General features: G+C 44.1%; 1 protein-coding gene across 1 annotated transcript; it reads right to left on the bottom strand.

The window, feature by feature from the left end:
• Positions 1-24519: 24519 nt before the first annotated feature.
• On the bottom strand, positions 24520-69373 carry PLPP2 (phospholipid phosphatase 2). The gene is made up of 6 exons (XM_083364644.1): positions 69190-69373; positions 41506-41657; positions 31295-31572; positions 28759-28816; positions 26949-27125; positions 24520-25867 (listed from the first exon to the last, which is right to left on the bottom strand). Exons 1-6 carry the CDS (start codon positions 69239-69241, stop codon positions 25730-25732), a joined length of 855 nt encoding a protein of 284 aa, XP_083220770.1. The 5' UTR covers positions 69242-69373; the 3' UTR covers positions 24520-25729.
• Positions 69374-72089: the final 2716 nt, after the last annotated feature.

Genomic DNA, 72089 nt, shown 5'->3' with positions numbered 1-72089 from the left:
AGGAGAAAGGGGGGAGCAGGGGAAGGGGGCAGGGTGGAAGGGGGACAGAGGAGAAAGGGGGGAGCAGGGGAAGGGGGCAGGGTGGAAGGGGGACAGAGGAGAAAGGGGGGAGCAGGGGAAGGGGGCAGGGTGGAAGGGGGACAGAGGAGAAAGGGGGGAGCAGAGGAAGGGGGCAGGGTGGAAGGGGGACAGAGGAGAAAGGGGGGAGCAGAGGAAGGGGGCAGGGTGGAAGGGGGACAGAGGAGAAAGGGGGGAGCAGGGGAAGGGGGCAGGGTGGAAGGGGGACAGAGGAGAAAGGGGGGAGCAGAGGAAGGGGGCAGGGTGGAAGGGGGACAGAGGAGAAAGGGGGGAGCAGGGGAAGGGGGCAGGGTGGAAGGGGGACAGAGGAGAAAGGGGGGAGCAGGGGAAGGGGGCAGGGTGGAAGGGGGACAGAGGAGAAAGGGGGGAGCAGGGGAAGGGGGCAGGGTGGAAGGGGGACAGAGGAGAAAGGGGGGAGCAGGGGAAGGGGGCAGGGTGGAAGGGGGACAGAGGAGAAAGGGGGGAGCAGGGGAAGGGGGCAGGGTGGAAGGGGGACAGAGGGGGAAAGGGGGGAGCAGGGGAAGGGGGCAGGGTGGAAGGGGGACAGAGGAGAAAGGGGAGATAGAGGAGAAAGGGGTTACAGGGGTAAAGGGGGGGAAAGAGGAGCAGGGGAAGGGCGACAGAGGAGAAAGGGGGGACAGAGGGGAAAAGGGGAGCAGGGGAAGGGGGACAGAGGGTGGAAGGGGGACAGAGGAGAAAGGGGGACGGAAAAAGGGGGACAGGGTGAAAGAGGGGAGCAGGGGGAGACAGAGGAGAAAGGGGGAACAGAGGGGGAAAGAGGGGAGCAGGGGAAGGGGGACAGGGTGGAAGGGGGACAGAGGAGAAGGGGATCAGAGGAGAAAGGGGGGACGGAGGGGAAGGGGGGACAGAGGGGGGGAAAGAGGGGAGCAGGGGAAGGGGCCAGAGGGAAAAAGGGAGGAGAGGGGGGAAGAGAGATTTTTCTCAAAAGGAGGGGAAAAGACCCCTTGGCTTAACTTGACACAGGTCAAGCCTAAGAGGAACTAGTTAACCCTTAAAGATCCAGGAAGATTCGAGAGGAAAGGGTTGAACTCCGCAAAGGCTGGAAGATGATTTTTAACCCTTAAAAAAGAAAGGAAAGAAGAAGGATAAGAGTGAAAAGCAGGAGGCTGTGGGGCGTGGGGGATGGCGAGAATGAGGCTCTCAAACGGCTGGGCTAGGTGGATTTACTCTGATCAAGAACTGGGGTGGAAAAACAAGGAAAAACTGGGTCAAGGGGCCAGAGGAAAATTCGGCGCTTTTTGAAGAAAAAAAAGAAAAAAGATGGTCTGTGTGTGTGTGTGTGTGTGTGTGTGTAGATGAATCCTTCAAGGCCAGGGGAGTGAGGAAGAGATCAACCAGGTTAGCCCTTCCAAGATCTCCCAGAGGCAGAATTAACTCTTCCCTGTCCAGAGGGTGAGAAGGAATTCTGGATGAAAAGGGGGAGGGGAGATTAAATTGATTGCACGCGGGCTAGGGAATTCTGGGAGCTGAAGTCCACAAGGCTTAAAGTGGTCCCGAATGAGAAACAGTGCAATAGAGGCTGATGGATGAGTGAGAAACCAGAACCTTCTATATTTTACTATATTTTTCTATGGTTCCTTTCCCCCCCTCCACTTGTTTCTAAACGGTTCTCTTGGCTTGGAAGCTATTGGAAGGACGCATAAATGAAGTGAAAAGATCCGCGGAGGAAAATGCCTGGCTTTCCTTGCCAAGAAAATCCCCTGGGGATATATAAAGACACCCTGCCCGCCCCCCCCCCTGGATTTGAGTCCAAAAGATGCTCCCCTTGAATAATTTGGGAGCATTCAGTGAGTGAACTGGCCTAAACCTGGTCCCCTCCACCTGTACCCCATATATCTGGGAATTTGCCTCTTGGGAACCCTCAAAATTCTCAATTCTGTAGCTGCATCTGGAGCTCTCCATTTTACAGAGTGGGGTATTTAATCCTGGAATTGCGGTTTGTTCATCTCCCAATAGCAGAAAAAGCAAGCTCTGTTGGTCTGTTCATGTGAAATAGTAAGGTAAAGGTGAAGGTTCCCCCGCACATGCGTGCTAGTCGTTTTTAACTCTAGGGGCCAGTGCTCATCTCCGTTTCAAAGCCAAAGAGCCAGCACTTGTCCGAGGATGTCTCCGTGGTCATGTGGCCGGCATGACTAGACGCCAAAGGCGCACGGAACGCTGTTACCTTCCCACCGGAGTGGTCCCTATTTTTCTACTTGCGTTTTTTACGTGCTTTCGAACTGCTAGGTGGGCAGAAGGTGAAATAGTAGTATCACTTTATAACACCTTAGTAAGACCACACCTGGAGTACTGCAACCAGTTTTGGTCACCACGCTACAGAAAAGCTGCCGAGACTTTGAAAAGAGTTCAAAGAAGAGCAACTAAGATGATCCAAGGCCTGGAGACTAAAACATATGAAGAACGGCTGCAGGACTTGGGTTTGGCCAGTCTAAAGAAAAGAAGAAATAGGGGAGACATGATAACAACATTCCAGTATTTGAGGGGCTGCCCCAAATAAGAGGGGGTCAAGTTATTCTCCAAAGCACCAGAGAGAAGGACAAGAAGCAATGGATGGAAACTAATCAAGGAGAGAAGCAACCTGGAATTAAGGTTGCTTAACAGCAAGAATAATTAACCAGCGGAACAGCTTGCCTCCAGAAGCTGTGGGTGCTCCATCACTGGAGGTTTTTAAGAAGAGACTGGACAACCATTTGTCTGAAATGGTATAGGGTTTCCTGCTTGAGTATGGGGCTGGACTAGAAGACCTCTAAGGTCCCTTTCAGCTCTATTCTCTTTATTGAACTTGCACAGCTGCAGCTAAGCATGGTTCACTCCAATGATCTACAGGTAGTTCTCAACCTACAGCAGTTCGTTTAGTGACCATTCAAAGTTACAACATCACCGAGAAAAGTACCTTGTGATCATTTTTTGATACTTACAACCATTGCAGCAACCGCACGATCACGTGATCAACATTCAGACACTTGGCAACTGGCGTGTATTTTATGACGGTTGCAGCGTCCTGGGCTCATGTGATCTACCGACAAGCAAGGTCCATGAAGAAGCCAGATTCACTTAACAACTGTATTACTAACTTAACAGCTGCAGTGATTCACTTAACAGCTGAGGCAAGAAAGGCTGTAAAATGGGGCCAAACTCACTTAACAGCTGTCTCGCTTAGCAACAGAAAATTTAGGCTCCATTGTGGCTGTAAGTTGAGGACTGCTTGTATAATTGCTCCTGGCAACCCCAAGGTGTTATCTTCTTGCAGGAAGTAAAAGAGACATCTAGATACAGGTAGTCCTTGACTTATGACCACAATCAAGAATAGAATAGAATTAGAATAGAAAATAGAATAGAATAGAAAGTAGAATAGAATAAGAATAGAATAGAATAAGAATAGAACAGAATTAGAATAGAACAGAATAGAACAGAAAGAATAGAATAGAGAATAGAGAATAGAATAGAATTAGAATAGAAAGAATAGAATAGAATTAGAATAGAAAGAATAGAATAGAAAATAGAATAGAATTAGAATAGAATAGAATAGAACAGAATAGAATAGAATAGAAAATAGAATAGAATTAGGATTAGAATAGAATAGAATAGAATAGAATAGAATAGAATAGAATAGAATAGAATAGAATAAAATTAGAATAGAATGGAATGGAATAGAATAGAATAGAATAGAATAGAATAGAATAGAATAGAAAATAGAATAGAAAATAGAATAGAATTAGAATAGAATAGAATAGAACAGAATAGAATAGAATAGAAAATAGAATAGAATTAGGATTAGAATAGAAAGAATAGAATAGAATAGAATAGAATAGAATAGAATAGAATAGAAAATAGAATAGAATAGAATAAAATTAGAATGGAATGGAATAGAATAGAATAGAATAGAATAGAATAGAATAGAATAGAATAGAATAGAATAGAATAGAATAGCTGTCTCACTTAGCAACAGAAATTTGGGGCTCAGTTGTGGTCGTAAGTCGAGAACTGCCTATACTTTGCTTGGTTCCTATAATCTCACTGAATCAAATTGGCAGATTTCTCTCAGTTTACAAACCAGGCTGGGCTAAATTGGATTGTAATCCCTAGGTGAATTCGGAAAAGCACGGCTGGTGCAGTTATGCGTGGGTTGTTTTGCAAACCCGCCTGGTGTGTTCAGATGGCAGCTGGCTGTGATGAGCTGAATCCAGGAAATTGAGGTGGGTGGGAGAAGCCCACGGCAGACTCAAGTCCTGGCAAGCTTCGGTGTATCTGCTTATCAGTCTATGTTATCTCCTTGCACAGTTAGTCCTGGGCTTAAAGACCACAAAATTTCTGTTGCTAAGCATTCCGTGAATTTTGCCCCCCCCCCGTTCTTAAGTGAATCGCTGCAGCTGTGAAGCTGGTGGTGTGAATCTGGTTTCCCCGTTGACTTGGCTTGTCAGAAGCTCGCAAAAGGGGATCACGTGACACCCACCCACCCACCCACCCACAACTGCAACCATCATGAACACGAGTCTGTTGCCAAGCCTCTGAATTTTGATCACCCAGCCGTGGGGGATGCTGCAACGGTCGTTAAGTGTGAAAACCGGTGGTGGGACTGTTTTCAGGGCCCTTGTAACTTTGAAGACTAAACGGAGGGCTGTAAGTCGAGGACTACATGCACCCTGCCCCCCCCGCAACAGAGGAGACCCGGGTGAATTGGTTGGACCCTTCCATTTTTAAGCCGCCAAATATCTGCCCGGGGTGTGGGGGTGGGGTGAGAGGATTGGCGGCCTCAAAAGGACTAGTGCGTTTGTTCGGGTGCATTGATTTAATAGGACTGGGGAAGAAAATTGGATTAAGGTCTGGAGGGCTGAAGCTGGGAAGGGAAAGAAATGGCAGGGGGGAAGAATTGATTTAACCCCCAGGAAAAAGGGTGTGTGTGTGGGGGGGAGGAGGATCTGGAGCCTGGTGTGGAGTTTTTTTTTTTTAAAAAAAAGGGGGGGGGAGGAAGCATTGCTCTTTCCCAAGGCAGAGGGCGGGGAGGGGGATTTAAAGCTTAAAAGGGCTGGAGGAGAAGGGAATTAATTCTGCAAGTGGGTGGGGAGGAACAGCTTAACTGCTAAAGGATTGGAGAGGATAATTAGCTAACCCTGGAACTATTAGAGGTCTGGGATTTGAGTAACCCTTTAAAAGTGGGGGGGGAAATCTGGGGAAGGGCAAGGACAATCCTCTCCTAGGGCCTCTTTTACTCCCAGCCTTACCTTATAAAGTATTTAAGGAGGAGAGAAAAAAAACCCCTGGATGCAGTCAGAAACATTTACCAGGTGGTTTTCCGCTCCTTGGCGCTTCTTTTTTGGCTGCCATCCAGCAGAGCAATTATACTATGTTCTCAAATGTGGGCAGAACCTCCATATGCAAGGGTACTCTACTTCTGAATGAAGGAGTTTGGATTAGGGGTTATAAGGCGCCAGGCTAGAAAACCGGGGTCTGGAAGTTCTAGTCCCTCCTTAGGCATGAAAGCCGGCTGGGTGACTTTAATCCAATCACCAGGAGACTGGGAGTTCTAGTCCCTCCTTAGGCATGAAAGCTGGCTGGCTGACTTTGGGCCAATCACCAGGAGACTGGGAGTTCTAGTCCCTCCTTAGATATGAAAGCCGGCTGGCTGCTGACCTTGGGCCAATCACCAGGAGACTGGGAGTTCTAGTCCCTCCTTAGATATGAAAGCCGCCTGGCTGACTTTGGGCCAATCACCAGGAGACTGGGAGTTCTAGTCCCACCTTAGGCATGAAAGCCGACTGGGTGACTTTGGGCCAATCACCAGTAGACTGGGAGTTCTAGTCCCTCCTTAGGCATGAAAGCTGGCTGGCTGACTTTGGGCCAATCACCAGGAGACTGGGAGTTCTAGTCCCTCCTTAGATATGAAAGCCAGCTGGCTGCTGACCTTCGGCCAATCACCAGGAGACTGGGAGTTCTAGTCCCTCCTTAGATATGAAAGCCGGCTGGCTGCTGACCTTGGGCCAATCACCAGGAGACTGGGAGTTCTAGTCCCCCCTTAGATATGAAAGCCGCCTGGCTGACTTTGGGCCAATCACCAGGAGACTGGGAGTTCTAGTCCCTCCTTAGATATGAAAGCCGGCTGGCTGACTTTGGGCCAATCACCAGGACACTGTGAGTTCTAGTTCCACCTTAGGCATGAATGCCGGCTAGGTGACTTTGGGCCAATCACCAGGAGACGGTGAGTTCTAGTCCTGCCTTAGGGACAAAAGCCAGCTGGGTGACCTGGTGCCAGTTACCAGGAGGTAGTGAGTTCTAGTTTTGCCTTAACAATTGCTCTGCTTAGCAATGGTCTGAAGTACAGTCGTAAGTGAAGGACCAGCTGCATGTATGCTGCTTTGAGCTCCTGAACAAAAGTCAGGACATTGTATAAATGCAATAAATATCATTCAATGGCTGAGCGAAAGGCCAGTCCCTTGCTTTCACAGATTAAGCTGGGTGACATTTTGGCGAAAGGCTCCGTTTAAATCTGCTGTGGATTTTTGCTCCTCTCTTTGTTTCTGCGTTTGTCAACCTTGATGAAGCTAAAAAACGGCAGTGCAGAGAAGATCCAGATTCCTGTGTTTTGTGCAAAAGGAAAATTTTGATGGAAAAATTAACTCCCTTTTTTGCCCTCCGGGTATGTGGATTGGACGCTGATTCTCCCTCTGGGCGGGAATGGAAAACTCGGTGGAAAAAAACACTGGAATGCAATGGAATATCTTGCAAGAGGGGAATATTCCGTGAAATTTTTTTTAGTGCAAATTCCCTGGAAATGCCAACTTGAAACACAGGTGGTCCTCCACTTACGACCAGAATCGAGCCTAAAATTTCTGTTGCTAAGAGAGAGATTTGTTAAGTTCGTTTTGCCCCATTCGGCCACTTTGCTTGCCACAGTTGTTAAATGAATCGCGGCAGATGTTAAGTTAGTAGCTCGGTTGTTAATTGAATCTGGCTTTCCCATTGACTTTGCTTGGCAGAATGGTGAAAAAAGCAAGGTTCTACATTTAGGCAGGAAAAATCAAATGCACAGGTATAGTATATTTATATTTATTAAATTTTTATACCGCCCTTCTCCCGAAGGACTCAGGGCGGTGTACAGGGCAATAAATATTAAAATACGAAATACAAAAGTTAAAAACATTAAATAATTATGCCCGATATAATACATTAGTTAAAATCCATGTTAAAACCCCAAACCCATCAGACCAGGCCGGCTTGTTCAAATAAATAAGTTTTTAGATCAGGTCAGAAGGAGCAAAGGTCGGGGGCCATCCAGAGCTCAACCGGTAAGCAGTTCCACAGGTCTGGCGCGCCCACAGAGAAGGCCCTCCCCCTGGGGGTCACCAGTCGACATTCTCTGACCGGTGGCACCCTGAGGAGGCCCTCTCTGTGGGAGCGCACTGGACGGAGGGAGGTTGACGCCAGCAGCAGGTGTTGCCATAGGTAATCCGGACCCATGCCATGTAGGGCTTTATAGGTCATCACTAGCACCTTGAATCTCACCCGGAGGGCAACTGGATAGGTGGTATAGGTGGTAGCTTGCTCAATAGTAGTAACAGTGAGAGAGATCTCGGAGTCCTAGTAGACAATCACTTCAATAGGAGCCAGCCGTGTGCTGCAGCTGCCAAAAAACCAACACAGTGCTAGGCTGCATTAACAGAGGGATAGAATCAAGATCAAGTGAAGTACTAATACCACTTTACAATGCCTTGGTAAGGCCACACCTGGAATAATGCATCCAGTTTTGGTCACCACGATGTAAAAAAGATGTCGAGACTCTAGAAAGGGTACAGAGAAGAGCAACAAAGAAGATTGGGGGACTGGAGGCTAAAACATATAGGGAACGGTTGCTGGAATTGGGTATGTCTAGTTTAACGAAGAGAAGGGTGAGGGGTGACATGATAGCCGTCTTCCAGTGTCTCAGGGGCTGCCCCAAAGAAGAGGGAGTCAAGCTATTCTCCAAAGCGCCCGAAGGCAGGACAAGAAGCAACGGATGGAAACTAGTCAAGGAGAGAAGCAACCTGGAACTAAGGAGAAACTTCCTGACAGTTAGAACAACTAACCAGTGGAACAACCTGCCTCCAGAAGTGGTGAATGCTCCAACACTGGAAGTTTTTAAGAAGAGACCGGACAGTCATTTGTCTGAAATGGTATAGGGTTTCCTGCCTGAGCAGGGGGTTGGACTAGATGACCTCCAAGGTCCCTTCCAACTTTTATTATTATTATAATGTCGCAAAATGGAATCACGTGACTCCTGGACGCCGCAAAATGAATATGAATCAGTTACCAAGTGTCTGGATTTTGATCACATGACCATGGGGATGCTGCAACGGTCATAAGTGTGAAAAATGGTCGTAAGTCACTTTTTCCAGTGTCGTAACTTTGAACGGTCACTAAATGAACTGTTGTAAGTTGAGATTTATTACCAGTAAATCTCAATCTATCTGCTGGGGAATTCGGCTTGCTTCTTCTGGAGAAGGATTCAACACATATTCCGGGGTTTTTTTTAAATTTCTGAAATGTCCCTGCACCAACACAAAAATTTGCAGAAATCTTAAGGGTGCCCTATAAATCAATAAAATGAAACCCAATAAAACAAAGCATCCAGTCTGAAAGGGCTCAGAGCAAGGAGAAACAGACATCCCCCCCCTTTAAATTAGTTGCTGCAGCTTGAGGACTAGAAACTTGGAAATGATGCTGAAGAAAGGTAGATAAGAAAGCTCGGGCAAGACTCTTTGCTCTCTGAGGTTAACAGTCGGGTTGTGCTACACTGTTGAAAAGAAACTATTCAGGAGGTTGAATTTCTCTCTAGATGAAAGGTTTTCCCTGTGGCAAGGGCACAAACCTGGTTAGAGAGAGAGAAGCAGGCCAAATAAATGAATAACCCTGATTTCCCTTTCATGAGCAGGAGGTTAAAGTCAGGGGTACCTAGGCAGACCATCACTAGGTGGCAAAGTCTGTAGAACAGGGTTTTGTCACCCTCAGTTATTTTAAGACGAATGGACTTCAACTCCCAGAATTCCCTAGCCAGAACGGCTGGCTAGGGAATTCTGGGAGTTGAAGTCCATACGTCTTAAAGTCACTGAGGTTGACAAACACTGCTGAGGAGGGAATTGCCTGAGCAGAGAATGATTGAGAGAAATGATAATTTGGGTTGGGAGGAGACTTGAAACAATGCGTTTCTCTGTGCAACAGCCAAACAACAGCCTTGACTTTTCCATTGCAGAAAACTTTGGGCATTTGGCCTTTCTTCCAAAGGAAACTCAAACCCCAAAGGGGATCCAATAATTAGAATTAGAATAAGAAGTTGGAAGGGACCTTGGAGGTCATCTAGTCCAACCCCCTGTTCAGGCAGGAAACCCTATACCATTTCAGGCAAATGGCTGTCCAGTCTCTTCTTAAAAACTTCCAGTGTTGGAGCATTCACCACTTCTGGAGGCAGGTTGGTCCACTGGTTAATTGTTCTAACTGTCAGGAAGTTTCTCCTTAGTTCTGAGTTGCTTCTCTCCTTGACTAGTTTCCATCCCTTGCTCCTTGTCCTGCTTTCAGGTGCTTTGGAGAATAGCTTGACTGCCTCTTCTTTGGGGCAGCCCCTGAGATATTGGAATGCTGCTATCATGACACCCCCTCACCCTTCTCTTTGTTAAACTACACATACCCAATTCCAGCAACCGTTCCCTATATCTTTTAGCCTCCAGGCCCCCAATCATCTTTGTTGCTCTTCTCTGTACTCTTTCTAGAGTCCCGACATCTTTTTTACATCGTGGTGACCAAAACTGGATGCAGTATTCCAGGCGTGGCCTTACCAAAGCATTGTAAAGCGTTATTAGTACTTCACTTGATCTTGATTCTAATCTTCTGGATGGGGCCCGAAAAGACTTTTTCCCTTCCTGGCCCATTGATTGGTCAGAAGCTATGGGACATCACAGCAGCACCAGACTTGAGGCAGGCTTCAAGGTCTGAGGTTTCCCAACCTTTTGGGCACCGGGGGCCAGTTCTGTGGTGAAAAGCTTTTCTGCAGACCGGAGAGTGCGTGGTTTTGTGTGCTGCCTGCATCCCGCAGATGGGGTCTTTGCTTGTTTGTGCGCACGGGTTGCTGGCATGCTGCGGCCCGGTACTGGTCCACAGACCTGGGGTTGGGGATCCCTAGTCTAGATAGAATGGTAAGAGGATGAGGGCCAGATTTGCAGGGACCAGTGTTACTGTGCTGCCCCCTGGTGGTCAGACTGCATTGATACACAGAGGTGCAGGTGGCCTTTGACTTACAACAGGGGTGGCATGTATCTATGACGGTTGCAATGTCCTGGGGTTATATGGTCACCATTTGTGACCTTCTCCGCTGGCTTCTGATGGGCCAAACCAATGAGGGAAGCCAGATAAACTAAAGAACCACACGGTTCACTTCACGACTGAAACGATTGGCTTAGCCGTGGCAAAAGAGGTCATCAATCAGGTGCAGCTCACTTAACGACTGCCCTGTTTAGCAACAGAAATTGGGGTCCCGATTGGGGCCGTAAGTCAAAGACTACCTGCCGTTCAGGTACTCCTCGACGTACGACCACAATGGAGCCCCAGGCTTTTGTCGCTCAGTGAGACATCGGTCAAGTGAATTTTGACCCGTTTTACGACCTTCCTGGCCAGAGTTATTTCGCGAATCGCTGCAGCTGTTAAGTTAAGTAAATGAATTATTGTTCAGTGAATCTGTCTTCCCCATTGACTTTGCTGGTCAAAAGGTCACAAAAGGGGAATCACGTGACCCCAGGACACTGCAACCGTCATAAATACGAGTCAGCTGTCAAGCGTCTGAATTTTGATCACGTGACTAGGGTGTGTGTGTGTGTGTTGCAGCGGTCGTAAGTGAAAAATGGTCCTAAGTCACTTTTTTCCCAGTGCCGTTGTAACTTTCAACGGCCGCTAAATGAATTGTTGTAAGTCGAGGACCCACTTGTATGTTACAGGAACACGGTGATGGTGTTTTGTCAACTTAGATTTGGAGAAAGGTCTGAATCCAAGCCTCGTTTTAATGTAAGATTTGATGTCTTGGGCAAAGCTAAGAAATAATAATTCAGTAACCGCGGTTAAGCATGCTTTGGGAATAGAGCCAGGAGCTGCTTCTTCTCTGTATTGTCAAGCAAAGCAACTGGATTTCCGGTTCAAAGAACTCTGGAGAAAAGTCTCCCTTTGAACACACCCTGACACACACACACCAGACAGACCCACACAGAGATGGAAAGTGTGAAGCGTTTTTCCAGTTGTTTTTTTTTTAAATGTCTGTGGCTTTGCCAATGCAATTTAAACCTGTATGGACATACTGCCCCCTAGTGTCCATAATCGTTTCATGTCAAGTTTATTGTCAAATATGGAACGGATTTAACAGAACACATAGCAGAGTAACAGAGTTGGAAGGGATCTTGGAGGTCATCTAGTCTAACTGGGCCAAAAATTTCCACTGCTAAGCAAATCCAAGTGAGCTTTGCCCCATTTTACCACCTTTCTTGCCATAATTGTTAAGTGGATCATTTGGTCATTAAGTGAATCTGGCTTCCCCCATTGACTTTGCTTGTCGGAAGCTGGCTGGGAAGGTCAGAAATGGAAATCACATGACCATCATAAATAAATAAAAGTTGCCAGGCACCCAAATTTGAATCACATGATCCTGGGGAATAATAATAAAGTTGGAAGGGACCTTGGAGGTCATCTAGTCCAACCCCCTGCTAAGGCAGGAAACCCTATACCATTTCAGACAAATGGCTGTCCAGTCTCTTCTTAAAAACCTCCAGAGATGGAGCACCCACAGCTTCTGGAGGCAGGTTGTTCCACTGGTTAATTGTCCTAACTGTCAAGAAGTTTCTCCTTAGTTCTAGGTTGCTTCTCTCCTTGACTAGTTTCCATCCGTTGCTTCTTGTCCTGCCTTCAAGTGCTTTGGAGAATAGGTTGACCAGGTCTTCTTTAGGACAGTTCGTCAAATATTGGAAGACTGCTATTATGTCACCCCTACTCCTTCTTTTCACTAGACTAGACAAACACAATTCCTGCAACTCTTCATACGTTTTAGCCTCCAGGCCCCTAATCATCTTTGTTGCTCTTCTCTGCACTCTTTCCAGAGTCCCAATATCTTTTTTTTATATTGTGGTGAGCAAAACTGGATGCAATATTTCAAGTGTGGTCTTAGCAGGGCATTATAAAGTGGCACAAACACTGATCAAGATTACGTGAAGGGTTAATGCCACTTTCTAATGCCTTGGTAAGGCCACACTTGGAATATTGCATCCAGTTTTGGTCACCACGATTTTAATAAAAGAATCTGAGATTCTGGAAAGAGTGAAAAGTAACAGAGGTGATTAGGGGGCTGGAGGCTAAAATATAGAATGAATGAATGAATGAATGAATGAATGAATGAATGAATGAATGAATGAATGAATGAATGCAGGAATTGGGTATGTCTGGTTTAATGAAAAGAAGGAAAAGGGGTGACATGATAGCAGTGCCCCAATATTTGAGGGGCTGCCACAAAGAAGAAGTGGGACAACCTATTCTCCAAAGCAGGAGAAGAAGCAACGGATGGAAACTAATCAAGGACAAAAGAAACCTGGAATTAAGGAGAAACTTCCTGACAGTGAGAACAACTAACCAGTGGAACTACCTGCCTCCAGAAGTTGTGAATGCTCTAATACTGGAAGTTGTTAATTAGAGATTGGACAACCATTTGTTTGAAATAGTATAGGGTCCCCTGCTTGAGCAGGGGGTTGGACTAGAAGACCTCCAGGCTCCCTTCCAACTTTGTTATTGTTATTCAGATTTACCTGCTTGCCTGTGAGATATGTGTAATAAAGTGGTTTCAGCTGCACAATTGCCTTTGTTTTAAAACAAACCCCACAACGATTGCTGTGCCACCATCAGAGCGGGCAGCGTTGTTTTCCTTCCAGCTTTTTTTTTAAGAAAAAGAAATGTAATAAAGTAAAACTAAGCCTGCATTTTTCCTTCTCTCTCCTGTCGCCCTTTTCTTTCCTGTTATGTCTTTTAGAGTGCAAGCAGGAAAACAGACCGTCCTTTGTGGATCATGTCCATAAATTCTGAACCTCCCTCTCTCTCTCTCTCTCTCTCTCTCTCTCTCTCTCTCTCTCTCTCTCTCTCTCTCTCTCTCTCTCTCTCTCTCTCCCTCTCTCTCTCTCTCTCTCTCCCTCTCTCTCTCTCTCTCTCTCTTTTGCTGCAGGGTATGAGGAAAACAAGGGACGCGGTGGCTCAGTGGGTTAGGGTGCTGAGCTTGTCGATCAGAAGTTCGGCAGTTTGGCGGGTTGAATCCCGAGTGCCGCATAGCAGAGTGAGCGCCTGTTACTCGTCCCAGCTTCTGCCAACCTAGCAGTTCGAAAGCACGTAAAAAGGCAAGTAGAAAAATAGGGACCGCTCCGGTGGGAAGGTAACAGCGTTCCGTGCGCCTTTGGCGTCTAGTCATGCCGGCCACATGACCACGGAGACGTCCTCGGACAAGCGCTGGCTCTTCGGCTTTGAAACGGAGATGAGCCCCTAGCACGCATGTGCAGGGGAACCTTTACCTTTACCTAATACCAAATACAAAAATGCAAAAGAAAATAGAAAAATAAGGGAGGGAAAAGTGTAGGAAAAGGGTGGGGGGGAGTGGAAGAAAGAAAAGGCGTTGACTTCCAACTCCCTTTGGTGCAGTAGAATAAGATAATAACACCAAACCTCAACGTTTTACTTTTACATAACAGTGCAAACTAGCCATTTCTATAACAACAAACTTATCTAATTATCTAATTATCTTGCTGCCGTCACCATATATACCAGGGGTCTTCAAACTTTGGCCTTTTATGACTTGTGGACTTCAACTCCCAGAATTCCTCAGCCAGCAAACATGCCTGCCTGAGGATTTCTGGGAGTTGAAGTCCACAAGTCATAAAAGGGCCCTGGTCATTGAAGACCCCTGGTGTTAAATAGTGGGCTCTTGGGTGCAGGAATGACGACACGAGGCTGAGTACAGGATAACTCATACTTTATTTCTTGCTCGAACTGTACTGAAGCATGGGCTGCAACCAGCCGCAATATATAGTCTAGCCCCTAGGTGGCAGCCAATAGGTTTGAACCAACACTTGCCGCCTGGGGCTAGCCAATTGCAGGACAGGAGACAGTTAGTCTGGGTTGCTGGAGAGCCATTAGCTGCTCCAGCAACCTATGTGGTGTATCACCAAAACCCAGCACATAACACCTGGTATAGGTTCTCCTGCTTGAGCAGGGGGCTGGACTAGAAGACCTCCAAGGTCCCTTCCAGCTCTATTCTATTCTAAGTCCAGGAAAGGAAAAAGACAAAAAGACAAAATGTACAATTAATCAGATTGTTGAGCCACAGGGAGTGTTTTCCTTATTCTCGGGACTAGGAGAAATTCGTAAAAGTTGAGCACCCCTGGTTTAGACCAGCGTTTCCCAACCTTAGGAACTTGAAGATGCGTGGACTTCAACTCCCAGAATTCCCCAGCTGGCTGGGGAATTCTGGGAGTTGAAGTCCACGCATCTTCAAGTTCCTAAGGTTGGGAAACGCTGCTTTAGACCAACCCCACTTTGTTCTATCCAGTCCATGAATGGAAAAAGTGGAAGAGTCCCAAACATCGTTTTTTCTGCTACAAGAGTCAAACAAGTCTGTATTTGTTACACAAAATAGCTGCCCCCAAAGATGGATAAATCTCCTTCAAATCTCCACAGATATTATTGTAGGCTGGGTTGGGTTTTATTTATTCTTGTTTCATCTGGTGCGCCCCGCCCAGAGTTGCAAAGGCAAGATGGGAGGCTAGATAAATCAATTTAATCGGCATAAAAACAGCTGCTCAGTGACCTTGAGGCAAAGAAGGGCCGTTCCAGAACCAACATTGACCTTGAAGGCGATTTGGGATGTGGGGCGCCCGAGGAACACAATTTTTGGGGTGCTCCTTGGTTGCCATAGCTCTCTGGAGAAGTCCAAACTGCGGATAAGGGTGGAAGGAAGGAGAAGAGGACAACCATCAGTGGGTGGATGGACTTCAGTGCTGTGTTAACTTCAGACAGTCACTAAACAAATGGTTATAAGTTGAGGACTATCTGTTTAAGGATACAGGCAGTCTTCAACTTATGAGCCTAATTAAGCCCAACATTACTGTGGCTACACAACATAGTTATTCAGCGAGTTTTGCCCCATTTTGTGAACCTATTTTGCCACGGTTGTTAAGTGAATCGTAATGATGAAGTTTGTAACACGGTTGTTAAGTGAATCTGGCTTCCCCATTGACTTTGCTTGTCTGAAGGTCGCAAAAGGGGATCACCTGACCCTCGGGATAACGCAACTGCCACAAATACAGTTGCCACTTGCCAAGTCTCCGAATTTTGATCAGCCAACCACGGCGATGCCACCATGATCGTAAGGGTGAAAAACGGCAATAAGTCACTTTTTTTCGGTGCTGTTGTAACTTTGAACGCGAACTCTTGGCAGCCGGGTTTGTAATCCATTCGGTCATCTTTCTCCGAGGTCTGCCGAGAAACTAAAGTAAACTTCGGCTGCTTGTTCTGAGAGCCAGGGAGAGGAAAGGTCAGAATTACAGTGTTATTCCAAGTTTTCCTCTGGATTCCTTCAAAGGATCCTGCAGAGAGGAGGCCAAGCGGAGTGTGTGATGCTCTTTTGCAACAACACCACTTGGGTTGATCTCGTTGGTACCCGCTGGGCCTTTTCAAACATCCACCCCGCACTCCCGTCTACTTGGGCTATGTGTGTCTGGAATCCAAGTCTTCCTTCCAGGAACTTTCTCTCTCTCTGTTTGTGTGTGTGTGTGTGTGTGTGTATGTGTGTGTTTTGCACAGCCTGTACGTGTCTGTCTGTACACGTTCGTTCCTTGGCCTGCGTTTGTGCCAAGAATTTGGAATGTTAAGACAGGGAGCGCCAACCAGCTCCCTCTGCCAGTCGCACACTTTCCTCTCTCTGCTGTGCTCTCCGCTTTTGTGTTTCCGGATTCGCCCAGCTCGCCAACAGGTTGCCAACAGTAAAAACGATGTGGTGGAGACCCTCAAGGAGGCACGTTGATCCTAACACATGGCTTATTAGCTTTGCGGCCTTTGGAATAGTAATCTCTTCCGCCACTGTCTGTCTCCCGCGGAAGGCTTCCCTTTGCCAAAACAAACCCCACCTCCCTCTCTTGGATTTGCACAATTTTGGGTGTGCGTTAAAAGGCAAGCCACAGCATTGTTGTTCTGTTCCAGGACGGGGTCCAAGAATCCGATGTGGATACAGTGCTGATAGGTCAAGTGAATAATAACAGAGTTGGAAGGGACCTTAGAGGTCTTCTAGTCCAACCCCCTGCTCAAGCAGGGGACCCTATTCCATTCCAGACAAATTGGACTAGAAGACCTTCAAGGTCCCTTTCTATTCTATTCTATTCTATTCTATTCTATTCTATTCTATTCTATTCTATTCTATTCTATTCTATTCTATTCTATTCTATTCTATTCTATTCTAATTCTATTCTATTCTATTCTGACCTTCGCTCCTTCCGACGCGATCTGAAGACCTATTTATTTGAAGAAGCCGGCCTGGCCTGATGGGGGATGTGTTGGGGTTTTTATTGCGGTTTGTTACACTATTATTTATTGTTTTAGCTCGGGCTTATATTTAATTCTCTTTTAACTTTTGTACTTTGTATTTTATATGTGCCCTGTTCACCGCCCTGAGTCCTTCGGGAGAAGGGCGGTATACAAATATAATAAACTTAAACTTAAACTTAAACTTAAACTTAAACTTAATTCTATTCTATTCTATTCCATTCCATTCCATTCCATTCCATTCCATTCCATTCCATTCTATTCTATTCTATTCTATTCTATTCTATTCTATTCTATTCTATTCTATTCTATTCTATTCTATTCTATTCTATTCTATTCTATTCTATTCTATTCTATTCTATTCTATTCTATTCTATATTCTACTCTATTCTAATTCTATTCTATTTCTATTCTATTCTATTCTATTCTATTTATTCTATTCTAATTCTATTCTATTCTATTCTATTTATTCTATTCTAATTCTATTCTATTCTATTCTATTCTATATTCTACTCTATTCTATTTCTATTTCTATTTCTATTCTATTCTATTCTATTCTATTCTATTCTATTCTATTCTATTCTATTCTATTCTATTCTATTCTATTAATTCTATTCTATTCTATATTCTACTCTATTCTAATTCTATTTATTCTATTCTATTCTAGTCTATTCTAGTCTATATTTTCTTATTCCTATTCTATTCTATTCTATTCTATTCTATTCTATTCTATTCTATTCTATTCTATTCTATTCTATTCTATTCTATTCTATTCTATTCTATTCTATTCTATTCTATTCTATTCTATTCTCTTAATAACTGCAGTGATTCGTTTAGCAGCCGTGGCAAAAAAAAGGTGGCAAAATCAGGCACGGCTCCTTTAACAGCTACTACCTTGCTCAGCAACAGAAATTTGGGTCCTCATTGTGGTCGTAAATCAAGGACTTCCTTGTTTGTTTATTCATTCATTTAGGTCAGGGGTCTTCAAACTTGGCCCTTTTATGACTTGTGGACCAACTCGCTGGCTGAGGAATTCTGGGAGGTGAAGTCCACAAGTCATAAAAGGGTCACGTTTGAAGACCCCTGATTTAGGTATTTATTTATTTTTCACACTTCTTAACTGCCAATCTCCCTCAGAGAAAGGCTCTGAACGGTGTACAGTTCAATCAATAAAATTAAGTACCTAAGATTATTATTATTATGTTTTTTAAAAAATATAAAACGACATCATAAATTTTCCAAAAATGCAGCGATCCAAGATGGGGAGGTTAGCAGTTATTCCTCGACTTAAGACCATAATTGGGACTGCTAAATGATATGGTCGTTAAACGAGTCATTGTGTGACCGGACCTGATTTTAAGACCAGCTCAGAGTTTAATTTAATTTAATTTAATTTATTAATATTTCTATACCGCCCTTCTCCCGAAGGACTCAGGGCGGTGTACAGGGCAAGAATAAAACACAAAGTTACAAAAATTAAAAAGTAATTAAATACATGCCCATAAAAACAATAAATACATTAATAAAACCCCAATAAAATGATAATAAAAAACCCCAGGCCAGGCCGGCTTGTTCGAACAGGTATGTTTTCAGATTGCGGCGAAAGGAGCGAAGATCGGGCGCCGTCAGGAGCTCAACCGGTAACTGGTTCCATAACTCCGGGGCGCCCACAGAGAAAGATCTCCCCCTGAATTTGTTGCCTGAAGTTGCCTGAATTGCGAGCCTGTTGGCAACTAAATTTGATAATAGTAATAATAAGCACCACTTGGACACCATTGGCGTTGACAAATTCACCCTCAGTCAATTGCAAAAGGCAGAACAGCTTCCATCCTGCGACGATTTCTCTAACACAATCAAACATCCACATCTGCCTATCCCTTGGAAAAGACTCAAGATAGATGGGCAAAAATGCCAAGTCCAGTCTGAACATTTGGCTGACAAACCACAATTGGACGTCCAGTTTTACTGCAATTTTTGAGCAAATCTAGCTTCTTCAATTGACTTTGCTTGTCGGAAGCTGCAAAGGTTGCAAATTACAAGGCTGCAAGCATCATAAATGTGAGCCGGTTGCCAAGCACCTGAATTGTGTCACCTTGAGGGTGGGGCGATGGTTGTAATTCCAAGATCAGGTTGGAATTACACCTTTTCCCAAGGCTGTTACTACTTCGAATGGATTTGTGAACTTCAACTCCCAGAATTCCCCCACGTCGGCATCTGTGGACTTCAACTCCCAGAATTCCCCAACCTGCATGGCTGCCTGGAGAATTCTGGCAATTGAAGTCCACCCATCAGAAAGTAGCTGAGGTTGAGATACACTAAGTTAAATCGCTGCCCATCTTATAGACTGGAATCCTAGTTGCTCAGAAAGCCACCATAAAAACATCAGAACGACACACACAGAGCCACAACCAAACCCACTGCATTCTGAATGCAAATACCTAGCTAAGACATCTTAATTCAAAAATGTGCTATCAATAATGTCCAAAAGCTGATTTAGTCGTATCTGTATTTCTAGTCCCCAGTGTGGCACCATAGAGTGCCAATATGCTCACAATCATCTCTTTGGCATTTGTGCCACCCTCTTTATTTTCCACTCCGTTGAAAGCTTTTTTTTTTTGGCTTTTCTTAAAGTGAAAACTGGCCCGGTGCAAAACTCCATTTTCCAGCCTACGTTTTCATTTTCCAAGAATATGAGAGGAACAGCTTGCTTAGGAAACAAAGAAGATTGTTGGCTAAAACACAGGAAGCCGTAGAAATGGGCTTTCTTCTGTATCCTGGCACAACACCATAGTTATGTTGGGTCAGGTGGTTCTGATCAGCCCAGCCCACCTCACAGGGTTATTGTTGTGGGGAAAATATAGGTAGCCCTTGACTTACGACTGGTCGTTTAGTGACCATTTGATGCTAGGATTGCCCCCCAAAAGGGTGACGCACAGTTGAAATTCTGATGGCTGAGTCTCTTTGCGACACAAACTGCATTTACGGCGATTGGCAGCTTCCCACTGTCACACGACTGCACAGGTAGTCCTCGACTTACAACAGTTCGTTCAAAGTTACAACGGCACTGAAAAAAGAGACTTATGACTGCTTTTCAGTTATGACCTTGTAGCATCCCCATGGTCAGGCGATCAAAATTCCGATGCTTGACAACTGACTCATATTTATGACAGTCGTAGTGTCCCGGGGTCATGTGATTCCCTTTTGCGACCTTCTGACAAGCAAAGTCAATGGGGACCCCAGATTCACTTAACAACCAGGCTACTGCAGCGATTCACTTAACAACTGAGTCAAGAAAGGTTGTAAAATGGGGCAAAATTAACAAATGTCTCACTTAACAATGGAAATTTTGGGCTCCGTTGTGGTCGCAAGTCGAGGACTCCCTGTATTTTACGGATGGTTTTTGCTGTAAACAGACACATCTGTGTTTGGCAAAATGACACCCATAGGAACCCATTGGTTTGCTTAAGGACTGTGGTATTTGCTTTACGACCACCGCAAAAAAAAGGTTATAAAATGTTCAGATGACAAACCCATTTTACAACCATTATGACATACAATAGTAATGGGCAAACTCCATTATGGCTGTATGTTGACGGCTTACCTGTAACTGGACGGGACCTTATGTTTACTGCCTGGAGTTTGTACAAAATAAAGGGGTATGTAAATCAGTAAAAATCTCCCTGCACTTTAAAAAAAGATATGTTGCTCCTTTGCTGAATTTTCAGGGAATAAGAGAAAATATTTGAGTCTGCTGTTCCTCTTTTCCCAGCACTGTGCTTTTTAATAGTTTGTTTTTGCTTATATATCCCCCTTTTGTGCATTATTTTTCTTGCTTAGAACAGTATTTGCTCACTTCCGTGCACGGTGGACTTCAATTCCCAGAATTCCCAACAATGCCGTGCTGGCTGTGGAATTCTGGGATCTGAAGTCCACACATCTGTGAGGGCTTGAAGCGTTTTGAGGGTCTGTAAATTTATTTATTTATTTATTTATTTATTTATTTATTTATTTATTTATTTATTTATTTATTTGATTGATTGATTGATTGATTGATTGAATTTTTATACCGCCCTTCTCCCGAAGGACTCAGGGCGGTGAACAGGGCATATAAATAGAAATACAAAAGTTAAAAAGAGATTAAATAATTGCCCAATAAAACAGTCAAAATATAAAACCCATTAAAACCCTAAGGTTCCCCCATCAGGAATGAAAGAGAAGCGATGGGAGAAACCTTTACGCAGTTGCTACCTCTGAAATACCCTGCCTGAGGAAACCAAGGCATTTAACTAGGCCTCAATTTATGAGGGCAGGTTCCATTACGGTCGTAAGTCATCAAGGGAGCCACCCACGCAACCGACTCGAGTTTATGGCCATTTTTGTGGCAGTTGTTAAGGGGATACTGCAGTCGTTAAGTGAAACAATGGTTTGGTATGGGCTGGTTTTGGTGAAGACTGGAAGTAAATGCCAGGTTTTGGCAAAAATGTTATAAAATGTGGTCCCATGAGTATATGATGCTGCAAGTGGCTGTAACTGCACTCCAGTTGCTGAAATACGGTCATATGAATGGTGGGGGGAGGCTGATCTTGGAAATTTGAAGCTGGGTCATAAGTAATCCTAGAGAGGTCCTGGAGGTGTTGAGACTCTAGAAAGAGTGCAGAGAAGAGCAACAAAGATGATCAGGGGACTGGGGGTTAAAACATATTTTATTTATTTTTTATTTTAATTCCATTTATATCCCGCCCTTCTCCGAAGACTCAGGGCGGCTTACAAGCTTAGCAGTAGCCTTCATTCTATGTATATGCCTGCTTATTAGGGCTTTCACACACACCCCCAAGCGGCATTTTTACAAAGTCAGCTTAATTGCCCCCAACAATCTGGGTCCTCATTTTACCTACCTCGGAAGGATGGAAGGCTGAGTCAACCTTGAGCCTGAAGAATGAATGAAGAATGGTATAGGGTTTCCTGCCTGAGCAGGGAGTTGGACTAGATGACCTCCAAGGTCCCTTCCAACTTTATATTATTATTATTATTATTATTATTATTATTATTATTATTATTATTATTATTATTATTATTATTGCAGGAATTATGTATGTCTGATCCAGGGGTCTTCAAACTTGGCCCTTTTATGACTTGTGGACTTCAACTCCCAGAATTCCTGCCTGGCTGAGGAATTCTGGGAGTTGAAGTCCACAAGTCATAAAAGGGCCAAGTTTGAAGACCCCTGGTCTAATCTAATGAAAAGAAGGACTAGGGGTGACATGACAGCAGTCTTCCAATATCTGAGGGGCTGCCACAAAAAACAAGGGGTCAATCTGTTCTCCAAAGCACCTGAAGGCAGGAGAAGCAGCAACGGATGGAAACTAATCAAGGAGAGAAGCAACCTGGAATTAAGGAGAAATTTACTGTCAGTGGGAACAATTTATCAGTGTCCCAAAGATGTTTTTTTTTCAGGAGGCAACTGGACTTTCTTTGTTTTTCTTTGAAGACGTTTCGCTTCTCATCCAGGAAGCTTCTTCAACCATACTGAATGGAGAGGAATGGAAGGATTTATATTCCTTGCAGTCAGCTGGTCATTTGCATTCTTTTAGAGAGTCATTGAGGCCACTTGGAGGTTTACCGGTCTACCATAGAGAGCGGTCTACCATAGAGAGTGGTCTACCATAGAGAGCGGTCTACCATAGAGAGCGCTTTTACCGGTCTACCATAGAGAGCGTCCTCTTGTATGGTATTGTGGTTTGGTATGCTGGTCTGACAGCCGCGGAAAGTATTAGAGGGTAGTGAGCACAGCACAAGACATTGTGGGCTGTTCCCTGACACCACTGGATGACATCGGCAGGTCCCGTTGCCTTGGAAGAGTGAGGAAGATTCTCAGGGATGACTCACACCCTGGACGGTATCTCTTTACTCTCCAACCATCGGGTAGGAGATATAGGAATATAGCCAGCCGTACCAACAGGCTGAAAAACAGCTTTTATCCGTGGGCTGTTAGGCTTTTGAATGGGACATAATCTTATGCAGAATTGACTTGGGAGGCCGGTGTGTGGTGTAGTTGGTGCACATAGTGTTGTGGGATGGAGGGTTTGTTGTCACTGTGTGTTGGGGGGAGAAAGCACAGGGGGAGGCTCAGCTAATCTCAATGTACACATGTTGTACTTTGACAATAAAGGTTTATTATTACCTGCAGCCTCAATGACGCTCTAAAAGAATGCAAATGACCCGCAAGCAATATAAATCCTTCCACTCCCCACTATCCAGACAGAGTTGAAGAAGCTTCTTGGATGACAAGAAAGTCCAGTTGCCTCCTGGAAAAAAAAAGCACCTTTGGGATAACTATGACCTGGATGACGGAGAATTTCCACAGCCATTTAGCAAATCTATCAGTGGAACTCCTTGCCTCCAGAGGTTGTGGGTGCTCCATCATTGGAGGTTTTCCAGAAGAGATTGGACAGCCATTTGTCTGAAATGGTGTAGGGTCTCCTGCTTGAGCAATGGGGTTGGATTAGATGACCTCCCAGGTCCTTTCCAAGTCTGTTATTCTGTCTGTTGTCAGCTCAAAACACCTGCTAAGTGACAAGTCGTAAGTCAAGGACAACCTGTATTGTCTCTCTGGATTTTAAAGGCCTTTGTCTCTGGACTTGTCAACTGGAAAGCTGGCAGCCCAGGTTCAAGACCCAAGCGCCACAGGATGGGGTGAGCTCCCATCCTCACCTCAGCTCCTGCCAACCTAGCGATTCGAAAGCATGCAAATGGATAAATAGGTACCCCTTCGTTGGGAAGGCAACAAGGCTCCGTGACATCAGGCTGACCGCATGACGGCGCAAATGGCTTTGGACAGCGCTGGCTTTCAAACAGAGATGAACATGGAATTGGGTATGTGTAGTTTAATGAAGAGAAGGGTGAGGGGTGACATGATAGCAGTGTTCCAGTATCTCAGGGGCCGCCCCAAAGAAGAGGGAGCCAAGCTATTCTCCAAAGCACCTGAAAGCAGGACAAGAAGCAACGGATGGAAACTAGTCAAGGAGAGAAGCAACCTAGAACTAAGGAGAAATTTCCTGATAGTGAGAACAATTAACCAGTGGAACAACCTGCCACTAGAAGTGGTGAATCCTCCAACACTGGAAGTTTTTAAGAAGAGACTGGACAGCCATTTGTCTGAAATGGTATAGGGTTTCCTGCCTTAGCAGGGGGTTGGACTAGATGACCTCCAAGGTCCCTTCCAACTTATTATTATTATTATTATTATTATTATTATTATTATTATTATTATTATTATTATTATTATTATTATTTTATGCCCCCCCCCATAGTTGGCAACGACAAGTGGAGTCAAATCTGCAGAGACTCCTTGACCTCTTTTACCTGTTTCATAAGATTTCCTTTCTTTAGATGAGGGTAATTCCCCTTGAATTGCTATTGGCTTGATCTGATTTTTTTCCCCCTGCCTGTTTTTTATTAGATTTTTCTTCTTCTTCTTCACAGTCAAGTGTGTGCAGCAAATGGTTTGAAATTTGTACCGCTCTTCCTGAATTCGTAACGACCCATCGAAAGAGAGTTGCTTCAGTGAAACCCGGAAAGGATCAAACCTTTATTTCTTTTGCCCACGTTCCTCACCCTCTGCAGGCCACACACGCATTCAAGCCCCAAATTTCCCATCAGAAATGGCTGCTTTTCAAATCGCTTAAGCGATTCTTCTCCTCTCTGGCGGCACCACGAAAAGCTGGTGATCCGCAGCTTTTCCCACCCCACCCCCCTGCCGAAATTTCGGACTTCAAAGCTTTAGGGGAAAATCTGATCGTCAGCAGCGAGAACAATAAAAAGATGTTGGCAGTGACTTAAAAAGTCAGTTTCAATTTTATTCAATCTTGCTCGATTTTATTCACTGGACAACAAAAGTTTGACCGGTACAAAAAGTTGGTATCGGAGATATGGGACGCCCCTCCCCCCCAATTTAGCAGTTTAATAAAAACATCACTGATGCCCAATATTCGTCCCTCCTTTCAACCTTGACGAAATTGTAAGATATTATCCAGGTGACAATTTTCTTTTTATGGAGCAAATCTGGAATATCCATGCTTGACAACTTTAAGACCTGTGGACTTCAACTCCCAGAATTCCCCAGCGGGCATGGGGAGTTGAAATCCGCAAGTCTTAAAAGTTGCCAAAAGTGGAAAGCCTTGCTCTAACCTTTCACAGCTACAGTCCATTTTTGCTGCTATACCCCAGAGCAAATATTTCACACACCATGTCCTTTGAGAGGATTTGTCTGCATTCAAACACAAAATTCCCTTCAGACCCCCCCATCAGGCACCTAAAAAGAAGACCCAAATACACAGAAAATGGAGGGGGAAACCCCCCCCAAAGGCGTTAAAAAACATCCTAGCAAATTTTGGGGGTCTTGACTTGACAGTGCTCAGGAATCCTTCCACCGTTTTGGGAAGAGACTATCAGATACCTACTAACTTTTGCAAAGCAAGCTGTGGCACCCTTTTGCAAAGCCAGGCACAGAGAGCGAAGTCCAGATAAAAAGCTGGGCCATCAAGCTGAAAATATATATATATATATATATATATATATATATATATATATATATATATATATATATATATATATGTATATGTATATGTATATGTATATGTATATGTATATGTATATGTATATGTATATACATAAACCTGTGTCTTATTTTACCCCACATGGAAAAAGGGTTTGTCTGGAAGTCTTTTAACAAGAGACAAAAGTTTGAAAATTTTCCAATTTCTGGCCTGGTCTTTGAGCTTAGGTGGCGGTGCGGCAGGCATTTCCAAGTGTCAAATGTGCTGTGTGGTGTGGTGCAGTAGCATTGGGCATAATAATAATAATAATAGTAAAAAAAGGGTTTTTTTAAAAAAAATGAACAAAAAAGAAGAATGAAAGGGGAAAAAAATGTCCCAGTTTTTCCTCTTCATTGGACGAGTCCAAGGGGAAAGTAGAAACGCATCAGAGTGAGAGAGACATCGGATAATAGGCGGATAGGTGCGTTCACTGCTGAAATCAAACCATTTGGAAATCACCCCATTCACACAGGAACCCGATAGTTGCAGTGATTACACTCCGACTCGCTCAGAGGCAGGGGGATGCTGGGTTTACGTGCAAGATCCTTTTCGGCACACGGTGCCTGGGGCCTCTCCTTGAAGAAGTCGGAGATGTAGCGGACCTGTAAAAAAAGGAAGCTCAAATGAGAAGATGCCAGAGACGGCCAGTTTGATTTAGTGGTGAAGGCACCAGGCTAGAAACTGGGAGAATGTGAGTTCCAGTCCTGCCACAGGCATAAAAAGCTGTTTATTTCATTTATTTATTTATTTAATTAAATTTATATACCGCCCTTTCCCGAAGGACTCAGGGCGGTTTACAGGGCATTTAAAACAACCAATACAAAAGTTAAAAACAAATTAAAAAAGATTAAATCATCCCTAGAATTAAAAACCCCAGTTAAAAATTCTCAGCCTGGGCCGGAGAGCTCGAAGAGCCAAGTTTTCAGGTCCCGGCGAAATGTGCGGAGGTCGGGGGCAGTCCTAAGCTCCACGGGCAGCTGGTTCCAGAGGGCAGGCGCACCCACAGAGAAGGCCCTTCCCCTGGGTGTTATCCGCCAACAATCTTTTATCGGCGGCACCCTGAGAAGACCCTCCCTGTGGGAGCGCACTGGACGAAGGGAGCTTGAAGCCTTGGCTACTTGACTTTGAGCCAATCACCAGGAAACAGTGAGTTCTAGTTCTGCTTAGCTATGAAAGCCAGCTGGGTGACTTTTGGGTCAAACACCAGGAGACAGTGAGTTCTAGTTGTTATTAACTATGAAAGCAGGCTGGGTGATTTTGGGCCAATCACCAGGAACATCGAGTTCTAGTTCCGCTGTAGCCTTAAAAGCCAGCTGGGTGACTTTTGAGTCAAACGTCAGGAGACAGTGAGTTCTAGTTCTGCCTTAGGCTTGAATGCCAGCTGAGTGACTTTGGGCCAACCACCAAGAGGTTGGGAGTTCTAGTCATGCCTTAGGCATGAAAGCCAGTTGCGTGACTTTGGACCAATCACCAGGAGATGGGAGTTCTAGTCCAGACTTAGGTATGAAAGCTGCCTTGGGTGACTTTGAACCAATCACCAGACACGGCGAGTTCTAGTCTTGGCTTAAGCATGAAAGCCGGCTGGGTGACTTCGGGCCAATCAGCAGGAGATGGCGAGTTCTAGTCCCGCCTTAGGCATGAAAGCTGGCTGGGTGACTTTGGGTCAATCGGTCCATCACTTACCGTAAGGATAGCAATGAGCGCCCCCTGCAGGAGGCCGACCACCACGTCGCTCCAATGGTGCTTGTAGTCTGACACTCGGCTGTAGCCCACGTAGATGGCGAAGCAGAGGAGAAAGAACTGGATAGTAGGGCGCAGCAGCCGAGCCCATCGGCCAACCAGGCGGGCCTGGACGTAAAGCTAGACTCCAAGAGAAAGGAGGGGGCTTTAGAGATGGCTGACAGAGGACAATGTCTTTGGAAGAGACGGTCTTCCTCTGTGCCCCACGGCTGAACCTGATGCTCACATTGAATTCCACCCACGCTTCGAATCCTAAATGAGCCCCACGGCTGGGTTTGCCCAACGAGGTCAAGGGGAGTAAGGGGGCATAGAAGGGAAGGGAAGGGAAGGGGAAAGAGAAGGAAGGAAATGAGAAGGAGGAAGGAAATGGGAGGGAGAGAGGGAGGAACAGAGGGAGGAAGGAAGGAAGGAAATGGGAGGGAGAGAGGGAGGAACGGAGGAAGGAAGGAAAAAAAGAAAGAAATGGGAGGGGGGAGGGAGGGAGGAAGGAAGGAAGAAAAGAAAAAATGAAGGAGGGAGGAAGAGACCGAGAGAGGGAGAAAGGAAGGAGGGACAGAAGAAAGAAGGAGAGAGGGACAGAGAGAGGGAGGAAGGAAGGAAGGAAGGAAGCAAATTAAGTACACAAACGGTAAAGGAAGTATGCAAATAAATAAAGAGAGCAAATAAATAAATAAAGAGTGAAGCTAAATACAGGGAGCCTCCAAAAAATAAAAAAGAAGGAAAAATACACTACAAAGATTAGTAAATAAAGGAAGCGTGCAAACAAACAAACAAAAAAAAAAACCCACACACAAAGGGAACAAATAAAGTTAGCAAAGTAATGCCAGCGTGCAAATAAAGCGATCAGTAAAACACGCGAATGTATAAAAGGCAGCACGTCACTAAAGGCAGCAGACGTATAAATAAAAGGAGCAGATAAATCAAGTGAGCAAAATAAAAGAAAGCGTGGGAATAAACGCAAAATAAATAAATAAATGACGCAAATCAATAAAAGGAAGCGTGGAAAGGAACGCACAATAAATAAATAAAACGAATAAAGCTAGCAAATCAATAAAGGATGCAAATCAGTGAAGGAAGCATGGAAATAAATAAATAAGACAAATAAAGCTTGCAAATAAATAAAGTATGCAAATAAACAAAGGAAGGGAGGGCACAAATAAATAACCACGCAACGTTTCTGCTCCCACCTCCCCCAATTTGGAAGCTCATCAAACTATAGCCCCCCGTCCTCCGCCAGTCACCGAGGCAGCCGCTGAGGGGTCCCGATTTAACTATCCTGGTTCAGTGTGTTGTGGGAACGCAGCCACGATTGGCACTCCTCTCAGTACCTTTTTAACTGACTACAAAAGCCGATCAGATGTCCTGAGCGGGACTGGCAATTCAGAATTTTTTATTTATTTATTTATTTAAAAATTATTTTTTAAAAAACAATATTTATTTTTTTAAAAAACAAACAAACCGGGAGCTTTAGAACTCAATCTGGATGGCTTTCCTGATTCGTGGGAATGTTGGCTGCACCCTGCAAAAGCTCTCAAATCTGATGTTTCTCAAGCTTGGCTGCTTGAAGAGGGCTGGACTTCAACTCCCATGCTGGCTGGGGAATCCTGGGAGTTGAAGTCCACCCGTCTTCAAGTGGCTAAAGTCGAGAAACATTGATCACAATCACTTTCTCCCTGGTCCTTTGAAATGCAAACGAACCTGCGTCTTCGGGTCCCTGCTTTGACCCCGCCCCGCTTCCAGAGAATTCACTCACCGCTAAAAACATCATGCAGTACATCCCAAAGGAAGAGTGTCCAGAATAGAATGACAATCTAGAAAGAGAAGAAAAAAAGATATATATATATACATACATACATATATATTTATTCGGGTTTTTCCCCGCATAGAACTAAAGTTCTTTAGTTCTACGCGGGAAAAAACCCGAATAACCAAAGATCCACATACAGACACCCGCGAAAACCTCAGAAAACACACACACACACACACACACACACATATATATATATATATACACACATACATACATACATATATATCTTTGGTCATTCGGGTTTTTCCCCACATAGAATTGGAGGTATCAGGGCAACGTTTCGATGAAATCTCAGAAGAACGAAGCTGAAGCCACCAGCCTGAGGATGACGGATGAGATTTCGTTGAAACGTTGCCCTGATACCTCCAATTCTACGTGGGAAAAAACCCGAATGACCAAAGATCTACATACAAACACCCGCAAAAACCTCAGAAAACATATATAAAATTTTGCCCCATTTTATTTTATTTATTTATTTATTTATTTTAATCCCATTTATATCCCGCCCTTCCTTGCTGCCGTTGTTAAGTGATTCGCTGCAATTGTTAGGCTGCTAACACGGTCGTTAAGGGGAATCTGGCTCCTCCATCAACTTTGCTTGTCGGAAGATCATGGCAAAAAAGGGATGGCATGATTCCCCGAGACATTGCAACTGTCGTAGGTACATGCCAGTTGCCAAGCCTCCAAATTCTGATCACCTGACCCTGGGGAGGCTGCAACGGTCGTTAAGTGTGAAAAACGGTCTTAAATCAATTTTTCTCAGTGCCGTTGTAACTTGAACGGTCAGTAAATGAACTGTTGTAAGTTGAAGACTTACCTGTATAGAATGGATGGTTGGCTAATGCTTTCTCCCTTCCAAAATTCTGAAACAGGAGAACTCATTGTGGAAAAGGTGTTCCTCTTTCAGATCCGACACGGCTTCGCCTTTTGTTTTTTTTTTAAGAAAAGTTCTAAACTACTGGACAACTATGTTATAAAGGAGTCCTTGACTTACGACCATTTATTGAAGAACTTTGAAATTATGATCTGGGTTCCTGCCTCTCCTCCCGCCTCTTGGAGTGGGGAACACAATCTTCCGTACAAAACAGGCAGCACCAACAACTTTACACGTAGTCCTTGATTTACGACCATTTGAAAAAAGTGATTTACGATCAGTCCTCGCCTTTACAACCAGTGCTGTCCTGTGATCATAATTTGGGAGCTCGGCAACCTCATCTTGGTCACGTGATCATGAGTGGCGGTTTACCCAGGCAACTTCCAATAAAGTCAAGTCCATGGGAGAAGCTGGGTTCATTTAACAAGCATGTGATTCGCTTAATGACCACGATGATTTGCTTAACGACAGGGGCAAAAAAGGTCATAAAATTAGGCACAGTTCACTTAAACAAACTGTCTCACTCAAGTTCTGGTTCCCAACTGAGATGGTAACTTGGGGACTTCCTGTATCAAATCCTCTTTAACTATTTATTAACCATTATAAACCATTATTAATTACTTTTTGACTGTTTCCTATCAACGGTTACCATTGTATGTTTATAATTGTATTGATTTTAGAATTGCCAGGAAATTCAGTTCAGATCCACATTCACCTGTTCCTGAAATGGAATTTGTCCATATTTTTCTTGAAATCTCCTTTTTGCTGGTAGCTTTGCATAATGATCAAATTTCTGCTGCAATATTTATAGCATTTGCAAAAACAATACCGGTAGTCCTGGACTTACGACCACGATTAGGCCCAAAATTTCTGTTTGCTAAGTGAAACATTTGTTCAGTGAATTTTGCCCCATTTTACGACCTTTCCTGCCACGGTTGTTAAGTGAATCACTGCAGTTATTAAGTTAGTAACATGGTCGTAAAGTGAATCTGGCTTCCCCCATCGACTCTGCTTGTCATAAGATCGCAAAAGTGGATCATGTGACCCTGGGACACTGCAACCGTCATAACTACGAGTCAGTTGCCAAGCCTCTGGGGAGGCTGCAATGGTCATAAGTCGCTTTTTCCAGTGCTGTTGTAACTTTGAACAGTCACTAAATCAACCGTTGTAAGTTGAGGACTACCTGTAAAGGCATTTGGGTAACAACTTCATCGCATCAATGACCTGTTTGGACAGAAACAATATTGTGTGCAGCCATTGAGGGAGTTTTCAGAAATTTTATAGACGTTAATTAAGGGAGCCGTTTGGTGAAGGCTAAAAACTGGGGACTATGAGTTCAAGTTCTGCCCTAGGCACAAAGCCAACTGGGTGACCTTGGGCCAGCCACTCTCCTTCAGCCCTAGGAAGGAAGCAATGGCAAACTACTTGCCAAGAAAACTGCAGGGACTTGTTCAGGCAGTCACTAGGAGTCCCCCCTTGACTCAAAAGAATCCAGAAAAAAAAGGTTAATCGTTAATTATGGATACAGACAGTCCTCCTTTAGTGACTGCCTCATTTAGCGACCATTCAGTTGCCACAGTGATCCCTAAACGGCGTCGAACTTACCTGGATTCTGTGATGTTTCTGGTGCTGCCCTGGCACACGTCTTCCACCTGGACATAAACCGAGCAATTCACTTTCGTCCAGTCTGGCTCACAGACTGCCAGGAAATTTGGCCGCAGACGCCCAATCATGTACTTGGCCAAGTCAGTCAGCGATTGGCTGACGGCGCTGCCAAACAGGAACGTCCCGATAACTTTGTAGAGGGCAGCCAGGTAATTGTTAAACTGGGAACGCGAGTGCAAGCGTTCGGTGTAGACCAGGTAAGCCTCGCCGACTGAAATCTAGCAGGTAGAGGTGGGGGGGGGGGGAGAAAAGAAAGAAAGAAAGGTGATGTTTTCCAAGGACAGCTTTGATGCCCTCCCTTCTCAAGTTTCCACCCCAGACAAGATGGTGGGTGAAACCAAAGAGAGAAGCAACCTAGAACTAAGGAGAAACTTCCTGGCAGTAAGAACAATTAACCCGTGGAACTACCTGCCTCCAGAAGTTGTGAATGCTCCAACACTGGAAGTTTTTAAGAAAACACTGGACAAACATTTGTCTGAAATGGTATAGGTTTCCTGCTTGAGCAAGGGGCTGGACTAGATGACCTCCAAGGTCCCTTCCAACTTTATTATTATTATTATTATTATTATTATTATTATTATTATTATTATTATTATTGTTGTTGTTGTTGTTGTTGTTTGTTGTTGCTATTATTATTACTATTACTATCATTATTAATCATCATCGCAAAGTCAGCCAGATGTTCAGACTGGATTTGGCATTTTTGTCGACCTATCGAGTCCTTACCAAGGACCCGGGATAGGCAGATGTGGATGTTTGAGGGTATTCCAGATCTTGTCACAGGATGGAAGCAGTTCCTAGTAAGGCCGCCTTTTGCAATTGACTAATGGCGAATTTGTCAATGCCAATGATGGTGTTCAAGTGGTGCTCCAGTTGTTTTGGGATTGCACCCAAGGCGCCTATTACTATTGGTACTACCCTTGCTTGCCTTTGCCACAGTCTTTCTATTTCGATTTGTAGGTCTCTGTATTTTGTTATCTTCTCCAGTTCTTTCTCGTCTATTCTGCTGTCTCCAGGCACTGCCACGTCCACTATCCAGACTTTTTTATCGACCATTGTTAAGTCCGGGGTGTTATGTTGCAGGAGCTTGTCTGTTTGAATTCTCTATTTCTCTATTTTATGATCCCACCAGTTCTTGCTTACAGGCAAATGATATTTCTTGCAGATCTTCCAATGCACCATTGTTGCTACTTTGTCATGCCGCTGCTTGTAGTCAGTCGGTGCGATCTTCTTGTATTATTATTATTATCGTCACTATTATTATTAAGAAAAGACCAATCTGAAATGGCATAGGGTTTCCAGCCTGAGCAGGGGGTTGGACTAGATGACCTCCAAGGTCCCTTCCATCATCATCATCATCGTCATCGTTGTTGTTGTTATTATTATTATTATTATTATTATTATTATTATTATTATTATTATTATTATTTTGTGGCGGGGCCCTGTCCTTAAGCTATCCAGTGACCATCCACAACCAAGGACACATCTGTGAATTCTCCTGGCTGGCTCATTCCTCAAATGCAAAAAGGACCCATTATCGTACAGGCAGGTCCTCAACTTGCAAACCACAGCCCTGAAAAAGTGACTTATGATTGTCTATATAGAACCTATAGAATAACAGAGTTGGGAAGGGACCTTGGTGGTCTTCTAGTCCAACCCCCTGCTTAGGCAGGAAACCCTAATTGCTTTTCCACACTTACGACCGTTGCAGCATCCCCATGGTCACATAATCAGAATTAGGATGCTTGGCATGTGTAATCAGAATTCAGAGACTACCTGGTTCATATCTATGACCGTTGTAGTGTCCCGGGGTCACGTGATCCCCTTTTGTGACGTACTGACAAACAAAATCAAGGAGAGAAGCCAGTTTCATTTAACAACCAGGTTACTAATTTAACAACTGCAATAATTCACTTAACAACTGTGGCAAGGAAGGTCATAAAATGGGGCAAAAAAAATCACTTAACAACTGTCTTGGTTAACAACAGAAATTTGGGGTTCAGCTGTGCTTATAAGTTGAGGACTAAATGTATTTAATTAGCCAGGTTCAAAATCCCATTTTCAACTCTGGTTCACTGCATACAATCAACTAGGTCCCTGCATTGTGTACAGGCAGTCCTCGACTTATGACCGAAATGGTGCCTGTCTATTATGATCATAAGTCATAATGTGGGTCATACATGTGACCGACTCAAGTTTATGACCTTTTTTGCAGTGTTCGTAAAGTGAACACTGCAATCACAAAGCGAAAAAAACAACCCAGAACTAAATATCAGTTTTCAGTGAAACTGCCATTAAATGAACCCATGTGACCGCAGGATGCTACAAACAGTTGCAAATGTGGACCAATTACTGAGCACCCCAGATGTGGATGGCGGGGGGGGGGAAGTGGGAGGGCTACCACTGGAATCTCGGAAGTGGGTCGTAAGTACGATCAGGGAGGTCCGTCATAACTTCAAACAGTGGCCTACCAACCAGTTGTAAATTCCCAATACAGTCAGCACAGGTATTCCTCGACTTACAACAGTTCACTTACTGACTGTTCAAAGTTACAACGGCACCGGAAAAAGTGACTGATGACCGTTTTTCACACTTACGACCATTATAGCACCCCCATGTGATCAAAATGTAGACACTTGGTAACTGACTCATATTTATGACGGTCGGAGTGTCCCGGGGGTCACGTGATCCCCTTTGGCGACCTTTTGACAAGCAAAATCAATGGGCTTGCTTAACAGCCATGTCACTAACTTAACAACTTCAGCGATTCATTTAACGACTGTGGGGGGGGAAGTCGTAAAATAGGGCAAAAGTCACTTCACAAATATCCTGCTTAGCAGCGGAAACTTTGGGCACAGTTGCGGTCGTTAAGGTGAGGACTACCTGTACTACAAAAACGAAACGGGGACTTCCACCCTTACAATTTTTCGGTCGGAGAGAAACTACCGGTATTTTATGCTGTTCAACCACATTGAGTCCGATCAAGAAAAAGAGAGTGAAATTTAGAACGGCTGGAAAGAACAAAACACCAAGGTTTAAAATTGGCTGTGGGTGCTTTGTTCACATCTACGAACAACGGTAAAGTTCAGAGGTTGGCATTACATTCAAACATTTGCGCTCCCTTTTTACATCATACAAAACAATTAAGCACACTGCTCCATCTCTATTACTATTATTATATCGAGCAATGATTGTATAAGCTCAGGAATTACCTGCTGGTTCTTACCTAACACCTTTCTTTGAGGCTACGCCCTTGCTTTTAGTCAGATAAAACGATGATCGCAAGACCAAATAAAAACAGAAGACCATCGATGTGCTTTTCAAAAAAGAGGAAAAGGAAGATAAACCTTTGTCTATACCCGTATACGCTGTGTTATGTTAAATAACATTTTAACTGGTTAATTAAAAAAGAAAAAGGCTGCAGTTTATGTCTCCCTATAGCAATTAGCTGCACTTTTTTAGCCAACAAGACAGTCTGTATGATTTAGTAAGGATCCTGGAAAGGACTGGGTGAAGTGGGGAAGAAGATTGCATCCTAAAAATTGCCGTCTTTGACCAATTTGGGTGCTGCTGCTGCATCGAAGACTAAGGAAAGGAAGCTTAAAAATAATTTAAGAAAAATCTGTAATAGTAAAATACTAAAACTAAAAAAAGTGTCTTCTTATGTGTGTGTGTGTGTGTGTATGTATATGTATGTATATGTATGTATGTATGTATATATATATATATAAACATACATATATATACATACATAAATACATATACATACATACATAGATACATGTTGTTGTTAGCTGCGAAGTCGTGTCCGACCCATCGCGACCCTATGGACAACATTCCTCCAGGCCTTCCTGTCTTCTACCATCTTCTGGAGTCCATTTAAGCTCACACCTACTGCTTCAGTGACTCCATCCAGCCACCTCATTCTCTGTCGTCCCCTTCTTCTATTGCCCTCGATCTTTCCCAGCATTAGGCTCTTCTCCAGTGAGTCCTTCCTTCTCATTAGGTTGCCAAAGTATTTGAGTTTTAGCTTCAGGATCTGGCCTTCTAAAGAGCAGTCAGGATTGATCTCCTCTAGGACTGACCGGTTTGATCGCCTTGCAGTCCAAGGGACTCGCAGGAGTCTTCTCCAGCACCATAGTTCAAAGGCCTCCATTCTTTGGCGCTCAGCCTTTCTTATGGTCCAACTTTCACTGCCATACATTGCAACTGGGAAGACCGTAGCCTTGACTATACGCACTTTTGTTGACAGGGTGATGTCTCTGCTTTTTAGTGTGCTGTCTAGATTTGCCATGGCTTTCCTCCCGAGGAGCAAGCGTCTTTTAATTTCTTGGCTACAGTCCCCATCTGCAGTGATCTTGGAGCCCAGGAAAATAAAATCTGTCACTACCTCCATTTCTTCCCCATCTATTTGCCAAGAATTGAGAGGGCCAGATGCCATGATCTTGGTTTTCTTAATGTTAAGTTTCAACCCAAGTTTTGCACTCTCCTTCTTCACCCGCAACAAGAGGCTCTTTAGTTCTTCTTCACTTTCTGCCATTAGAGTGGTATCATCTGCGTATCTTAGGTTGTTGATATTTCTTCCGGCAATCTTAATTCCAACTTTTGATTCATCTAGCCCTGCCTTTCTCATGATGTGCTCTGCATATAAGTTAAATAGGCAGGGCAACAGTATACAGCCTTGCCGGACTCCTTTCCCAATTTTGAACCAATCAGTGGTTCCGTGTCCAGTTCTCACTGTTGCTTCTTGACCCGCATATAGGTTTCTCAAGAGACAAATAAGATGGTCTGGTACTCCCATCTCTTTAAGAACTTGCCACAGTTTGTTATGATCCACACAATCAAAGGCTTTAGCATAGTCAATGAAGCAGAAGTAGATGTTTTTCTGGAACTCCCTAGCTTTCTCCATGATCCAGCGTATGTTGGCAATTTGATCTCTAGTTCCTCTGCCTCTTCGAAATCCTGCCTGTACTTCTGGTAGTTCTCGATCCACATACTGCTGAAGTCTAGCTTGTAGGATTTTAAGCATGACTTTACTAGCATGAGAAATGAGTGCAATGGTGCGATAGTTTGAACATTCTTTGGCACTGCCTTTCTTTGGAATTGGAATGTAAACTGATCTTTTCCAATCCTGTGGCCACTGTTGAGTTTTCCAAATTTGCTGGCAAATTGAGTGTAGCACTTTTACTGCACTGTCTTTTAAGATTTTGAATAGCTCAGCTGGAATACTGTCACCTCCACTAGCTTTGTTGTTGCTCAGCTTTTCTAAGGCCCACTTCACTTCACATTCTAGGATGTCTGGCTCGAGGTCAGTGACCACCTCATTGTGATTATCTGGGACATTAAGCTCATTCTTGTATAGTTCTTCTGTGTAATTTTGCCACCTCTTCTTAATCTCTTCTGCTTCTGTTAGGTCCCTGCCATTTTGGTCCTTTATCATGCCCATTTTTGCATGAAACGTTCCCTTCATCTCTCCAATTTTCTTGAAAAGATCTCTGGTCCTCCCTATTCTATTGTTTTCTTCTATTTCTTTGCACTGTTCATTTAAGAAGGCATTCTTATCTCTTCTAGCTATTCTCTGGAATTCTGCATTCAATTGGGCATATCTATGTTTTTCTCCCTTGCCTTTCGCTTCCCTCCTTTCCTCAGCTATTTGCAAAGCTTCCTCAGACAGCCATTTTGCTTTCTTGCATTTCTTTTTCTTTGGGATGGTTTTGGTTGCTACCTGTTGTACAATGTCGCGAACCTCTGTCCATAGTTCTTCAGGCACTCTATCAGATCTAATTCCTTAAATCTATTTGTCACCTCTACTGTATATTCAACAGGGATATGATTTAATTCATACCTGAGTGGCCTAGTGCTTTTCCCTACTTTCTTCAGTTTAAGCCTAAACTTTGCAAGGAGAAGCTCATGGTCTGAGCCACAGTCAGCTCCTGGTCTTGTTTTTACCGACTGTATAGAGCTTCTCCATCTTTGGCTGCAGAGCATATAGTCAATCTGATTTCTGTGTTGACCGTCTGGTGATGTCCATGTGTAGAGCCGACTCTTGGGTTGTTGGAAAAGAGTGTTTGCTATGACCATCGTATTCTCTTGACAAAATTCTATCAGCCTGTGCCCTGCTTCATTTTGTACTCCAAGGCCAAACTTGCCTGTTATTCCAGTTATCTTTTGGCTTCCTACTTTAGCATTCCAATCCCCCATGATGATAAGGACATCATTTTTTGGTGTTACTTCTATAAGGTGCTGTAGGGCTTCATAGAACCGGTCAATTTCATCCTCTTCAGCACTGGTGGTTGGGGCATAGACTTGGACTACTGTGATATTGAATGGTTTGCCTTGGATTCGAACTGAGATCATTCTGTCATTTTGAGGATTGTATCCCAGTATTGATTTTCCTACTCTTTTATTGACTATGAAGGCTACTCCATTTCTTCTGAGGGATTCTTGCCCGCAGTAGTATACCTGATGGTCATCTGAATTAAATTCACCCATTCCTGTCCATTTTAGTTCGCTGATACCTAAGATGTCGATGTTCAGTCTTGTCATCTCTTGTTTGACCACGTCCAGCTTTCCTTGATTCATGGATCTTACATTCCAGGTTCCTATGGAGAAAAACTCTTTACAGCATCGGACTTTCCTTTCACCACCAGACATATCCACAGCTGAGCGTCCTTTCGGCTTTGGCCCAGTCGCTTCATTCTTTCTGGCACTACTAGTACTAGCCCTCTGCTCTTCCCCAGTAGCATATTGGACGCCTTCCGACCTGAGGGGCTCATCTTCCAGCGTCATATCGTTTTGCCTTTTGGTACTGTCCATAGGGTTTTCATGGCAAAGATACTGGAGTGGGTTGCCATTTCCTTCTCCAGTGGATCACGTTTTGTCAGAACTCTCAGCTATGACCTGTCCGTCTTGGGTGGCCCTGCACGGCATAGCTCATAGCTTCATTGAATTATGCAAGCCCCTTCGCCACGACAAGGCAGTAATCCATGAAGGGGACATAGATACATACATATATATATATATATATGTGTGTGTGTGTGTGTGTGTGTGTGTGTGTTTTCTGAGGTTTTCGCGGGTGTTTGTATGTGGATCTTTGGTCATTCGGGTTTTTTCCCGTGTAGAATTGAAGGTGTAGGAGCAACGTTTCGACGGAATCCCATCCGTCATCCTCAGGCTGGTGGCTTCAGCTTCCTTCTTCTGGGAGAAGCATGTGGTAGTGGCTGTTTGTTCCTCTTTTTTAAACTGCCAGAGGGGGGGTGTTCTGTGGGTGGAGGTGTGTAAAGGTTCCCCCGCACATGTGTGCTAGTCGTTTCCGGTGCTCATCTCCGTTTCAAAGCCGAAGAGCCAGCGCTTGTCCGAGGACGTCTCCGTGGTCATGTGGCCGGCATGACTAGACGCCAAAGGCGCACGGAACGCTGTTACCTTCCCACCGTAGTGGTCCCTATTTTTCTACTTGCATTTTTTACGTGCTTTCGAACTGCTAGGTTGGCAGAAGCTGGGACGAGTAACAGGCGCTCACTCTGCTACGCGGCACTCGGGATTTGACCCGCCAAACTGCCGACCTTCTGATCGACAAGCTCAGCGTCCTAACCCACTGAGCCACCGCGTCCCATATATATATATATATATATATATATATATATATATATATATATATATATATATATATATATATATATATATATATATATATATGTGTGTGTGTGTGTGTGTGTGTGTGTGTGTGTGTGTGTGTGTGTGTGTGTGTGTGTTTTCTGAGGTTTTGGCTTTATTTTGAAATTGCTTCTGGATTTTGTGCTTGCAATGAGAAAAATATATATATAAAACTTTGATTCTGTTTTTGTCAACTAGACAGGCTTATTGTTACAGAAATGGCTTGTATAACTATTTGTGTAAAAAGCAAAAGGTTGTGGTTCTAATGTTTTTACCTTTTACTGGGCTAAACAGTCAGGAAAGTCAGTGCCTTTTTCTTTTCTTTTTTGCCCTTCCTCTTTTTTTTAGTTTCCTATGCTTTTTCCCCCCTTGTATTTTATACTTTGATAAAATTAATAAAATAAAATTAATTATGAGGGGGGGGGAAAGGAAAAATCCATAATCAAGGGACTGGAAGCTTCCTCATTCAGTTTCTAAAACTTCTATTTTTTATTTTTTTTGCTGGCGTGGGGAGGGGGGGAAGATATCGGCGTAGGACTGCTGGCTTTAGGGGGGAAAGAGTAGATGCCAAAACGTTCTAGACCAGGGGTAGGCAACCTTGGCTCTTTTATGACTCGTGGACTTCAACTCCCAGAATTCCTGAGCCAGCCATGCTGAGGGGAAAGGGAGAGGTTTCCAAGCTGAGCCATGCTGGTTCAGGAATTCTGGGAGTTGAAGTCCACGAGTTGTAAAAGACCCAAGGTTGTCTACCCCTGTTCTAGACTACCCACTGTGCAAATTAGGTGTTTTAGCAGAGAGATGGCATGGAGAAAAAAAAAACTATTTTAGTTGTTTTGGCATGCAGTGCCCTATAGCATCGTCCTAAGGGGAGAAGTTAAAACAGTTTATATCCAGAATCTAGAGTAAGGCTGAAGAAAATAGAGGTTTTGATCCATTAGATGGGATATTATACTATTAACTAGATCAGGGCTCTTCAAACTTGGCCCTTTTATGGCTTGTGAACTTCAACTCCCAGAATTCCTCAGCCAGGCATGCTGGCTGAAGAATTCTGGGAGTTGAAGTCCACAAGCCATAAAAGGGCCAAGTATGAAGACCCCTGAACTCAATGTTTGAATATGGTGGAGAATAGATAATTGCTAGAAATAGAAGTACTCTCATAACTAGAAAGATAAGGTTTGTAATTAGAATATTAAATTTTTGGTATGAGAAAAGAAACAGGAAAATGCCAAGAGTTTGAATAAGGGAAGCTTTTGGTTACCCAAATATAACTTAGTTTGGAATTATAAACAATGGAAACATTTTGAATACTGAGAGGGAATTAATTTTTTTTTAAAAAAAGTGAAAACAGGATACTGATTGAATATATGGATATTAAGATAACGTTTGGTTAGAAAAGTTATCTAAAACAAACATTATTGATATTATGAGAAAAATGTAACAAAGATGTTGATATTCAATTGTTTATTTATTAATAACAGTAAGAGTTGTGTTTGCCTAGTGTGGGAAAACAGGTACTACATTTGATGGTGTAATATTGGATCTAGACCAGGGGTAGGCAACCTCGGCTCTTTTATGACTCATGGACTTCAACTCCCAGAATTCCTGAGCCAGCTGGCTCAGGAATTCTGGGAGTTGAAGTCCATGAGTCATAAAAGAGCCGAGGTTGCCTACCCCTGATCTAGACTGAAGAAGTTAATATATACCACTGAATTACTAATGGCTCCAGACACCACACTGCCTATTAAGTATTTGACTGTAAAATTAGAAAATTCATAAAATATTTATTAAAAGAACCCAAACAGTTAATGTGCAGGATTTGAGGGGGTCTGTAGATATTTTCCTCAGCCCTCTTTCTGGCTTGTGCAGTATACAGGTCCTCAGTGGAAGGCAGGTTGCAATTGTGTTTGTTTTTTTTGCAGTCCTAACTATCCACTGAAGTCTGTGCCTGTCTTGTTTGGTTGCTGTTCCAAACTAGAGGGTTATAGAGATACAAAAATGGAAAATATTAACTTTTCCAAAAGAGAGCCTGTGAATTTCATAATTGGGACAACGACCTGTGTTGCTATGTTAAGGTTGTTAACTGAGTTGCACTCCATTTTAATGATCTTTTTTTTATCAAAGTTGCTAAGCAAATCAGTCACAATTTTGTGCCATACAGTATTAACCTTGCGAACTCTCAAAATTCCTTCTTCCGTTGTGTACGCAACAAGATGGACACGTGATTAATATGTATATGTGACTTATATGAAAGTAAATACATGCCCATCTCCAAGCCACCAGACTCTGAACTGGTGATCGTGGGGATGCTGCAACAGTTGTAAAGTTGTGGAAGACTGGTCACAGGGCATTTTTTTCCAGTGCCGTTGTAACTTTGCACGGTTGCTAAACGAATGGCTGTAAACCGAGGACTACCCCAACAGCCACAAAATCTTGCCTTCCCAGCTGTTTTAGGACCTGCTCAAAATTGACCCATCAATCGGCTGACCAACCGGTCTTACTATGAAAACGGTGCAGGGAATGGTCACTCCAGCCATCACCCCATGTGTAATGGTGTCCGGCTTGTACGGATAACGTATGGAAGTGTCCTCACAGTAGAAACCCCGTTTGTAGGGAGAGTTCACCAAGGTCAGGATGGCGAAAGGAAGGGAGGCTGCAAGGCAAAACAGAAACAACATTCAAACAGGGCTCCTCGCCAACTTGCATCCATCCGTGCCTGCCCAGGTGCTTCGTAAATCAATGTATGGTCAGCAACAGCTGGAACAACTGCTGTTTTTTGCTACCTGCACACAGGTTGTTTACACACCAAAGAAACTGTCTTTCACACTTTCTGGCAGGGCTTAACCCACTTGGCCCTTTTATGACTTGTGGAGTTCCACTCCCAGAATTCCTCAGCCAGCGGGCCTGAGATGTGTTGGATCTGTTCGCCACTTTGGGTTATTGTAAAAAAAATAAAAATAAAGCCAGGATATCAATAATAAAGAAACAAATACATTTCATATTCCTTTCCACCAGAACCTACGATGCTTTTAATCCTGAAAGAATAGCACAGACCAAAATGATCATATCTTCCACTGATGTTTTTGGGGAAACTCAAATTCCAGAGAGCAACCTAGAATTATCCAAGCAATGTCATCAAATATAATACGTGCTCAGCAAATATATAAATACTATATGTAAAACTATTTAATTTTCTCTGCCTAATGTGCCAATAACTCTAGGACGAATGAGAAGAACTTTTCCATAACGTAACCCTTCTGATTGTTGGCCGTGTGCACTTTTTTTCCAATTTTTCCCCCCTCTCCATCACATCAAAACCTTTATTATGTCCTTTAGGCCAGAGAATGCAGCAATTTCCCTTGAGATCGTATAAATCTTTCGTCTTTTTTGCTTCCATCCTGCTGTCACGCTGACAAAAAAACCCTCTTTTTTTTCACCATGATGCTTTTGTCTTGTGGCTGGTGGTCTAAATAGAGAAGACTCTATAATTAGTCCTTGATTTACAGCAATTCAATTAGTGTCCGTTCAAAGTTACAATGGCATTGAAAAAAGTGACTTACGACCGTTTTTCACACTTACGACCGTTGCAGCATTCCCCCCCCTGCCAGTCACATGATTACAATCCAGACACTTGGAAACTGGTTCATATTTATGACGCTTGCAGTGTCCTGGAGTCGTGTGATCCCCTTTTGTGACCTTCCTACCTGGTTTCTGACAAGCAGAGTCATGCCAGATTTGTTTTACAACTGCATGATTCACTTAACAACTGCAGCAATTCACTTAACAACTGTGGCAGAAAAAGGTCGTAAAATGGGGTGCAGCTCTCTTAAGAACTGTCTTGCTTAGCAACAGAAATGTGGGGCTCAATCGTGGCTGTAAGTTGAGGACTTCCTGCAATGGTACAACAGCTCAAAGTAGCTCACAAAAATACCCTTTTCCTGAAAACTAACAAACTCGGGACCAGGCCAACTTTTGCGGGAAAATTGTGTTCCCAGAAAGCAGAAGTAGGTCACACAATAAATAAATCTTCATATTTGGCGAATAGCTTGTTCAAGTCCCAGAAGTTTTCTTGGCATCATTTTTGAATATTGTTTTCCTTTAACATCTTTTTCCCAGGGCCAAGTTAGTGAGTAACTGGCTCAAGGTCACCCAGCTGGCTTAGTGCCTGAGGCAGAATTTGAACTCATGTCCTCCTGGTCTCTAGCCTGGGGCCTTTAACTACTACACCAAACAGGTTCTCGAAAAAATGTAGGTTAATGATACATTTTCCTATACTGTATATTAGTCTGCTTCCTACAAAACACATGTTTTGTGTTTGCGTGTGATGCGTCTTCCATCCATATAACCACAGGGACAAATCCATGTTGTTTTCTTGCTATGAAATTTCCAAAGTGGTTTTGCCCTTGTATTCTTCTCCCTGGGGAGGACAGAGAGGGACCGGCCTAAAATCCCCAAGCTGGCTTCATAACTAAGGCAGAATTAGAATTCAGGATCTCCGGGTTTTAGCCTGCTGCCCAGTGTATCTTGAACTTGGCACTTTAAGACCTGTGGAGTTCAGCTCCCAGAATTCCTCACCCAGTCCTACTTGCTACGGAACTCTGGGAGTTGAAGTCCACTCTCTTAAAGCTGCCACATCTGAGAATTCTGGGAGTTGAAGTCCACCCCTCTTAAAGCTGCCACATCTGAGAATTCGGGGAGTTGAAGTCCACCCCTCTTAAAGCTGCCACATCTGGGAATTCTGGGAGTTGAGGTCCACCGCTCTTAAAGCTGCCACATCTGAGAATTCGGGGAGTTGAAGTCCACCCCTCTTAAAGCTGCCACATCTGAGAATTCGGGGAGTTGAAGTCCACCCCTCTTAAAGCTGCCACATCTGGGAATTCTGGGAGTTGAGGTCCACCGCTCTTAAAGCTGCCACATCTGAGAATTCTGGGAGTTGAAGTCCACCCCTCTTAAAGCTGCCATTTGACTAATCTATAAGAATTCTGAAATCTCAGGAAACCTGGAAATCAAAGCACAGGCTAAAGAAAAGCAGGCAGTTTTTGAATTTACTGTACAGGTAGTCCTCAACTTACGACCAGTTATTTGCCAACTGTTACGACAGACTGAGAAAACATACTTATGACCCAGATCAGAAATTCTTATATCCCCCCCCCACGGTCACATGATCTCATTTTGGGCCCTCAGCAACTGGCCCGCATTTATGACCATTTGTAGCATCCCCCAGTCAGGTAACCACGATTTATGACCCTTTTTGCTGGAAACCAGTGTTAACCTTTGGTTCAGCAAAAAAAAAATGCCATTTGTGAACAGTGAATTCACTTAATGACCACATTGTTTAATAACTGCTGCAAAAAATGTAAATTCACATGACTCACTTAGTAACCTGCTTGACTTACGACCAGAATTCCAGGCTCAATTAAGGTCATTGAGGGACTGCCTCTATAGTACGTAATTAAGTTTTGGCCCTCATTTTCTCACTCAAAATGGCTAATTTAACTTATTTGATTAAGTTAACTTTATGTTAAGTTAACTTGATTTTAGCTAACTTTATGACTGACCAGAAAACTGAGAGACTTTTTACGTGAAACAAGAAATAAATGCATTTATAGTTTTGGCAATTAGGAAAAAAAAAAAGGGATAATAGAAAAAAAGTGAGCTTTCTTTTGTCATTCTAAAGGAAGAGATAACTTCACAATTCTATTGCATTTGCTGCAGAGAAAACTGGAAGCTTCTATTTTTCTTCATTGTTTCTTTTTATACTTTTGTCTTTTCCTTTCCCCCCCCTTTCCTTTCTTCTTTTACAGGAATTCGCTTCTGAAACTTTTGATAGATAAATTGATTTGTTCAAAAAGGCAAAACCGTGGTTACTTTGAACCCAACGCTTCAGTCCATTTGGGTTGGCCCTGCAGCAAATTCAGAAGCATGGATGGTCTTAATCCAGAAACCTCCATTTAATTTCTCCCCCATCTCAGTTTTCCATTCCTTTTAGGGAATTTGTTGACATCTCTGTTGTTTTAAGTATGTGGGTGTTCCTTTGCTGTTTTAGTTATATAAGGAACAGTGTTCACGTTGGACATCCATTTTTTTTTTAAAAACGACACTTAAGTTTTATTGAGATTCTACAAGCTATCTATGACAGAATCCTGGCATAGTGTCTGAATGAATTAATAAAATTAAAAACCTGCCATGTTTTCTCCCCAAAAGTCGCACAATATCACCACAACCACATTTTAGGAATTTGGACATTTTAGGAAACTATCTGTGGTTTGTCCTGTGCTGGAAATTAAGCAGCCCATGTGACATTTTACCCCTTTGGAGGCAATTCTGCCCACAGGTTGCTGAATGAGCACTCTTGATGTATTCCCAGCCCCCACGGGTTTTTCAAAAGGTTTAAAACAAATAAACTCCTGATTCCATCAAGAAGGTTCCCAAATAGGAGCATTCTTCTTTTTAATTTAATCAAGCCACTTTCAGATAATATGACTCCCTCACTGGGCCCTATGCAAAATATCTACAGAATATTTTCTATTTTGCGGCCTTGCGAAAGGAAGCCACGAGATTCCGGGGAGAAATTTGGCCCCCCGATAAAAATTCTGAGAAAAGAAACACAATGGCAGGAGGGTTGAATTAATCATTTTGTGTAGAGATTTGGGATATCGCTTACAAATCACGGTCCAGTTAACGTAAGACGCTCGCCCTATCTGGCTCTCTGTCACAATTTCTGATACTCTTATTTATGCTCAATTCTTAATTTTTTTAAAAAACAGGAACGCGGCTGTTGTGATCTCATTCCGGCTGAATTTTTAATAGCCAACTCAGGATGCAAACAAACTCTTGCTGCTCCCAGCCACAGCTCAATCTGTGCAAATCCTCAAGGGCACCCCCAATCTTTTCAAAAGGGGTGACAGATCTAATTATATCTCCCTAACCAGCTTGCTAAGCATATTACACGCTCCCTATACAAAGCTGTCGGGTTGCATGGCTGAAGAAAAGATTGGAGAGATGGAACAAGCTAGCTTTAGGACATGCTCCTTGCGTGTTTAACCAAGGTTTTGCCCTCCATCGTTGGCAGAAATGCAAATAGTCCTCGGCTTATGACCACAGTGGAGCCCAAAATTTCTGTCGCTAAGCGAGACAGTTGTTAAGTGAATTGCTGCAGTTGTTAAGTTAGCAACACGGTTGTGAAGTGAATCTGGCTTCCCCATTGACCTTGCTTGTCAGAAGGTCGCAAAAGGGGATCACGTGATCCCGGGACACTGGAACTGTCGTAAATACAAGTCAGTTGCCAAGAGTCCAAATTTTGATCAGATGACCCATGGGGATGCTTCAACGGTCGGAAGTGTGAAAATGGTTATTAAATCCCTTTTTCAGTGCCGTTGAAACTTCGAACTGTCATTAAATGAACGGTTGTAAATTGAGGACTACCTGTATATTCTTTCAACTTCCCTGGGACCTTAGCTTTGCCTTGCTCTTTGGCGAGGGGCTGTTGCAGAATCACAGACTGTATGAATTGGAAGGGACCTCGGGGGGGGGCGGGTCATCTAGTCCAACCCTGCCTTACTGGGTGCAGGAATCCACTAAATCCAAAGTTGCCAATTTCAAGAATTGTGGACTTCAATTCCCAGAACTCCTTAGCCAGCCATAGCTGGGAACTGAAGTCCACAACTCGTAAAGTCACCAACTTTGGAGGCCTCTGCGGCAAACCAATCCTGGCCCTCCCTCCCGTTTGAAACTCCATTTGAAATGAAACCCCATTTGAAGTCACGGAGGCTGCTTCCCAGAAATACTTCCACTGCGTGACTGATTTCAATTTGAATTTCAAACCGATGCGTGTGTGTTTTTTCCTTCTGCTTTTGGTTTCAAGAGAGAACTGCAAGGGGGGAAGCCTTTGAGATATCTGCAAGCCACAATCGTATTTCTTTTTTCTTCAGCAAGCTAAACCAGCCAGCTCCTGCTCCCATGAGTGAAAGGTGTTTAACAGTGTGTTAAAAAGGCCTTGAGAAACAGGGGGCTTTGCTTAGGGACTGTCAGATAAGAGACAGCCTAGTCCACAGCTGTATAACAGGTGGAGCAAGGGGCTCGCCTAGTTTCTCAGGCCGTAAAGGTGACCGGGGGTGGGTGGGTGGGGGGAGGATTCTATTCTGCCTTGCAAGATTTTTTGAATTCTCTCCGCCCCCCCCCCCCCTTTCCTTTCAATCTTGTCCCAATTCTTGGAGACGTCTCGGAGAACTCCCTGTAAAATGACTTTTTTTTTTCCAGGAAGTGCTTGGCCATTGATTCCTTCTTAGGGCTGAGTGTGACTGGTCTGAGGTCACCCACCTGGTTTGTTTGTTTGTTTGTTTGTTTGTTTGTTTGTTTATTTATTTATTTATTTATTTATAGACACGTTCATTCAATATGTCTATATCCTGCCTCTAGTATTGTTTGGAAATAATTCAGGACCAATGTTCCTTCCTCCTCCTATTTTTCCCCACAAGAACCCTGTGGGATGTTTGGGCTGAAAAAGAGTGTCCTGCCCATGCTTAGTGGGACTCGAACTCACCATCTCCTGGTGCCTGGCTCAAAGTCACCCAGCCAGCTTTCGGGCCTAAGGCGGGACTAGAACTCACCGTCTCCTGGTGATTGGGCCAAAGTCACCCAGCCAGCTTTCGGGCCTAAGGCGGGACTAGAACTCACCGTCTCCTGGTGATTGGGCCAAAGTCACCCAGCCAGCTTTCGGGCCTAAGGCGGGACTAGAACTCACCGTCTCCTGGTGATTGGGCCAAAGTCACCCAGCCAGCTTTCGGGCCTAAGGCGGGACTAGAACTCACCGTCTCCTGGTGATTGGGCCAAAGTCACCCAGCCAGCTTTCGGGCCTAAGGCGGAACTAGAACTCACCGTCTCCTGGTGATTGGGCCAAAGTCACCCAGCCAGCTTTCGGGCCTAAGGCGGAACTAGAACTCACCGTCTCCTGGTTTCTGCCCTAATGCCTTAGCCACTACACTAAACTGGCTCTCTGTTAATATAGCCTTATGATAAAGTAAAATTAGGTCGTCTGGGTTTCCTTGTGTTTTGTCTGGTCCACTTTCTGAAGATTAAAAAGACACCTTAATATCCTGTAGTTCTCCTCTGACCTCACCCTTTCTTCATGTCCTTTTTAAAATGCACTCCACCCAGTGAAGAATATTATCGTAATAACACTGCTATTTAATGCAACCAAGGATTATATTAGCCATTTTAGCTGCTGTAGTTCCCTATTGTACTCATATTGGAATGGGAACATCAGTAGAATCTCGCACAGCCATCCATCCATCCAGGCCTGAATCTCTTATCTTTTTTTTACTGTTTTGATGCAGAAGTGACACCTGTCACAGCCGAACAATCTCTGGCTGGATTTGGGCCAGGGTTCAAGGCTGACAAGAACATTTTGATAAGGTAAGATAAACTTGTATTTTCATTTACTTTTTTTTACTGTGGGCACACTGGCACACATTAAAAACGAATTTCTGCTGCCTGCTCTCCAAAGTGTACACATACATGGCAAACATATAAACATGCTATATACACACATATGCATATACCTACGGTGCCCTTACATATAAATATTATTATTATTATTATTATTATTATTATTATTATTATTATTAATAATAATAATAATAATAATAATAATAATAATAATAATAATAATATTATAAAGTTGGAAGGGACCTTGGAGGTCATCTAGTCCAACCCCCTGCTCAGGCAGGAAACCCTATACCATTTCAGGCAAATGGCTGTCCAGTCTCTTCTTAAAAAACCTCCAGTGTTGGAGCATTCACCACCTCTGGAGGCAGGTTGTTCCGCTGGTTAATTGTTCTGACTGTCAGGAAGTTTCTCCTTAGTTCTAGGTTGCTTCTCTCCTTGACGAGTTTCCATCCGTTGCTTCTTGTCGTGCCTTCAGGTGCTTTGGAGAATAGCTTGACTCCCTCTTCTTTGGGGCAGCCCCTGAGATATTGGAAGACTGCTATCATGTCACCCCTCACCCTTCTCTTCATTAAACTACACATACCCAATTCCAGCAACCGTTCCCTATATGTTTTAGCCTCCAGCCCCCTAATCATCTTGGTTGCTCTTCTCTGTACCCTTTCTAGAGTCTCAACATCTTTTTTACATCGTGGTGACCAAAACTGGATGCCGTATTCCAGGTGTGGCCTTACCAAAGCATTGTAAAGTGGTATTAGTACTTCATGTGATTTTGATTCTATCCCTCTGTTAATGCAGCCTAGCACTGTGTTGGCTTTTTTGGCAGCTGCAGCACACTGCTGGCTCATAACATATAAATATTAATCTCTGTCCACCTTGAATACATAGCGGAAAGAGGAAGCTTTAGAGTTCACAAGGTTGATACTGTGTGGAACAAAAGTGGGACTGAATCTCGATGTTCTGCTTCAGATACCACGGAGCCCCCTCTTCCCAGAAGGTAACAAGGAAAACAGGTTGTGAAGAGGGTCCCAGACAATCTTGCAGACCATCCTCAAGCATCGCTTACGTGCCAGGTCCTGGATGGAGGGGAGGGAACTGCCAATGATCTTTTTTGCCGTCCTCACCACTCTCTGCACCGCCTTCCTGTCTGAAGCAGGGATGCTTCCAAACCAGACTGCGATGCCGTATGACAGGATGCTCTCCGTCATCCCTCTGTCGAAAGTGGTGAGGACAGGGGAAGGAAGATGTGCTTTTCTCATGCGACGCAGAAAATGCAGGCGCTGCTGTGCCTGCTTCACCAGGGTCTCGCTGTTGAGCGACCACGCCGGCCTACTCGTTAGCTGCACCCCCAGGAATTTGATGCTGATAACCACCGCCATTTTGGGTTGGGATTTCATTCTCAAAAGGGTTAGCCAATCTGTTCAGCTCGGAGTAAGTGTGAAAAACGGTCATAAACGGTTTCTTTCTCACGCTTTCTTGTTTAACCGTTTATGACCGTTTTTCACACTTACAACCGTTGCAGCATCCCCATAGTCACATGATTGCAATTCGGACGCTTGGCAACGGGCACATATTTATGACGGTTGCAGTGTCCCGGGGTCACATGATCCCCTTTTCCAAGCAAAGTCAATGGGGAAAGACAGATTCACGTAACCCTGTTGTTAACAATTGCAGTGATTCACTTTACAACTGGGGCAAGAAAGATCATAAACTGGGGCAACATTCACTTCACAACTGTCTTGCTTCGCAATTGTGGTCATAAGTCAAGGACTACCTGTGTTGTTTGCTGTTTCCTTGAAGGACTGACACCAGGTCATAGTAGAAGCATTGAAATAGAATCTGTGGCTGTGGCTATTCTATCATTTCCAAAGTCTATGGGTTATAACAGGGGTCTTCAAACTTGGCCCTTTTATGACTTGTGGACTTCAATTCCCACAATTCCTCAGCCAGGAATTCTGGGAGTTGAAGTCCACAAGTTATAAAAGGGCCAAGTTTGAAGACCCCTAGGTTATAATGTCCTCACGTGTATCTATCTGGCCCTTGAGAATATTGCTTTTATTGAATTAAGATATACTACATCCACAGCATTCCGTTGCTCTACTAAAGTACAGGTAGTCCTTGACTTACAACAGTTCGTTTAGTGACCATTCAAAATTACATCACTGAATTTTTTTTCCCATACTTATGACCACTGCAGCATCCCCACAATCATGTAATCAAAATTCAGAATGCTTGGCAACTGACTCATATTTATGACGGTTGCAGCGTCCCAGGGGTCATGTGATCTCCTTTTGTGACCAGCATAGTCAATGGGGAAGCCAGAGTCACTTAACAACCATACTACTAATTTAACAACTGCAGTGATTCACTTAAGAACTGTGGCAAGAAAGGTCGAGAATGGGACAAAGCTACCTTAACAAATATTTCACTTAGCAACAGAAATTTTGTGCTCTGTTGTCATCCTAAGTTGAGGACTACCCTGTCTCCCGTTTATCACAGAAAAAGAATCATAGCAAATAAGGACTGGAACGACATTAGATACCAGAAACCAAATTTAGGAATCCACTTTTGACTTGAATTGTTCTTGATAAACCCATGTTGGCTTTGGATAATAGCAATTTGAAGTGCTCCCAGGAATGCTGTTAAACAATCTGTTCCTGTAACTTAGTACAGAAATTATCTGCCATTTCCAAGGTCCTCCACTACCTCTTTTGAACATTTGCTCTTCATTGATCTCCCAGCATTTCACTTAAGTTTATTCGTGCTTAACTCCACTGCTTCAAAATATCTTTTTTTTTACAACTTTGGAATTGTCTTGCCAGCCTCCAACGGCATAGCAACTGTTGTCAACTACACAGAGAATACAAAAGAGCGTCAGACGCCAAGTACATTTGATTACAGCAAATGTAGATGGACACTTTATTCTATACACAGGTGTAGAATAGAGGTGCCTGGCTCAATAGTAGCAACTGTGAGAGGGATCTGGGAGTCCTAGTAGACAATCACTTCAATATGAGCCAGCAGTGTGCTGCAGCTGCCAAAAAAGCCAACACAGTGCTAGACTGCATTAACAGAGGGATAGAATCAAGATCACGTGAAGTGTTAATACCACTTTACAAGGCCTTGGGAAGGCCACACTTGGAATACTGCATCCAGTTTTGGTCACCACGATGTAAAACAGATGTTGAGACTCTAGAAAGAGTAACAAGAGAAGAGCAACAAAGATTATCAGGGGACTTGGGGCTAAAACATATAAGGAACGGTTGCTGGAATTGGGTATGCCTAGTTTAACGAAGAGAAGGATGAGGGGTGACATGATAGCAGCGTTCCAATATCTCAGGGGCTGCCCCAAAGAAGAGGGAGTCAAGCTATTCTCCAAAGCACCAGAAGGTAGGACAAGAAGCAACGGATGGAAACTAGTCAAGGAGAGAAGCAACCTAGAATTAAAGAGAAATTTTCTGCAATGAGAACAATTAACCAGTGGAACTGCGTGCCTCCAGAAGTTGTGGGTGCTCCATCACTGGAGTCTTTTAAGAAAAGAGTGGACAGCCACTTGTCTGAAAGTCTCCTGCTTGAACAAGGAGTTGGACTGGAAGACCTCCGAGGTCCCTTCCAGCTCTGTTACTCATGCACAGGAGCAGTCTATCTTAAAGTTCTCAAGATCCATCAATGCGGGGGGGGGGGGGGGGAGGGGCTGGGAGAAGCAACGTTTATGCCCTGTTCGTGGGCTTCCCTAAGCATCTGACTGGATGCATAGCACTGCAGTGGCTTGATTGTTTGAAGGGATTGATTGATTGATGTCAATTACACTATCAATCACATTATCAGTCAATCTCCCAGCCCCTCCGAGAAACCTTTGTTGATAGTGACAAAGCAGGAAAGCCCAGTTCAAATTCTCGCTCAGATAATACCAGATTAGGCAACCCTACCTTGGGGTTAAACAAATGCCTTTTAAAAAGAAGCAATTTCTTCACTCTGCAAATTCCAACACTCCTTAGATTGTGGGTCGCATCTCCAGAGTTATTTGCCTGAACAAGCCAGCGAAGGGTTCGGATATTCAGAAGTGACCTGCCCCTAAATCACTAGGTAGCCCAAAATTTCTGTGGCTAAGCAAAATAGCTGTTAAGCGAGTTTTGCCCCATTTTATGACCTTTCTTACGACGGTTGTTAAGTGAATCGCCGCTCTCGTGAAGTTAGTAACACGGTTGTTAAGTGAATCTGGCTTCCCCACTGACTTTGCTTGTCAGAAGGTCGCAAAAGGGGATCCCTGCAACTGTCCTAAGTACATGGCAGTTGCTTGCAGGGAAAAATGGTCATAAGTCACTTTTTTTCAGCGCCATTTTAACTTCAAATGGTCACAAAAATGAATAGTGAAGTCCAGGCACGCCTGTAAAGAAACAGGAAGGGCCCAAAGATTTCCTGAAGGGAATGTCTTCAAAGATGGAACTTTCTGCAATTAAAGTTGTGTACTTTAAACCCTCCAACACACCTTTATTGAAATGTGCCCAGCCTCTGTGCAAAAGTTCCTGCTGACCTCACTGAAAGTCACCTAACCAGTTTTACAGGCAAGATGAAAGAATTGCAACACAGGGGAAGAATTAATTTTACTCTGATGTTCGATCAAAGAGAGAGAGAGAGAGAGAAAGAAAGAAGCAAAAAACAGGCATTTACTTTTAATTTTCTGGGAGGTTTCCATGTATGTGGCAGAGAAACAGGGCCTTAATCATTTGCAAGGAACAGCACCAACATCAGAACGGGCCTTGCCTGCACCCCAAAAGCTGTGTCCTAATCTGCAACGTGTGGGTGCAGAGCTGAGGGTGAACTATTGCTTGAAATGTACATTTTATAACTGGGGGAAAAATTCAACTCCCCCTCATAAATGTTAAAAATGTATTCTTAGCTTTCCCATATAAAATCGCATATTGTTACTTGATTGCTGTCTAGAGCGGGGCTTTTCAACCAGTGGTACAGGTACCACCTGTGGTACATTGGCACCTGGCAGGTGGTACGTGACCATCCTAGAAAAGAGATAGTGGGGGAGGGGAATGAGCTGAACCGGTGGTAGCACCACACAAGCCTGAGCGAGAGACGGCTGGAGCTGCAGGGCTGTCAGGGCTCAGCGGAAGTGCCAGGATCAGCACCAGGATCCAGCTGGAGCTCGGCACTGATCCCGGTGCTTTTGCTGAGCCCAGAAGAAGCGCCGATCAGCTGGAATGTTGCCGCATCTCCAGGGTCTTGTGATTTACATTCAGATGCTTGGCAACTGATTCATATTTATGATGGTCACAGTGTCCCCAGGATCATGTGAAGTGACCAAAACCTGCTACAACCACACAGCAGAGGGGGGGGAGAATAAAAACCAAACACCCCCCACCCCACCCCCACTGCCAATCCTCAACAGAAATGCTCACAACAATGAAAACCTCAGACAAGAGGAAGAGCGCCGCTGGGCGGGCAGGCAGGTGTCTTGCTCGGCTGTGGCTTGCGGGGCACTTTTTTCGGTGCCATTGCAACTTCAAACAGTCACTAAGCAAACAGTTGTAAGTCGAGGACTACCTGTACTTCATAACTTTTTTCCTTTTTTTTTTTGGTCATGAAGTTTTGACACCTTGTTAGTTGACTGGTGGTACTCGGATGTTGCCATATCCTAAAAGTGGTACAATGGGTGAAGAGGTTGAAAAGCCCTGTTCTAGAGCAGTGTTTCTCAACCCTGGCCGCTTTAAGATGAGTGGACTTCAACTCCCAGAAATCCCCAGCCCGCATTGTTTCTCAATCTTGACCACTTTAAGACGTATGGACTTCAACTCCCAGAATTCTCCAGTGACCGGTGAGGGCCTCCTAGCCAGAGGTAGGCAACCTTGGCTCTTTTATGACTCGTGGACTTCAACTTCCAGAATTCCTGAGCCAGCCATGCTGAGGGGAAAAGGAGAGGTTTCCAAGCTGAGCCATGCTGGCTCAGGAATTCTGGGAGTTGAAGTCCACGAGTCATAAAAGAGTGAAGGTTGCCTACCCCTGGCCTAGGCCTAGGCCGCTTTATGACTCGTGGACTTCAACTCCCAGAATTCCTGAGCCAGCCATGCTGAGGGGAAAAGGAGAGGTTTCCAAGCTGAGCCATGCTGGCTCAGGAATTCTGGGAGTTGAAGTCCACAAGTCATAAAAGAGTGAAGGTTGCCTACCCCTGGCCTAGGCCGCTTTATGACTTGTGGACTTCAACTCCCAGAATTCCTGAGCCAGCCATGCTGAGGGGAAAGGCAGAGGTTTCCAAGCTGAGCCATGCTGGCTCAAGAATTCTGGGAGTTGAAGTCCACGAGTCATAAAAGAGCCAAGGTTGCCTATCTCTGTTCTAGTCCAATATTCTCTGTGGCTTTTCAACTGCTTCTCCTCCACGCTGACCCCCAAACAGTGGGTGAACACAGGGATGCTATGGGCTTAAGAGAAGTCCAGATCTTGTGGCAAGAAGTTCCATAAGTTAAACTACAATCCCATGTATGCTTCCCAGATCTCTTGACCCGATGGGGTTTTATTCCCAAGACACCCCAAGAACGTCTTCTGTACTGGTCCTGTGCTGTGAAGTATAGGCAATCCTCAACGTACGACCACAACTGAGCGGAAAATTTCTGTTGCTAAGTGAAACATTTGCTTAGTGACTTCTGCCCTGCTCTATGACATTTCTTGCTAACAGTTGTTAAGCAAATCACCGCAGTTAGTAACACGGTTTTTAAGTGGATCTGGCTTCTCCGTTGACTTTGATTGTCAGAAGGTCGCAAAAGGGGAATCCCATGACCCCGGGACACTGCGACCGTCATAAATATGAGTCAGTTGCCAAGGGTCTGAATTTTGATCACGTGACCCTGGGGACGCTGCAACGGTCGCAAATGTGAAAAATGACCAAGAGTCACTATTTTCACTGCCATTGTAACTTTGAACGGTCACTAAACAATCTGTTGCAAGTCGAGGATTATCCTGCCTGGTCTCTTGATGCTCAGAAGTTGGCCACAAAAGATATTTATAATTTTTCTCTCCCACAAAGCATCTCTGTGATTTGCTCTCTCGCCTGCAGGTGATCCCAAAATAAACCGCTCTTTCCTAAAATGTAGATCTGTATTTAGAGCCTGTGTGTGCATCACACACAGGAAAACAAAGGAAATTCTAAGTTGTGGGCCATTTTAAGCTCTCCTTGGTGTACTAATCTGTTCCCAGACTAAAAATATAGATGCTCAAGATGCCAGCCTGACCAAAACAAGCTGCAACGTCACCCTTCACCTCTGACTGCCAGTCCAGGACAAACCTGCGACGGAGGTGGCCCCTGCGGAAAATTAAAACCTTGCTGCTCTTTTTAAAGGGCACTCTTAAAATTACGGACTCGGAAACCACTATTTTGGAGACAAGGCTGTTGCTTCTTTCCATTTTTTTTTTCCTGGGCGGAGCAGGTCAAAAGTTGGATCGTGTATGTGTGTGAAAGGGGTGGGGATAAAGAAAGAAAAAGGAAAAAAAAAGAAATATAAAAAAGAAACCAAGAGAAAAAGGGGAAGGAAAAAGAGAGAGCAAGAAAGAATAAAAGACGGGAAAAAAGAGGAAGGAAAGAAAAATGCAGAAAAAGAGAGAGAAAGTTAAGAGAAATAGAAAAAGAAAGAAATAAGAAGGAAAAGAGAAAGAAAAAAAATAGGGAGATAAAGAGAAAGAAAGAAAGGAAGGAAGGAAGGAAGGAAGGAAGGAAGGAAGGGAAAAAGAGAAAGAAATAGAAAAAAGAAAGTACCGTAAAAGAAATAGAAACAGAAAAAGAAATGGAAACAAAGAAAAAGAGAAATAAAAAAGAAAGAGAAAAAGAAAGAAAAAAATAGAAAAGGAAAATATAAAGAAATGAGAGTGTGAACAAAAAAGGGAGGAAAGAAAGAAAGGAAGGAAGGAAGGAAGAAAGAAGGGAGGGAGGAGAAGAAAGAAAAAAGAAAGAAAGAAAGAAGGGAGGGAGGGAGAAGAAAGAAAGAAAGAAAGAAAGAAAGAAAGAAAGAAAGAAAGAAAGAAAGGAGGGAGGGAGGAAGGGGGAAGAAAAAGAAAGAAAGAAAGAAGGGAGGGAGGGAGGAGAAGAAAGAAAGAAAGAAAGAAAGAAAGGAGGGAGGGAGTGAGAAGAAAGAAAGAAAGAAAGAAAGAAAGAAAGAAAGAAAGAAGGGAGGGAGGGAGGAGAAGAAAGAAAGAAAGAAAGAAAGGAGGGAGGGAGGGAGGGAGGAGAAGAAAGAAAGAAAGAAGGGAGGAAGGGAGGGAGGGAGGGAGGAGGAAAGAAAGAAAGGAGGGAGGGAGGAGAAGAAAGAAAGAAAGAAAGAAAGAAAAAAAGAAAAAGAAAGAAAGAAAGGAGGGAGGGAGGGAAGAGAAGAAATGAATAAATAAATAAATAAATAAATAAATAAAGAAAGAAAGAAAGAAAGAAAGAAAGAAAGAAAGAAGGGAGGGAGAAGAAAGAAAGAAAGAAAGAAAGAAAGAAAGAAAGAAAGAAAGAAAGAAAGAAAGAAAGAAAAAGAAAGAGTATCCAAGGATGCTTATAGCAAAAGAGGCTCTAAAAAGGCTATTTATGGTAACCAGGATGAGTTACTATCCTGGGCATCTCCAGCTATGCAAAGAAAAGGTCCAATCAACTTGATGCATTAAAGGCAAAGGAGAGGAGACAGGAAGCAGCTATAAAATATAATCAAGAAAGAAAAGAAGGGAAAGAGCAAAGAAAGAAGGAAAGTGTAGAGAAATTTTTTTAAAAAGCAGTTTTTGTCCATACATTTTAATGCGGAGTATCCCTTTTTCCAAAAAAACATATATATTTTTGTCCCCTTGCTCTTGAAATAAGCTTCTACAATACCATTTATTTCATGGATGGACATCTCATGGACCTGCTCTTCATAATGCCTTCGTATTATTCCCTTTTCAAAGTTTTGGGGAAAACCATACCCCTTTATGTAACCTCCCTTTCAGCATTCTCTTCCTCTGTAATTCTTAGGGGTTTAAATGATGGAATTAAACAATGTAATGCATTATTTCACATACACACATCTCATAGCACTGTTGATGTTACCTAGCTGGGTCATGAAATGTCTGCAAGAAAGCAACCAAATGCAAAAAGCATCAAGAACCACACACTCGTCGTCCTCCTCCTCATCCACAAACCCTGTTCTCTTCTGGCACTGATGAGGCTACTTAGCTAGGAATAAAACGTCTGCAAAATAACAACCCAGCGCAGAGAGCACCAAGGATCTCACAATCCTTTTCCTCCTCCACTCTACAAACCCCACTCCCTTCTATGAATTATTTCACACACGCACACCTTCTAGCACGGATGCTGCTCCCTAGCTGGGTGGTAAAATGTCTGCAAGAAAACCAGCAAGCTCAGAGACCACCTAGGACCGCAGCTACAAATATTCTCTTCTATTAGTAACATATTACTTGCATGTGCTAGTCCCGCTTATATTAAGACAGATGCATTGCAAGTGCAGTGTTTTTATTATTATTAATTATTATTATTATTATTTGAGCTCTTGGACAGAGGCAGCCGAAATCGGTTGGGAATTGCTGACAATAAAGCCTCCTTTACGTTTACACCGAGTTTTCTCCTCTGCTGGAAAATGATTCAGCTGCAACTAAGAAGTTGCTCTGAAGCTACAGAGTGTGTTTAAAGATCTGCCTTTTAAGAGGTTGGGAAGGGATCTCTTAAAGCTGATTTGTTTGCCTTTTCGCATTCAGATGTGACTCATCCGACCTCCTTCAAAGAAACAAGAGTGGGTAAACAAAGGGAAAAAGAGCAGCTGATATATATATATATATATATATATATATATATATATATATATATATATATATATATATATATATATCATATATATATCATATATATATCATATATATATATACATACATATACATATATACATACACACACACACACACACACACACACACACACACAGGCCTTTCCCCAAAGCAGCCACCTTGCAAATCCAGATAGGCTGGGCCTTGGCTAAGCTATTATCAATTAATTAAACCTGGTTAGCTAAATCCAATGCTGCCCTGGACCCAATCGGGCCACTGGGCTGCCAATCCAGGAGACCAAAAATCTGACTGGGATACAGGTACTCCTCGACTTACAACATTTTGTTTAGTGACCATTTGAGGTTGCAATGGCACTGAAAGTGACTTATGACCGTTTTTCACACTTACGACCGCTGCAGCGCCCTTGTGGTCACATGACCAAAGTTCAGACACTTGCCGACTGACTCATATTTGTGACACGGTTGCAGAGTCCCATGTGACCTTTTTTTTTTGGCGACCTTCTGACAAAGTCAACCGGGAAGCCGGGATTGGCTTGACAATCGTGTTACTAACTTAACAGCTGCAGCGATTGGCTTAACAACTGTGGCAAGAAAGGGTCACAAAAATGGGACAAAACCCACTTCACGACTTCCTCGCTTAGCGACGGAAACGATGGGCTCAGCCTTGGTCGTACGTCGAGGACTGCCTGCGTTACGTTCTCTTCCTCTTAAGAATCCGTGCGTGGAGAAATCTTAGGAAGCCAGACAACTTTCACCAACTTAAAAACAAAACAAAAAAAATACCACAAACCAATAATCAGATGATTGAGAAGAAGAAAAAAATTGTTGCTCAATCCAGGTGGAATGCCTCCATTCCAAAGCTGCTCCATCAAGTGTCTACAAGAGTCTCTCAAGTGGCATTTTGCGCAGCGTATAAACAAGCCGCACCTTGACCAGCTTTGACCCAAACTCAACACAGAGGCTTTTCGGCTAGATTTTTTCTCTCCAAAACTCACATCGGAAAATTGAGGACCTAATTTTCCACTGGGGAGGATGGGTTACTTCTGTTTCCCAGAGCATTGGCAAAAAAAATATGCCCTAAGTGCAAATTGCAGGGAGTCCTCAAGTTACAACGGTTTGTTTAGTGGACAGTTCGAAGAAACAGCAGGACTGCAAAAAGGACCCTTTTTCACACTTACGACCATTGCAGCATCCCGAGGGTCACGTGATCGGAATTCAGATGCAATTGGCAACTGGCTCATATTTATGACGGTGGCAGTGATCTCCTTTGGCAACCTTCTGACAAGCAAAGTCAATGGGGGAAGCCAGATTCACTTAACAACCTTGTCACTAACTTAACCACTGCAGTGTTTCACTTAACAACTGTGGCAAGAAAGGTTGTAAAATGGGGCAAAATTCACTTAGCAACCGTGTTACTAACTTAACATCTGCACTGATTCATTTAACAACTGTGGCAAGCCAGGTCGTAAAATGGGGCAAAACTCACTTAACAAATGCCTTGTTTAGCAACAGAAACTTTAGCGACCATTCCAAAGTTATGACGGCACTGGAAAAAGTGACTTATGACCAGTCCTCATTCTTACAACCGTTGTGGCATCCCCCCACGGTCACGTGATCAAAATTTGGGCACTTGGCAACTAGCAAGTATTTATGATGGTCGCAGTGTCGCCGGGAGGGTCACGTGATCCCCTTTTGCAACCTACCTAGCAAAGTCAATGGGGAAAGCTGAATTTTCTTAATGGCCGTGTGATTCACTTAAGAACAACAGTTTCACTAAACCACAGTTAAGCCAAAAAAGGGTTTGTGAAAAATCGGGGTTCACTCACTTAACCATCGCCTTGTTTAGCAACAGAAATTCTGCTTCCGATTGTGGTCGTAAGTTGGGGACTACCTGTACTAAAACGTGCTCAGACTGAACAGATCAACCCTCAGGGCTCTGCCACCCATGTTCCTGAGTCCGTTGCCAAGGCCTGTCGGCTCAAAGGTCAGTCGCTTATGAGTCACCAGGCACAGAAAGGCAGGATGAGATAATTAAGTTGATAAAATTAGCCACTTGAGATACATTTGCATGATTGAAATGATAACTTTGAAAAGAGCCACACACGGTGATGGATGGGCAGCTTAGGAGAAATCTCTCTGCTGTTACCTCAGAAAAGATTTAGTCTATTCTGTGAAAGGAGAACACCGTTTGGAGCGTTTGGGCTTCTGTTGCTAAGTGAAACAGTCGTTAAGTGAGTTTTGCCCCATTTTACGACCTTCCTCGCTGCAGTTGTTAAGTGAATCCCTGCTGTTGTGAAGTTAGTAACCCGGTTGTGAGGTGAATCTGGTTTCCCCATGGACTTTGCTTGTCAGAAGGTCACAAAAGTGGATCACGTGATCTCGGGATGCTGCAGCCGTCATAAATGTGAGTCAGTTGTCAAGCATCCGAATGTAAATCATGTGACCACGGGGGATGCTGCAATGGTCGCAAGTGTGAAAAATGGTCATAAGTCCATTTTTTCAGTGCCGTTGTAACTTTATATGGTCACTAAATGAAACTGTTGTAAGTCGAGGACTACCTGAACTGTAGAACAAGCTAGAGTTGACACAATCTTCAGCCGTTAAAAATCAGAATAGCATTTAAGAGTTTCAAAAACACCATCAGCAGCCAATCCAATGAAATGGCAAATGCTGGTGGAGTACAGGTAGTCCTCGACATACAACAGTTTCATTTAGTGACCATTCAAAGTTACAACGGCATTGAAAAAATGGACTTATGACCATTTTTCATTGGATTGGCTGCTGATGGTGTTTTTGAATCTCTTAAATGCTATTCTGATTTTTAACGGCTGAAGATTGTGTCAACTCTAGCTTGTTCTACAGGTAGTCCTCGACTTACAACAGTTTCATTTAGTGATCATATAAAGTTACAACGGCACTGAAAAAATGGACTTATGACCATTTTTCACACTTGCGACCGTTGCAGCATCCCCCGTGGTCACATGATTTACATTCGGATGCTTGACAATTGACTTACATTTATGACGGCTGCAGCGTCCCAGGATCACGTGATCTCCTTTTGTGACCTTCTGACAAGCAAAGTCCATGGGGCAACCAGATTCGCTTAACAACCGGGTTACTAATTTAAAGAAATGCAGTGATTCACTTAACAAATGTGGCGAGGAAAGTGGTAAAATGGGGCCAAACATAACCAATTTCTCACTCAGCAACAGAAATTTTGGGCTCAATTGCGGTCATAAATTGAGGAGTACCTTTAAAAGAATGTTATGGATTGCTAGTGGCAGGATAAGAAAAACCACTTGGCCTCCCTTAGCAGAATCTAGGCACAAACATGGAGAAATTCTGCCAAAATCTCAAAAGCTGGATGAGAACCGAATGAAAACTTCCTGGAACTGGGATGGAAGCTTCCGTTTCAGGCACAATACTTTGTCCTTTGCCTTAACCAGCCAACAGGGAATAAATTAAGCTGTTGCCAATGGCTGCTTTGCTAATCTTGTTCCTTTTTCATCAACCCTTGTCCCAAAATACAGACGAACCCACTTCAGGATCCAAATAAAGCATACAAGTTGTGCAGGACACAACCACTTCATTCACACATGCATTCTTTTTAATGGATCATCTCAAAGCCTTCCAATTCTGGAGCACTCTACCTTAACGGCCCACGCAGCCTTAGGTATTTATAGAATAATGTCTATTTCTGAGACAAAAATGTCCTACTCTTAACTTTCCAAAATATATTTAACCCCAAAGTAGTCCCCCCCCCCACTTCTCTCTCCATCCTGCCTTGGGTTAAAAGCAACTTAGAAACTTAATTGTGTAGTTCCAGATGTGTGACAAAGCCAAATTTAATTCCAGTGACGTGCCAATCAACACAGGCCGCTTTTTTCTAAAAACATCTGCAGGGTAGAAGACTGCGGGGAAAGAGTATTGTAACCGAATCAACAAACAACCCGGAAAAAGCTACGCCAAGTTTACACTACCTAACTTACTCTGAGCGACAAGCATCAACATGCAGCTAGGCAAAAAATAAAGTTATGGTTAGCATCGGTTCACCTATTAATTTCCTTCTTCCGTTGCTACAGGGCAAAGATGCAGTTCTAAAGTCCCAAAGCCACCTTCTCCGGGAAGCCAAAAACAATACGTACAATTAAAAACACGCAAAGAAAAAAAAATCCTACATTTGCTAAAGCCCATTATTTAATTGCTCATTTCCTCTTTAACTGTATTTTTTTTAAAAAAATTAATTTCACTCCAGAAGGAAGGGGCAAAATAGTTTTACGTTTGTTTTATGCATTCCTGTCTTAAAGGAAAGGAATACATACTTTTGAGGAAGGAGATCCAAAGTTGGGGAAAAAGTTGGATCGCATGTCTGATTTAATTGGTGCCAAGTTTTTAATTTTTTTTGTTGTTCTTGTTGAACCACGTTGAGATGATTCATCGGCTGGCACCAGAAAGGCGTAGAAATTCATCTTTTGTAACTGCCAGGTGAGGCCTGGGTGTCTGTGTTTTCTCTTTCTTTTTAGGGCCGCAGTCAAACCCAGTTTTCTGCAAAATCAAGTTCTCCATGGAACATAGAATAATAGTTGGAAAGGGGCCCTGGAGGTCTTCCAGTCCAACCCCTTGCTCAGGCAGGAGACCCTATACCATTTCAGACAAATGGTTGTCCAATCTTTTTTTGAAAGCCTCCAGAGATGGACTTCTGAAGGCAAGCTGTCATCTCCAGCATTTTTCCTATCAATACTCTTGGTCATGACTTGGTGATCACCGTCACCAAAGCAAGTAGACCCATCGTCCTTGACTTACGACCATAACTGAGCCCACAATTTCCACCGTTAAGCAAGGCTAAGTCAGTAGTGCCCCCATTTTACAACCGTTTTTGGCCACTGTTGTTAGGTGAAACACTGCAGTTGTTAAACGAATCACATGGTTGCTAAGTGAATCTGGCATTCCCTCACTGACTTTCCTTGTTGGAAGCTGGCTGGGAAGGTTGCAAAGGGGGAAAATCACATGATACCAGGACACTGCAACCGTCATAAATATGAGTCAGTTGTGCCAAGCGTCTTGAGTTTTGATCACATGACCACGGGGGAGGCTGCAACAGTTGCACGTGTGAGAAACAATCGTAAGTGACTTTATTCAGTGCTGTTCTAACTTTCAGTGGTCACTAAATGAATGGTTGTAATTTGGAGAGTACCAGATAGTCTTTGACTTACACCTTGTTGCTTAGCAACTGTTCAAAGTTACCATAGACAGACCTGGGGCCTAGACATGACCCGGATTTGAAGTTTTGAGGGTCGGTTGCCCCCGTGGTCACATGACTGAACTTCAAATACTAGGCAGCCATTTGCAGTGTCCTGTGGTCACGTGACCAAAGCTAAGACATTTACTTCCATTTTTGGGGGCATACTGAATCCTTGGTTTGCTTTACAAGTGCTGTAAAAAAAGGCTGCAAAATCAGGGCAGTCATGTTATTGACCTGCTTTATGACTGTAATAGGCAGGCTCCATTACGGTCATAAGTCGACATTTGTGTCGTTTGTAGAGGGTAAAGATAAAAATGGAGCTCTAGTCTATTTGAGACAGGAATACAACCCCTGACCACCGCCCTCATTCAGACGTTTGCAGGTAATCCTCAACTTACGACCACAATTGAGCTCAACATTTCTGTTGCCAAGTGAGAGGGTTGTTAAGTGAGTATTGCCCCATTTTACGACCTTTCTTGCCACGGTTGTTAAGGGAGTTGCCACAGTTGTTAAGTTAGCACACAGTTGTTAAGTGAATCTGGCTTCCCCCATTGACTTTGCACGTCAGAAGGTCACAAAAGGGGATCGCATGAACCGGGGACACTGCAACCGTCATAAATACGAGTCAGTTGCCAATTTTGATCATGTGATCATGGGAATGCTGCAAGGGTCGTAAGTGTGAAAAACAGTCATAAGTTACTTTTTAAAATGCTGTTGTAACTTTGAATGGCCACTAAACAAATGGTTGTAAATCGAGGATGACCTGTATTCTGCAGGGGGAGACCAAATGTTTGGCACTTGTTATGGACCAAACCACCAATTCAACAGAATCAAAACAGCATCAAATCAACCAACAAGCTAAGAAGCCTGCAATGCCCAGTAGTATTTCTGCAGGGATAGGATAGGATAGGATAGGATAGGATAGGATAGGATAGGATAGGATAGGATAGGATAGGATAGGATAGGATAGGATAGACTGTATTGTCACTTTAAATGTACACTAATCAGCATACATTAAAATGAGATTTCATTGCATACAGCTCTCAAAGTGTAATCACACGTCCAATATACACTGCATAAAAATAACAAAATAAATTACGTATATTCACATACACACACACGTGGCCCAGAGAAACAATACAGTCCAGTTCAGATGTATACATATGGTCAAAAAAGTCAAGATGGCGGCTTCAACTGCATAAATCCTCCCTTCCTTCCCTCCCTCTCCTTTCCTTATCCTTCCTTCCTTCCTTCCCTATTTCTTCTTTCCTTCCTTCCCCCTTCTCTCCCTCCCTCTCTCCTTCCTTCCCCCTCTACTTCCTTCCGTCCTTCTGCTCCATCCCTCCCCTGCTTCCCTCTCATTCGTCCATCCATCCATCCATCCATCATCCATCTACCCATCCCTGACCAGGATACACTGAACTTCCTTCCTTCCTTCCTTCCTTCCTTCCTTCCTTCCTTCCTTCCTTCCTTCCTTCCTTCCTTCCTTCCTTCCTCCCTTCCTCCCTCCCTCCCATTATTTTCTATCTATTAGTTTTTAATCTTCATTCATAAAAAATGCAAAATTCCATGTGCCATATCTTAGGACAGACATGTCAAACACAAGGGCCAGGGACCGGATCCGGCCCACGAAGTGGTTTCATGTGGCCCGCGAAGCCATCCTGGAAACAGGGAGGGAACAGCCCCCACTGCCTTGGCCCTGGCCCAGAGACCCTCCTTCCGCCAGAGACCCCCAGATCTGTCCCACTCCTGCCCAGGCCCCCATAGGCACCCTTGATGCCAACGATGGAGAGCTGGCCACGCCCACCCAATAGGCCATATGCACTCTAGCCACGCCCACCCAGTAGGCCACGCCCACCCAGGCCATACCCACCCGGCCCCCTGAGGGCAACCGCAATGCTGATGTGGCCCTCAATGAAATTGAGTTTGACACCCCTGGCTTAGGATGTGCTTCTCACCCTCCAAATATGTTCCCCATGGGAACATGGGGCTCACCAGCTTTTATTCTACAGGATAACAGATATTCAACCTTCACACCAATACCTATTGGACATCTGGAACTCGCTGCCGAAAGTGTTGAAGGCGGGGGACCAAAATGTTTAACAAAAGCAATTTAAATCTCTAGTTGAATGAAATTGTCTATTGTCAAGATGCTGGCCTTCCTACCCACATATTGATCAGGAGAATCAAATACCCCCTTCCCCATTTATATCGGGGCGATTTATATCAGCACTAGCTGCATTCACATCTCAGTTGAGGCCGGTCTGTTTAGAACAGGGGTCTTCAAACTTGGCCACTTTAAGCCTTGTGGACTTCAACTCCCAGAATTCCTCAGCCAGCCCTGGGAGTTGAAGTCCACAAGTCTTAAAGTGGCCATGTTTGAAGACCCCTGGTTTAGAAACTGTCAGGGCAAAACATTTCAAATCAAGATTCAATTGGAGCTAGCATTCTGAACTAAATATAATTTTTTTAAAAAACATTCTGCGTCTTTTTTAAAAAGTCCTTTCCAGAATTTGGGCACCGCCTGGGAGTGTCTAGAGAGGATAAAAAAACTGAAGAAGGTGCCCCCACCAAGGTGAAGCACACCGAAAGGGGGGCAGGCGTGCAGTTGCATGGTTTGTGGCTGCCATCTTGACTTTTCTGACCTCAAAATCCCTGGGTTCAATGTCACACTTGTTAAAATAGTGGCCTTGAGAAAGTCTTGTCGTAAACTTCTCCACGTCTGGACTCACACCCATCCTGGTTCAGATCCCTAAGAATTTTGCTGATTTTGGAATGCAGGACAGACTCCCCCTGACGATAATGCACCCCAAAACCCATAACCACACTGAAAATTCTGGGTGTGCACCCCAAAACAATCCAGGTTCAAAAGTCACTCCACCCATAGCTGTCACAACATTCTTCTTGTTCTGGCTAAAAGGGCCCATCACATATAATAATCCTAAAACTTTCCAAATCTTGGTAAATTACCCCAAATTGGGTACAGGTAGTCCTCGACTTATAACCATTTGTTTAGTGACCATTTCAAGTTACAGCAGCACTGAGAAAAAGTAACCTATGACCATGTTTCACACTTACGACTGCTGGCCATGTAGGCGCTGGGCAACCAAGATGTCTTTATGAAATAAATACAAATGTATTTATACATTTGTAAACTTTCCAGCCAGTTTCTAACAAGCAATGGCAGAAGCCAGATTCACTTAACGGCCACGCGACTCACTTAACAACTGCAGTGATTCACTTAACAACTTTGGCCCCAAAAAGGCTGTAAAATGGGGCAAAACTCAATTAACAACTTTCTGCTTAGCAACAAAAAATGGGGGCTCAGTTGTGGTCATAAACCGAGGACTACCTGTAAAAGTAGTTTTTATTTGTGTTACAACACACAAACCCATCACAACAGGGACATTAAAACTGACTTAAAGATTGCCATGTTGCATATTCTATTCCAAAATCTCCCAAAATATTCCTGTTAAAGACAAAAAACAATAAAATGAACAATGCTAATTCTCATTTGGTGAGATTGTTTTTATAATACAGTACAAGTAATCCTCGATTTACAACCACAACGGAGGCCAAAGTTTCTTTTATTAAGTAAGACAATTGTTATGTGAGTTTTGCCCTATTTTACTATCTTTCCTGCCTGGCTGAGGAATTCTGGGAATTGAAGTCCACAAGTCATAAAAGGGTCAAGTTTGAAGACCCTGGTCTAGTGAGACAGGCAATCTGTTTTGGGGGCTGCCAATGCAGAAAAGTCAACTTTGTCGCTAAACCGTGATTCCATTAATTATTATCTTGTTGGACTCCAAAGTTATGCTGCCTATTTCCTGAAAGAAAGTCCATTGAGAAGCCACAAAATGGTGTTTTTCAACCTTGGGAACTTTAAGATGGGTGGACTTCAACTCTCAGAATTCCCAATGCTGGCTGGGGAAGTCTGGGAGTTGAAGTCCACCCATCTTAAAGTTCCTAAGGTTGAGAAACACTGCACGTAAAACTTTCCCAAATATCTACAGTTAAGCACCGAGTTCAGATCTTTCCTTCTGCCTGGCTGAGCATTCACACAACCCATGCAATCCCCTCAAACAACAAAAGACACAGCCCCTTGCATTGACGCAATTGCACGAAGCTTGTTCGCCTGCACCCAGGTTGGCAGTTAGGGTTAGGGTTAGGTTTAGGGTTAGGGTCTCATAAATCAGCCCTTTGGTTAGTTCTGGATCTTGTGTGAACTCAGAACAGGAGTTCATTCGGGAAGCAGGTTAAGCGTGTCCTGTGAATGCAATCCTCGGGTGGGATGGGTTTTATTTTTATTTTTTATTTTTTTTTAAGAAGGGGACAGATGAAGCAGCCTTCAAACCAGAAAAAAAACAGAGATGCGGAGTTTGTTTTCTCCAAATGGAAGGGGGAGCATTCCCCCCCCCAAACTCCCCGCCCAGCTGGTATCAATAAAAGAGGCGGCAGCATTATAAGAAATAACGAACAAGGCTCCTCAGCAAATTGGTAAAGTATGAGTTTGTCATAAGGGTCCCAAGAGTTTTCCTTCCTCAGGAATTGCAAAGAAGGACCCAAGAGACAAGGGGCAAAAGTACATTTCCCGGGAAGAAAAACTCACAATTATGTGGGGCTTTTTCCCCAAAGGACCCCGGGGGGGGGGAGGGGGGGGAAGAAAGTCTTTGAAGCAGGGGTCTTCAAACTTGGCCCTTTTACGACTTGCGGACTTCAACTCCCAGAATTCCTCACCTAGGCAGGCTGGCTGAGGAATTCTGGGAGTTGAAGTCCACAAGTCGTAAAAGGGCCAAGTTTGAAGACCCCTGGCTTTGAAGTGTGTGTGTGTGTAGGGAGGGGGGTTAAAACAACTTTAAAAGGAGCAGAAGAAAAAGGATACAACTTTTTTTTTCCCCACCAGGAGAAATGACTTGCTAAAGGACCCAGATGGAAATGAGTCAATCAATCAATCAATCAATCAATCAATCAGTCAGTCAATCAACTAGTTTGAAGTGTGTGTGGGGGGGCTTAAAACAACTCTAAGAGGAGCAGAAGAAAAAGGATACAACTTTTTTGTTTCCCCACCAGGAGAAATGACTTGCTAAAGGACCCAGATGGAAATGAGTCAATCAATCAATCAATCAGTCAGTCAGTCAATCATCTAGTTTGAAGTGTGTGTGTGTGTGGGGGGGGCTTAAAACAACTCTAAGAGGAGCAGAAGAAAAAGGATACAACTTTTTTTTTCCCCACCAGGAGAAATGACTTGCTAAAGGACCCAGATGGAAATGAGTCAACCAATCAATCAGTCAGTCAGTCAGTCAACTAGTCCCGGGGGTCTTCAAACGTGGCCCTTTTATGACTTGTGGACTTCAACTCCCAGAATTCCTCAGCCAGCGTACGCTGGCTGAGGAATTCTGGGAGTTGAAGTCCACAAGTCATAAAAGGGCCACGTTTGAAGACCCCTGAACTAGTCAGTCCATCAACCAGTCAGTCAGCTACTCAATCAATCCATCGAACGATCCGTCTTTTGCAGGGCAGATGTGAAGCAAAGGAAGGGTGAGGGGGCTCTGGACCCCCTTTCCCCCCCAAAAAAAGATAAAGCCATTCATGGGAGGCTCCAACCTGGGAGCCAGGTGTGGGCGGGGGCGTGAGAAAAAGGGTCCCTGGTGGAGAGAGGGAGGGAGGGAGAGAGAGGGAGGGGGGGTCCTTACCGACCACCAGGCACAGCACATCCAGCGCCACGAAGAGCTTGGTGCGCTCCATCGCGCTGCGCCCGCCGCTCCTGCGATCCGCACTTCTCACATGGCGCAAGCAGCCGGGCGAAGGACGAGAGCCCCAAGCGCCGCCGTTGCCGCCGCCGCCGCCGCCTCGGAGGGGAGGAAGCGGGGAGGCGGAGCCGCGGCTGGCTGGCTGGGGGAGGGAGCGAGATCGGCCGGGGCGGAAAAAAAAGAAAAAGCACCGCCCTGGCCTCGCCCGCTTTCTCTCTCTCTCTCTCTCCTCCTCGCCTTTTTTGGGCGAGGCGCAAGGTCGGGCTTAAGCAGGGCGGTCCCCGGAGCGTGTGCAGAGGGCCTGGCTCTTTGCGACCCGCGCTTCCCGGAGCATGGAGCATGTGCAGAGTGCCTCGCTCTTCGCGACCTGCGCTTCCCGGAGCACGTGCAGAGTGCCTCGCTCTTTGCGATCTGCACTCCCGGAGCATGGAGCATGTGCAGAGTGCCTCGCTCTTTGCGACCTGCGCTTCCCGGAGCACGTGCAGAGTGCCTCGCTCTTTGCGACCTGCACTCCCGGAGCATGGAGCATGTGCAGAGTGCCTCGCTCTTTGCGACCTGCGCTTTCCGGAGCATGTGCAGAGTGCCTCGCTCTTTGCGACCTGCACTCCCGGAGCATGGAGCATGTGCAGAGTGCCTCGCTCTTCGCGACCTGCGCTTCCCGGAGCGTGTGCAGAGTGCCTGGCTCTTTGCGACCCGCGCTTCCCGGAGCGTGTGCAGAGTGCCTGGCTCTTTGCGACCCGCGACAACATTCCTCTTGTTCTGGCTAAAAGGGCCCATCACATATAATAATCCTAAAACTTTCCAAATCTTGGTAAATTACCCCAAATTGGGTACAGTCAGTCCTCGACTTACAACGGAGCCCAACCGTTCGGCCGCTAAGCCAGACGTTGCTTGAGTGAATTTGGCTTAAGTTTTGGGGAGCTTCCTTGCCACCGTTGTTAATCCCTGCAGTTGTTCAGTGTGTAACGTGGTTGTGAACCTGGCTCCCCCCCCCCACTTGGCAAAAACAGTGGCAAAAACTGTTTTTAACTTTTGTATTGTATTGACGTTTTTAAATACTTTGTAAACCGCCCTGAGTCCTACGGGGGAAAAGGGCGGTATATAAATTCAATAAACTTAAATTTAAAAAGGGGATCATGTCTCACACACACACACACACACACACACACACACACAGAGTCCACTGCAACCGTCATAAATGTGAGTCAGTTGTTCAGCGTCCAAATTTTGATCATGTGACCGTGGGGATGCTGCTGTGGTCGTAAGTGTGAAAAACGGTCAGGTGCCGTTGTAGCTCCAAATGGTCGCTAAGTGAACTGTTGTAAGTCGAGGACTGCCTGTATAAGCGCTTCTGAAGAAGAAAGTTTTGTTTTGATGATTTAAAGAAAACGGGGGGGGGGGGTCTCAAGTGTTGGAGCAGCTGTGATGTTCCTCATCCTTCCTTCCTTCCTTCCTTCCTATTGGAAGGAAGGAAGGATTCCCCACCGGGCGAGCAAAGAAAGAATTCCCGAAGAAGAGAGAATTAAGAAAATTTTAGATTGTGCCGAAATGGACAGACTGACCATGAAAATGAAAGAGAAAGAAGATTCAGAATACTTTAGAACAGGGGGTCTTCTAACTTGGCCCTTTGATGACTTGTGGACTTCAACTCCCAGAATTCCTTAGCCAGCCGGCTGAGGAATTCTGGGAGTTGAAGTCCACAAGTCATCAAAGGGCCAAGTTAGAAGACCCCCTGCTTTAGAACATGGGATATATTTTATCAATGGCTAGGACAGGGGTAGGCAACCTCGGCTCTTTTATGACTCATGGACTTCAACTCCCAGAATTCCTGAGTCAGCTGTGCTGACTCAGGAATTCTGGGAGTTGAAGTCCATGAGTCATAAAAGAGCCGAGGTTGCCTACCCCTGGGCTAGGAAAAAAAACACGAGGTAGAGAGAAAGGGGTTTAACAATGTATTTTAGTAAGCTAACTGTTGAACCCCAGACAATAAGTTGCTGATAAAATATGAAGCACTTGTGACTATAAAAAAAATTAATAAAATATTGGGGGGGAAAAAAGAATTCCCAACTCTAAAGGAGAATATTTGTAGCTTAGGGTTGAAGTGAGGGGTCCTGAGCTTGCTTTGTTTTCTTGCGGACGATTCGTTACCCTAAGCTAACATCATCAGGGATAGTCAAATCTGCACTAGCAGTGATGATGTAATCTAGTTTGGGTAATGAAACGTCTGCAAGAAAACAAGCAAGCTCAGGGCCGCCTCGTTCCCGATGCTTTGAAATCGGGTGACAGATTAATTCGGAGCACCTGCCAAACGCACCCTTCCGCTTTGCTCCTCAGAGAAGAGGAAAACCATAACCACGTTGATGCACACAGGATGTCCTATTAGCATCCTTTCGATTTTGGCAGCCAGCAGTCCTCATCTGGCCCAGTACTGTAGCATTGGGGGAGGGGGGGGCGATTCTCAGCAACGGAGCCTCTCAAGAGCATGTGCAGAGTGTCCCACCCTCCTGACGGACAGTACTGCAGAATTTTCTTAAATCAGAAGAGAGAAAGAAAGAAAAGAAAGAAAAAGAAAGAAGGGGAGGGAGGGAAGGAAGGAAGGAAGGCAGGCAGGCCTCCCAAGAGCATGTGCAGAGTGCCACGCCCTCCTGAGGGAGAGTTCCACAGAATTTTCTTAAGTCAGGAGAAAGGAAGAGGAAGAAAGAGAGATGAAAGAAAGAGAAAGGAAAAGAAGGAGAAAGAAAGGAAAAGGGAAGGAAGGCAGGCCTCCCAAGAGCATGTGCAGAGTGCCACGTCCTCCCGAGGGAGAATTTCACAGAATTTTATTAAGTCATAAGAAAGAAAGA

This window comes from Vipera ursinii, assembly GCF_947247035.1.
Source record: "Vipera ursinii genome assembly, chromosome: 1".
Lineage (NCBI taxonomy): Eukaryota > Metazoa > Chordata > Lepidosauria > Squamata > Viperidae > Vipera > Vipera ursinii.
This window is presented reverse-complemented; position numbering and strand designations above follow the sequence as displayed.

Coding starts and splice junctions, on each gene's coding strand:
- PLPP2 (XM_083364644.1), bottom strand. CDS start 69,241: ATGGAGCGCACCAAGCTCTTCGTGGCGCTGGATGTGCTGTGCCTGGTG. Junction 28,817..31,294: donor AGAAACATCACAGAATCCAG/GTAAGTTCGACG, acceptor TTCTCTTTCTAG/ATTGTCATTCTATTCTGGAC. Junction 27,126..28,758: donor ACTGCATGATGTTTTTAGCG/GTGAGTGAATTC, acceptor CTTGGAGTCTAG/CTTTACGTCCAGGCCCGCCT.